Source organism: Dromiciops gliroides, chromosome 4 (assembly GCF_019393635.1).
Source record: "Dromiciops gliroides isolate mDroGli1 chromosome 4, mDroGli1.pri, whole genome shotgun sequence".
Lineage (NCBI taxonomy): Eukaryota > Metazoa > Chordata > Mammalia > Microbiotheria > Microbiotheriidae > Dromiciops > Dromiciops gliroides.
The window spans coordinates 92532706-92604794 of record NC_057864.1 but is presented as its reverse complement, the minus strand read 5'-3'; positions in this window follow the sequence as shown (position 1 = coordinate 92604794).

Genomic DNA, 72089 nt, shown 5'->3' with positions numbered 1-72089 from the left:
ATCAATGAGTTGAAAAAAATCTTGAGCCTAATTTTTGCCAAGAAAAGTTGACCAGAAGAATATTAATGACAATTGTTCAACAATCTATTTTATCCCCTTTTGATTAGAGAATGATTTACAGATTAAACATCAAGAAAACCCCAATAAGACTTTCAGAATATCTTATGGACTCTTTGTGGGGGACATAGAAAAGAATCATACAAGAAGAGAGGTTGTAGATGATCATAAATATCACTGAATGAATAATGAAAACTATAGATCTATTGAAACATCAAAAATAATGAAAAATGTATACTTATAAATCAAACTATCATTGATATGTCTATTCACCTTAATAAGCGAAATTTTCATTTTGGTATTTCACTAATTAAACTCATTTAGAGGAGTCCTGCACTAAATCACCTTTTTATTTTAATTCTGCTAACAGATAATGTTATAGTTAAAATTTTCTAATTTACTTCATTGATCTCATGTACTCTGGCACAAGGTCAAATGGTAGAAGGAATGAAAAAATATTCCAGTTATGCTTCTTTTAAAATGTAATTTCCTTGAAAGATATAGTTATAGGCATTTCAACAAAATTTAACAACAAAAGATTCAGGTTTGGTAACTATATTTGTTCAATTTAAGCCTATTTCATTGAGTGCATATTTCAATCATTAAAGGCTACCTTCTAAAAGTACTTTATTGTTATGCTATTCAAATTTATATGAAACTACATCTTCCTTTTACAAGGAGAACCCCATTCTTCCTTTTTTTTCCTTTTTTTTTTTCTGGGGCAATGGGGGTTAAGTGACTTGCCGAGGGTCACACAGCTAGCAAGTGTCAAATGTCTGAGGCCAGATTTGAACTCAGGTACTCCTGAAGCCAGGGCCAGTGCTTTTATCCACTGTGCCACCTAGCTGCCCCTAGAACCCCATTCTTTAAATATTTTAAAACTAAAATGAATTTTTGTAGAATGCACAAATTGATATGGGATGGGGATAAAAAGTAATACCAACAGTGCAACTGTCCTTTCTCTAAAACTGATTTGTTTGTGACAAGCTTTTAATTTTTCACTTCCAGTTGGAATAAAAGATGTACACCCTTCCTTTTTAAAAAAAATCAGGGACACTTTCTGATGTGAATGCAGAAATTATCATACTAATTGTCATAGGAAATCTACTTTTTTTGTCCTTTTCAAAAACTTAACTTCTGAAAATTCATTTATATTCCTGGACATCTTCCATTATGTCTTGCCTATGAATAATTACTGATATCTTCTCACCTTAACTACTAGTGTATACGGGAATTCAGGTTATAAAATTTGGACTTAACATTTGGGAATGGAAAAATAAATGATTTTCCTTTGAACTTTGCCTATTTTTAAAATTGTCCCATTTAAAAATATATATAAAAATGGCACAACATAAACCACAGCTTCTAAAGTTAAAACCTTTAAGTATTTTCTGCAGCATAGAAATTTAGGTTTTTCATACAAATACTAAAATTGATGATGGAAAATAAAAATTCATATGTGATCCCAAAAGAATGTAACCTCTTTGAGGAAAGGAGATATTCAACTTTTATGTTTCTCCAGGGCTTAATATAATATCTAGTACATAGTAGTTGTACACTAAATTCTTATTGAACCAATTAAACATGAGCATTTTGCTAAAGTTTTATTCAATTATTGATTATGAAGTGACTGTGTATTTATGAAGAAAATGAGTCAGTGTTATTTCTCAGACTAAAGAAACAAATTGAGCTTTTGATAACTTTTGAATAGTGATATAACTGATTTCCCTGTTGCTTTATTTAGACTGAAATGGTAGATATACCTGAGATCATGTTCTTCCTTTTCAGTGAATAAAGGTGGTGTTTGTAAGCTCCATTTCTTTAATTTATATTAAAGATTGCCCTCACTTTTCTCATCAAGCTAATAGTCAGTCACCCATATCAAATGAGGTAATATCAAGCATCTGCAAATAAAATTCACTGTTAACTACTAATCCCATTGTTACTTTACACTTCAGCTTTTTCACAGATGCATTCTTCTGTAGACCATAGTTCTTATCCTGCTCATCACCTTACTCATATAGATGTTAATGAAGAGAGACACTGACAAAAATTGAGGCAGCCAGATCATCTACTCATTTTATAATTAAGTTTATTGTACTTGTTAAAGAGAATATAGATTTAGAGAGAGAGCATGGATTATAATTCTGGCTTTTACTTTTTGGTAACTGTGGAATCTTGAATCAATTTCTTAACATTTGCTACTTCACCCCTTCCTCCTATGTTAAAAGGACGTGGTTCGATTGGGTGTCTTCAAAAGACCTTTTCTACATTAAATACATAATTCCAAGTAGAAAAGAACTATCAGACTTGCCACATTTGAAAATATATGAAAAGGGTTTTCTTTCAAAAAAAAATTCACTACACGGCATAACAATTTCTAATAGTGTTAAGTTACAGATGGAATATTAACATACCCAAAGGCAATTTTGGCTATAGGAACACATTTTAAGATGTAAGGAATTTTAATTAGAAAAGAAATCTAATATGATGTCTTTCCTCTTGGCATAACTGCCACAAGATCATTCACCTTTCATTTCTAAGCTCAAAGGTATAAATATAAGAAATGAAACAGATTGTACACTTTCATTCATTCTGAATTCTCAGATGCATGTTAATGTATGTGTGTGTGTCATACATATGACACAAATATATGTATATGTTTATCACCTTGGTATCATCATTTCATGGATCACACTAGATTCATTGCCACACCTTAATGCTTAATTTTTTGTTTATTTCTGTGTTTCCATGGAGAATAAAATGCTAAAATATAAAATATATGAAACAAAGACAAAAAGTTATGTACACATAAAAATGAAGAGATGATTTGGAAATAGGCTTTTCTGGGGTAGCTAACTCATTTCTTCTGGAATCCAGGTCTACTGCTTTATCTACTATTCTACCTAGCTGCCCCCTAAATATCTAAATAATTCTAGAAAGACTACTAGCAAATTAGGTACATTTAATAGATGGGTTTCATGGATGGGGAATGCATAGATTCACATAATATAAGAGGACATTAGAATGGAATACTCACACTGAAGGGAAAAAAATGACCATTAAATTGTTAAAATAAATCAGCATGGGGGCAGCTAGGTGGCACAGTGGATAAAGCACCAGCCCTGGATTCAGGAGGACCTGAGTTCAAATCTGGCCTCAGACACTTGACACTTATTAGCTGTGTGACCCCGGGCAAGTCACTTACCCCACATTGCCCCAGAAAGGAAAAGAAAATAAAAAAGAAATAAAAAAGAAACAATCTTTTCACTATATTCTAAACTAAGAATGACAATAGAGGCTATCATTTCCCAATATAATATTTAAAGAAAAATTAAAATTACTTTTTGAAATAAAAATATTTTATGAATCCTTTAAAAATTGGGGAAAGGAAAGAATAATCATTGGTCAGGTCCTTGGTGTCAGGAAGTGACGTTTGCATGTGGGAGGAAGAAGGGACGAGGCTGGCTCTCTTGTGCTCTTTTTTGCTAGGACTCTTGTGGAGAGTGGAGTAGGAGAACTGTAGCTCCCGAGATAGATAGATGAATCTAGGCCTTTCTTTCTCTATTCACCAAATTCTTATTCTTCTTAATAAATGCTTAAAAGTCTAAACTCTTGCTAAAGCTTATAATTTATTGGTGACCACTCATTAGATATTTTAGACAGACTAGCTAGAATTTTAGCACATTACAAACACACACACACACACACACACACACACACACACACACACACACCCTCTGTGTGTGTTTAAATGTATGAGTGTTAAAGTGAATTGCATAGTTAAACTAAGTGGTACACACATACATATATGTATAGTTAAGCAATATCAGCAAATGATAGTTAATAGATAGATAGTGGATAGATGAATAGATAGTGATTGTACATGCAATTTTATTAACATGGGAAGTCTCAAATGAGAAAACTATTGATGACAGCTCTGCAAATTTCAGTTTTAGGGAATTACCCCAAGTATTTCATGAATAAATAACTTTCCTAAGGTCAGAATGAATATATTTTAGAGGTAACAATCAATCTAGATATTCTTAATGAACATGCAAGATGACAGTGCTTCCATCCAAGTTACTGTTACAAATATTTTGTAGTCCATTTTTACTTACCACACATTTTTCCTTTGTACTTTAAACCATCCATGGTTTTAGTTCATCAGAACTCATGATGTTCTGTGGTTTGAAGCCACATGGAATCTTTAGTAGAATAATTGAAATTCAACTTTGGTGTCAGAAAGAAACTTGGGATCAGTGAAAGTGATGATTTTCAAAATGAAATCTACTAAATTATTTTTGACAAATTCAACAAGAAATATAACTGTCTTTAGCAAACATATGATCATCAGAATCAAATAAACATTAAAGAGAGAACATGTGCTCAATAAAGATATTTGCCAGTGTTTCATAGCAAATATCTTATTCAAAGTTCACAAGAAAACTTCCAGGAGAGTCTTATAATATAACCAGAGTTTAGGCTGTGAGTATAAATAATGTTAAAATAAAGTAGACTGTGAATGAATTGTCAAATAGCAGGAGAACTGAAAGATAAAAGGAGAAAGAGAATGAAAATGTCTAGCCTAGAAATTACTAAATATACCTAGAAATATGTATATAGTAGGGGTATAATAACTTTTCATTAAATTGAATTGAAATTAAACATAAGAAAAGTACTCAAACTCAGTAAAGATAGTATTGTAGTTACTGTGATGTTTAGCCTTTACATAATTTTATCTAGCCTAGATATTACTAATTATCTGCCTTAACTGACTCAGAAGAATCAGTGAGTCTCACTGAAAAGTGTCAGTACCTAGAGCACAGTGGAGGGGACATGGAAAATAATTCTTATATCTATTGTGGGTATTTGCTTATAGTTATCTCTTTAATAGAACCCAAACTTCATGAAGACAAAGATTGCTTCATTTTTGTCTTTTTATCTCTATTATTAGAATGTGAGCTCTTGAGGGTAGGGACTCTTTGTGTCTTTCTTTATATTCCTAGCACTTAGCTCAGTGCCTGAATTTATTTATTAAGTTCTTAATAAATGCATGTTGACTGAATGACTTTGTATCTCTACTACCTAGCACAATGCCATTTAGTAGGTACTTAATAAATGATGACTGATTGATTGAACAAGATTTTTGTGGCACCTCTAATTCTGTGCTGCAAATTAGTATCAGAGGAAAAAGAGTTTTAGAAGATTTTTTTTCCTTTCCTTTTTTTGTCAAGAACACTTTGGTTATTTTTCCTATAATGTATAGCCCTAATAACATTCAGTGCCTTAGATAAGAGAAAATACTTGTAGATTTATGAAAACAAGTAAAACATCTTTGCATTAAATGTTCGTCTTAGCGTGCAAAGTGTTAAGGCACAAGATTTCTTGAAATGTTGAAGTCATTTTGGTCTCATTATCATTCTGTTAGCACAGGCACCTAATAATAGCACTCTAAGGCATGACTTTTGCATTAACATAATTTTTTTTCTTGATGCCACCATTATGTTTTTTCTTCAGTTGAGAAATGAATGCTGCCCACTGCCACACCTGCTACCTTTTCCATTAGAGGAAAAACATTTTTATGTATTTGATTTCCTAGAAATGTTAATTTCTGTTTTCAACATATGTGAATGACATGGTGGTTACAGATAGCTGGAATACTATGATTGCTATTTGCTGGCAATTATGTAAATGTACATTAAAGCAAAGTTTGTGAAAAATGAAATTACATTTAACTTGATTTAACATTGTTCTGTTACATAATCTAACTGAAAGTGTAAAAAACATATGAGTATAATGATGTCCAAATAGAAAACTAAATACCTCTTGTATCATTAGACATGGCTAAAATGCAGGGCTTGTTCACTGAACAGTCATATCAGAGCAATGCTATACTCAATATTGTTGCTGAGGTTGTCAGAAAAGTCATTAAAAATTCCACTTGGGGAATGTATAATTTGGAAACAAAAATTATGTTCTTTTACTACTTAGTCTAATGTCCAAAGAGAGGGACAATCCATACATATTTCAGAGAGCAAAGCAATGTATTTGTATACAATTTGATTATATGTGTGTGTACATATATACCCATACATACATATATACATACATACACATATACATACATATATATAATGTTAACTATTGTTTTTGTTGAGCTATTTTAGTCATGTCTGACTCTTTCTGACCCCATTTGGGATTTTCTTAGCAAACATACTAGAGTGGTTTCCCATTTCCTTCTCCAGCTCATTTTACAAATGAGGAAACAGGTAAACTGGGGTAAGTGACTTGTCTAGGATCACACAGCTACTATTTTTCTGAGACCAAATTTGAACTCAGGTCTTCCTGACTCCAGGCCAAGCACTCTAACCACTGCACTGAGGAGCTCACCATTAATATACATGGATACAAAAAATAAATAAATATACACACATGGATGTATACACATATACATGTATGTGCATATATATGTATGCCAATGTATTTCAGAATGTATACATTTGTTATTATTTAAAATTCTTACAATATTTATTTGGAGAGATATTTCTAACCAAAAGCTCCTTGATTACCTGTAAATTTGGTTCTCACTCCATCTTAGCTTTAGAACCTTCTCTAAATCTGTTCAGAGAGCATAAAACTCTTTTATTCAAAAGTTGGGAAATGGTCATTTGGAGCATCCAAAAGCTTAGTTGATATTACTTACACACAATAGTCCATCTTCCATCACTGTCACTTTGTGCTAGCTGTAATCTATGCATGTGATGGTAGCTGTCTTCACCTCTTAGTTTCTATGGATTCTTTCTAGACTCCAAATCCTTTCTTCTGCAAAAGAACTTTTCTTGTCCCTCCTCTTTTTTTTTCTCTTCCCCCTCCTCAAGATATTTGTACCTTGTCCTGTGAGATTACTTCCTATCTTATTTGCATATGCATTTTGTGGATACCTAGCTACCTAGTTGTTTATATTTTGTCTCATTTATTATAATGTAATGCCACTGATTTTTGTATTTCTTTGTATCCCCAGAATATAGTGCCCCACCTGGCACAACATGAGCTCTTAATAAATACTTATTGACTATCTAGATCCATTGTTTCACTGATGAATATTAAGAGATTCTACACTAAACTGATAAAGGAAATATTTGTATTCCTACTTTCAGCACAGTGATTGACACATATTAAGTGTTTAATAAATTGCAATTAACTGAAATACTTTAGAATCTTTTAGACCCTAATTAATTGATAATAAAATATTTTGAAACTGCATTTGTGTTTTTTTCTATAAAATAGAAAGTCTTCTCCAGTCTTCCCCCAAAAATGACAATGAGAAAACAAAATAACATGCATTTATTTAGGACTCATTGTATTGGGACATAAAATGAGAAGACATATCAGTTGACATAGGATTTTAAAATCAGATATCACCAATAATGGCTAAACAAGTGGTGCACTGCACAGAGTCCTAGGTCTAAAGTTGGGAAAACTCATATTCCTGAGTTTAGTCTTGGCTTCAGATAATTTCTAGCTGGGTGATCCTGGGCAAGTCACTTAACTGTGTTTACCTCAGTTGCTCTTCTGTAAAATGACTTGGAGAAGAAAATGGCAAACCATTTCAGTATCTTTGTAAAAGAAAAAATGGGGACATGAAGAGTCAGCCATAACTAAAATGACTAAACATCAAGAACTAACACCAAGAAAACTATGCCTGAGAGGTACAGAATGTTATTTTTCAAATAAGCTGCCATGAAATACAATTTCCTCAATGCTTTCACTATAGGGTGTCCATTGCTAAGAAAACTCAGCCATGTTCAATGAGTGAAAGACTATAAGTGTCAAGGAATTCTCCAAAGTGGCACAATGGACAGAACACTGGCCTGGATTCTGGAGGATCTGAGTTCAAATCCGGCCTCAGACACTTAACACTTACTAGCTGTGTGACCCTGGGCAAGTCACTTTACCCCAATTGCCTCACCAAAAAAATAAATAAATAAATAAAAGTGAATCTATGGGGGCAGCTAGGTGGCACAGTGGATAAAGCACTGGCCTTGGAATCAGTAGTACCTTAGTTCAAATCTGGCCTCAGACATTTGACACTTACTAGCTGTGTGACCCTGGGCAAGTCACAACCTCCATTGCCCAGCAAACACACACACACAAAAGCTAATCTATTAGTGAAATATAATGTTTATACAAGCTCTCAACTAGTTTGGATACTTAGGTTGTGTTTCTTTTTTGTTCTTTGTTTTTTCTTTTTTTTTTTTTTACACTACTGATTTTTTTTTTTTTGCGGGGCAATGAGGGTTAAATGACTTGCTTAGGGTCTCACAGCTTACTAAGATATTTTTGAGATATAACTATGACTATACTTCTCATGAGGAAAATAGGGAATACTTTGAGTTTAGACCCAGAACCCAGGTTTGCATGAGGCTTGTATGTGTGTGTGTGTGTGTATTGTATATATTACATTTATATACTAAATATTTTATTTATACATACATATGTATATGTGTATATATACATATAAATACACACATGCATGCACACACATATACACACTAAAACTTTATTTCAATATCTAGGTATTTCACTGTATAGACACTACAGGGAAAGGAAGGGGGAAATAATGAGGAAGAAAGAAAAAGGGAAACAAGCATTTATTAACCAAGCACTTAGAATATATTAGGCACTGTATCAAGACCTGGGAATACAGATATAAGGAAAAAGAAAGATAGTCCATGACTTCAAGGTATTTACATACTAAAGGAGTTAAGGCAACACACAAAAGGAATCTGAAAGGTGTTGAGGAAAAGGAAGGTTTCCAAACAAGGGACATGGTTTAGAAATCTAGAGGTCAAGAGCAGAGCCAGAAAAGGAATAAAGGCTAGCTAGTTAGGGCTGCTCCATAAAATGGAGGTCCTAGGAGGAAATTACCAATGGGAGTATGTGTAATAGATGGACTTTGCCTTGGGATAATCAACAAACAGAGCTATGACCTGTACTTGTCAATCTAAAGAACACAATTCCACATTCTAAAAGTGTAGAAATAAAATAAGGTATAGGCCTTGTTAATGAGTAGTCTGCTCTAACAATTTATTCCAGTCATTTAAAGTCTCAAATAAACACATTGATAATCTTTCAGTTAATTATTTTTCCTTATTTATAGATGTTATATTTTTCCTTACATATGTGATCTTATGGTACTTTGCCTGTAGATCCAATTTGAATATTTTGTCTAAATTATTAGAAAAATAGTTCTGTAATTTTAGAATTCTAAATTTCTGGAATCCTTAGCTTCCTTTGAAGCATAGCTCAATATGTGTGTATGTGTGTGTGTGTATATATCTTCCCAACCAAATTTCCTTGTGTTTATTTTGAATATTTTGAATATACATATAAATGGATATGTTGTCTTCTTCCAGTCAAATGTAACCTCTTTGAGGGAAAGAATGATTTATTTTGTTTTGCTATCCCATTTGCAAGCATGGTCCTCAGCAGAGGGTAGATATTTATTACGTACTTATTGGTTATTGCTTTATATATGTAGTTGGATAATAATATCCAGATGAAATGGCCTTTTTTGGTCCCTTCAAAGTCTAAACTTAAAATTAAACTCTCTGAATAAAATAATAAATAAATTATTTTAATTTCAAATGAAAATCTCTTTTTTAAAATGAACAGTTGAAACAGTTGAAAACCCACATGCTTAAAAGGTAAAATAAATGGTCCTCATTTTTATTCTGCTACTCAATAAAACAATCAAAACAATGTTGAATATTTATAGGATTTAGTTCTATACAAAAATGGCTCATAACAGTGGCTCTGGGAATGCTAAGCCACCATCCTTAACTATGTTTTTCTATTGAAACCCTTGTTATTCTTGAACTTTTGTTTTTCTTGATATATTGTGCTAGTATTTTTTTCTAGCTCTATAAAATTATTCTGTGGTAGCTTAATTAGTATGTTACTGACTACATAAATTAATTTAGGTATAATTGATATTTTCTTTATTTTGGCTCAGCCTACCCATGAGCAATTAATATTTCTGCAATTGTTTAGTTCTGTCTTTCTTTTTTGCATGTGAAAAGTCTTTTGTAATTGTGTTCATATAATTCCTCAGTTTGTCTCAGCAGGTAGATTCCCAAATATTTCATATTGTTTGCAATTATTTTAAGTGAAATTTATCTTTTTCTTCTGTTCTTGCTGGGCGTTATTGGTAGTATATAGAAATGATAGTGATTTGTATGGATTTATTTTATATCCTACAACTTTGCTGAAGTTGTTGATTGTTTCAGCTAGTTTTATAGTTGATTCTTTAGAATTTTATGAGTATAACATCACATCATCTGCAAAGAGTGATAGATTTGTTTCTTCATTAACTATCTTTATTTGCTATTTTTTTTCTTTTCATATTGCTATATTCAGCATTTCTAGAACAATGTTGAATAAAAGTAGTGATAATGGATATCCCTATTTCACTCCTATTCCTATTGGGGAGGCTTCAAATGTATCACCATTACAAATTACGTTTTTTCTTGATTTTATATAGATACTAGTTAACATTTTAAGAAAGACTCCTTTGATTCCTAGGCTATGTGTGTGTTCTAATAAGAAGTAGTGTTGTATTTTGTTAGGTTTTTTTTTTCTGCTTCTATTAAGATAATCATTATTTATGTTGGTTTTGTTATTGATACAAACAATTATGCTGATAGCTTTCCTAATATTGAATCAGCTCTGAATTCCTTTTATAAGTCCTACCTCATTATATTGCATGATGATCTTTGCAATATATTACTTTTTTCTCCTTTCTAGCATTTCATTTAAAATTTTGCATCAGTATTCATTAGGTAAATTGGTCTATAGTTCAGTTGCTCTGTTTTTGCTGTCCTATTGTCAGGTTTTAAAATCATATTTGTAATTTGATTTTTATATGTAATGAAAGGAATTCAGTAAAACTCATTTGACTAATTTTTTCCAAATAGTTTTATAGTATGGAAATTAGTTGTTCATTAAATGTTTGGTAGAATTTACTTGCATATCCATCAAGATCTGGGGATTTTTTTCTTAGAGAGGTCAATGATGGCTTGTTTTATTTCTTTTTTTAAAGTATGATTATTCAAGTATTTAATTTCCTCTTCTATTAATCTATGTGGTTTATATTTTTTATTCTTATTTGTGCATTTTGCTTAGATTGTAAGGTTTACTGGCATATAACTGGGTAAAAAAAAATCTAATAATTGATTTAATTTTTCTTCATTGGTAGTTCATTTACCTCTTCCATTTTTGATACTACGATATTTTTTAAAAAACAATTTAATGGTTTATATATTTCATTGATTCTTTCATAAAATCTGTTCCTTGTTTTATTGATAAGTTCAGGTTTTTATTCTAATTTTATTAATTTTCATTTGATTTTCAAGATTTCCATTTTTATGTTGAATTGGGTATTTTTATTTTGTCATTTTTGAAGTTTTTAGTTGCATTCCCAATTCAATAATCTATTCTCTCTCTCTCTCTCTCTCTCTCTCTCTCTCTCTCTCTCTCTCTCTCTCTCTCTGATATATACAAAAATATAAAATTGCCCCTGATTATGGTTTTGGTTGCATCCTCCAAATTTTGGTGTTTTTTGTAACTGTTGTCATTCTCTTTAATGAAATTATTGATTAATTCTATGATTTATTCATTGACCCAGTCATTCTTTAGGATTAGATAATTTAGTTATTACCTTTTAATCTGTGCTTCCATGGCTCTTTATTTACTAATGTGATTTTATTGCCTTATGATCTAAAAAATGTACACATAATGCTTCTGCTTTTCTGTATCTTCATGAGGTTTTTATGCCCTAATACATGATCAATTTTTGAAGGTGCCTTATATAGTTCATAAAAGATATATGGCTTTCTATTCCCAATTACTTTCTTCAGAGGTCTATCATTTCTAACTTTCTAAGATACTATTCATTTTCTCGATTTCTTTCTTATTCATTTTATGGCTAGATTTATCCAACTCTGAGAGGGGAATATTTAGGTCCCCCAATAGACAATTTTATGGGACAATTTCTTGCTGTAATTTATTTAACTTTTCCTTTAAAAAAATTGGATGTTTTGCTATTTGGTCCACACACATTTATTATTAATATTTCCTCATTCTCTATGGTTTCTTTTAGCAAGTTATATTTACTTGACTGTCCTCTTTAATTAAGCTTATTTTTACCTTGACTTTGTCTGAGATCATGATTGCTACCCATGCCATATTCCAAACCCTCTACTCCTTTAATACAGTATTTGCTAAAACTTCTGTGGTCCTAACTGTGACTCCATAGTATGTGAATGTTTTCTTTCTTGCTGCTTGAAGTATTTTATCCTTGATCTAGAAATTCTGGAATTTAGCTATAGTTTTTTTGGGATTCTTCATTTGGCAATATCTTGCAAGTGGTAAAAGGTGAATTCTTTCAATTTCTATTTTACCCCCGGGTTCTAAAACATTGGTGTAGTTTTCCTTGCTAATTTATTGAAAGATGATGTCTAGTCTACTTCTTTAATCATGACTTTTGTATTCAATTAATTTTTAAATTATCTCTCTTCAATCTGTTTTCTAGGTCTGTTTTCTCCAAATAACATATTCTACATTTTTTTTCAATTTTTTTCATTCTTTTGGGATTTTATTTTTTGTTGTTGTGTCATGGAGTCATTAGTTTTTACTTGTCCTATTGTAATTTTTAAGTAATTTGTTCCTTCAGTGAGCTTTTGAACATGTTTTTTTTCCTCCCAATTTGGCTAGTTGTATTTTTAAGGAGTTATTTTTTATCATTTTTCCACCTCAGTTTTCTCTGTCTTTTGTTTTTTTCCAAGTCTAGATATTTCCTTATTCCAGATCTCCATCTTCTAAAATGACTGAGATCATCAAGAGTTTGGTAGACAAAATAGATAATTTAGATATTTTACTAATCTATAATATAGTTTGTGTTGTCAAAAATGCTCTATTATATAAATTACTGATAATAGTATAATGTACAATCTTCTTAGAATTATTTGCTTTTTAACTGAAGAAAATCTTATGGTATGAGAATGATGAAAATCTGTTAGACTTCTTTATTCATTCAGTTTTGGAATTTGATGGTTAACAAACCTTTATGGGGATACAAAAATATAAATGAAATAACTCCTGCCATTGAGGAGTTTGCACTCTGTTTGGAGAGAAAACAAGCACAGACATATGTACAAGAAGCCTACAAAATAAATACAAGACAGCATCAGGGGTGAGGCTCTAGAACCTGGGATGATTAGAAAAGACCTCATGTGGAAGATGGGATTCTAAGACACATGGGTGATGTCAGTATATCCAAGGCATAAAGTACATAACAGCTTGTGGAAAGGTATGGATATGAGCTGTCATTTATGTGGGAAATCTCCATTTACATCTTGTTACCCTATGAGACTTTGTGCATAGCCTTCCAAAAATCTTTCCCAAGGGGACCACTCAACATATGGAGAGTCTTCAAGGTTTTTAATATTAATTAGCAACAGTGAGACATACAAGCTGTTGATCTGTTACCCTTATTGTCAATATTTAAATGATTTTCTCCTTGTTGATATATACATCTAATGATTATTTTATGTTTATTCTTGTATGCATTTGTAGTAATTCCTACCATTATCTCTTCATTGCTCTTTGTGTTGATCTTTAATTTTAAATACTTGTGAATTTTGCTGTTTTCCTAATCCCAGGTATAAAGCATTATGGAAAATTTTTTAAAGTACAGAGATGAAAGATGAAATATTATTTATTAAGAACAGCAAAGAAAGTCAGTTTGGTTGTACTATAGAGTGCCTGAGGGGAACTAATATATAATAAGGCTGAAAGAGTAGGTAGGAATCATGTTTTAGAGAACTTTAAATCCCAAATAACTGAATTTATATATGATCCTTCCTCAAAGAATGGTTCCCCAGAGTTCAAATGATAAGAATGTTAGAAGAAAAAACAACTGGTTTTTATTCTTGAAAATTTTTTGTCTTTTGTTTTTTCAAATAATTCTTAAAGAGAAAAATCCAAGCATGTTACCCCACCCCATCCCTTAACATTCATGAACTCCAGTGTTTCCTATTATCTCTAGAATAAAATATGAAATCCTCTATTTGGCATTTGAAATCCATTATAACGTGTACCCTTCTTAACCTTTTCTGTCTTCTTATATCTTAGACTCCCCCATCAACCTACTATGCTATCCACTGACACTGACCTCTTCACTGTCACTTACACACAACAATGTATCTCCTGAGTTTACATTCTCTGGCCTTCATCTCTCTCTCTGTCTCTCTGTCTCTGTCTCTCTCTCTCTCTCTTTCCCTCCCTCCTTCCCTCTCTCTCTCCTCCTCCCTCCTTCCCTGTTTCTCTTCCTAATCTTCCCCCTCATCCCTTTGTCCTACTTCCATGGCTTTTTTTCCCCAGTTTCAGCTATACTCCTACATTGTGAAAGAAAAATATTCCTAATTTTCCCTTTAATGATAGTGCTTTCCCTCTTTTATCTATAATTTATCCTGCAAAGATCGCTCCTTGAAAGCAGGAACTGTCTTTTTCTTTGTGTCCTCAGCTATTAGCGCAATGCTTGGCATACAGTAGCTGTTTAATAAATGCAGTGGAAAGGCTGAATTTTTCTTTTCTGAGATTCTCAGACTCTGGTTGTTAAAGTCCTAAGAATGGAGAGAATGATATTCCTCTCCCAGTTTTAATTCTGACTTCTTTCCAAGGCATTCCTTAGCACTTTCCTCTGATTGGTGAATTCTTCCTAGAACTTTCATTTTAGGGGAAATGCCCTGGCCAGCCATGTCCACTCCTGCCTTGCTCCCTCTCTTGCCTCTACTTTTAACTCCCCAGATTTCTTATATCTTCTTTCAAAGTCCCTTGCCTTGACTATGCCTTTCAAATCAAATCACTCTGGCTCTCACTGATTAGTCAATGATAGGTCCCAGTCTAAGTGTCAAATGCTAATTGTTTGGGTGTTGATGGCTCATAGTGAGTATAAATAGCAATTGTTTCTCCTCTGGCCAGAAAACCTGAGGGTCTTGTCCCTCCCAGTTTGGATTTTTCTGGAAAACTAGGCCATCTTTTGCTTCATTTCTAACCTGCCCTTAAATCAGTGAATGGATGTTGCCTCTGATTAATTGATTCCTGGGAAATACCTTAGCTTAAAAAGGTCAAAGCTTCCCATTGCATCTGAGGTCATTGCCAGTCATCCTGACCCATGTCTTTTTATTGGAGTGCAGAAGAGTCTAGAGAATAGAGAGAAGCTGATGACTTTGCATAGCTCTGCCTCAGTTAAATCCAATTCACTTGCAAGTCGAGTTATCTCCCTCCTGATATCATTGATCCTTTTCTGGAATGGACAAACAATAATCTGTGAGGAGGAGTATCTGTCCCACTGGGAACCCAACTGCCCAGCAAATTAAGTACTTTGTTAATGGTTGTTGACTTTTTGATGACATTAAGGAAAGCTACTGAAGCATATATCTTTTAAAATAACTCAAACATTTTTCTCTGCTGCATATTTCCCCAATATAAAATCATTTAAAATACCCTGGGTCCTTTTCAGTGCAACAGGGAGGTTAAGTGCTTTTGAGAAGACCATGTGGTAGTTACTACAAGGCTCATCTATCTCTTCCCTAAACCTGTTTGGGAAGAAATGATTTAAAATTCAGGATATATTGCCCATACTTCAGATACAACTAGTAATGTAGTCTGTTCAATTCACGTCAGTACAGTGTTAATGGTATTGGTTATATGATCAATGTTTCAGGAATTTACAAAGTGAAAGGATATAATCCAGCTATTTCAATGTAATTTTAATCAGTTTTGCAAAGGATGGAGTCTGAGAATCTTTACAACGTAATGGATGACCCGACTTTGAGTATGAACTCTAACAGTTCTAACTTGGGTGACCATATCACATTCTCTCTGAAAGGGTGGTGACTGTAAATTATAGATGGATGAAATCTGTGTTAGTGAAGGGAATTCATTACATGGCATTTCCCACCTTCAGAAAATCCATAATGTATTTATATGTCATCCCTGGATGACACATATATCTAGATATATCCAGTATATTTAGATTGTCAGATGCATCAATCTTGTCCAGTTCAGCCATAACCCACAGGGCAATATATAGCATGATTTAGAAAAGTATTTGCATCTCACATGTGAATCTGGGTTATTTTTAGTTTTATTCATCCATTCTTTCATTTAGGATGTGTTTTTAACTGTAGTCCTATGGATCAAAAATATTTTTAGAATATTAATATTATGAAACAATACTGATAAAAATCTATTTCTTACCAATGGTCCATTAAAGTAATTGTCAGGAAAAAAAAGGTTTATAGTTCCCTTTCCTCCCTGCCCCTCTCCGCCCTGCCCCAAATCATTTGTTAGCCTCTCTAGAGCTATTAGAATAGATAGACTGAACCTTCCCATGACATATGCATCATTAAAAAGAGCTTGCATATGAGGTAAACTCATAATTACTTACCCCTCTCTCCGGTTTTTGCATTATAATTCTCACATTTAAAAGAAAGTCAATAATGGCACCTGGCAGTACTTTATATCTAAATGTATGCTTCTCCATTTCCTTTCTGTAATTTGTAATCAGTTTGACTCCCATGGAGGGGATCTGGAAAGCATCAAGTATAGTTTTTCATCAAATTCTAATTTTATCTTGTTTCTTCCTTTTATAAAAGGAGAGGTGAGATCAGGAACAAAGCTTACTCTTTCTGAGTATTCTGTGTTTACACATGCATATGTATATAGATTAAGCTCTGTATGTATGTACTGATATAGCCTAAACAGGAATTTAGAGAATAATGGAATTTAAGAACTGGAAGAGCTGATAGGTTAAACTCTCTATATATGTATGGATATAATATAAATACGAATTTTAAAAATCATGGAAACTTAAAATGTAAGAACTGAAAAAAAAAAAACCATTAAGGCCTATTCCATGTAGCCTAACCTAAGAGCTAAAAGGAATTCCCATGACAATTTGAGAAGCCTACACAGAGACTTCCAATGAGGCAGGTGACAACAGCAGCAGTGACTGACAGAGGCAGAAAATACAATGGTAAACAGAGAGAGCAATTTGCAGATGGAATGCCAACCCTTCTTTACTTGCCATTTAACTAATGAGTGTAGCATATGGAGGATTATGGGACTTTCTTAAGTTTTCCTCTATCAGTGTCATGAATTTCTGGGGACTCAAACTAAATAATTCTGGGATAAAAAAAAATAAATGATGCCTATTTCTTATTACTTTGCTAAAGAGAGTGAGATGCTATGTCCATCTGCATTCATCACAGTGGTAAATAAATATTATACCTCCATTGAGAATTACTAGTAAGTCTAAGGAGTTTGCCCATTACATTAACAGATTGTTTGGGCAATCTGATGCCCACCTCATCAGGATTAGCTGGATTAGAAGCCTATTCCCATTCTTATTGTTTCTAAGAGAAAGTTGTGCAAACTATCACAATCACTTTTCCATCTTCCTCATTCTTTAGAACTACTCCATTCACCTTTATTTTCCCTTTTGTCTTCTAGAATGTAGCAAAGTGGAAAGGAGAGAGTCCCTCTACGCCAATTCCAATAGGAATAGTAAAATATATGGGAGACAGAAATGCATTTGCTTTATTAGGCACATGAAGTCATGGTCTGAGAGGATGGTTCATGGACATTATTTGTTGTTGTTGTCGTCGTTTTTCATTTTATGTTTTATTTTATTTTTTAAAAATAATATTTTCATTTGAAATTTTGAGTTCCAAATTTTATCCCTTCTTTCCTCCCCCCTCACCTCCCAAGGTATCAAGCAATCAGATATATATACATGTGTAATTATGTAAAACATTACCATATTAGTCATTTTGTATAAGAAAATGTGAATAAAGGAAAAAAATGAAAGTGAAAAATAGCATGCTTCAGTCTGTTTTCAATCAATATCAGTTCTTTCTTTGCAGGTGGATAGTATGCTTCATCATCAATCCACTGGGATTGTCTTGGATCATTGTATTGCTGAAAATAGTTAAGTCATTCACAATTCTTCATCAAATAGTATTGGTGTCACTGTGCCCAATGTTGTCTTGGTTCTACTAACTTCATTTTACATCAGTTCATGCAAGTCTTTCCAGGCTTTTCTGAAATCATCCTGCTTGTCATTTCTTATAACACAATAATATTCCAGCACGATCATAAAACACAGCTTGTATAGCCATTCCCCAATTGATGGGCATTCCTTTGGTTTTTGATTCTTAACCACTACAAAAATAGCTGCTATAAATATTTTTATACAAATGGGTCTTTTCTTTCTCTTTGTTCGGATGTCTTTGGGATCTAAACCAAGCAGTGGTATTGCTGGATTAAAGGGTATGCGCAGTTCTATATCACTTTGGACATTGTTCCAAATTGTTATCCAGAATGGTTGGATCTTTTCACAATGCCACTAATAGTGAATTAGAGTCCCAGTTTTCTCACATCCCCTCCAAGATCCAATATTTTTCTTTTTTGTTGTATTTGCCACTCTGATATTTATGAGGTGATACCTGAGTTGTTTTAATTTGCATTTCTCTGATTGATAGTGACTTAGAGAACATTTTTTCATATGACTGTAGATAGCTTTGATTTCTTTGTCTGCAAACTGCCTGTTCTGATCCTTTCACAATTTATCATTTGGGGAATGACTTATATTTTTATAATTTGATTCAGTTCTCTATATATTTCATAAATGAGGACTTTATCAGAGATACTTATTTCAAAAATTACTTCCCAGTTCTCTGCTTCCCTTATAATCTTGGTTGCATTGGTTTTGTTTGTGCAAAAACTTTTTAATGTTATATAATCAAAATGATCTGTTTTACATTTTGTATTGCTCTTTACATATTCTCTAGTTCTCAATTATTTCTCTCTCCATAGATCTGACAGGTAAACTATTCCACGCTCTCTTAATTTGCTTAGAGTATCACCCTTCATGTGTAAATCACATACCCATTTTGAATTTATATTAGTATATGGTGTGAGATGTTTGTCTATACTTAGTTTCTACCATAGTGTTTTAAGTTTTCCCAGCTGTTTTGTCAAATAATGAGTTTTTGTTCCAAAAGCTTGCATCTTTGGGTTTATCATATGCTAGATTACTATGGTAAATTGTACCTATTCTATTCCACTGATCCACCTCTATATTTTTTATCCAGTATCAGATTGTTTTGATAATTACCACTTTATAATGTAGTTTGAGATCTGGTACTGCTATATTACCTTCTTTGATATTTTGTCATTGATTTCCTTGATATCCTTGAGGGTTTTTTTTCCAGAAGAATTTTTTAAAATTATTTTTTCTAGATCTATAAAATATTTTTGATTGTTTAATTAGTAAAGCACTAAATAAATAAATGAACTTAGGTAAGATTGCCATTTTTATTACATTGGCTCGGCCTACCCATGAGCAATTCATATTTTTCCAATTGTTTAGAATTGACTTTATTTTTGTGAAAAGAGTTTTGTAGTTCTGGTCATAGAGTTTCTGTGTTTGTCTTGGCAGTTAGACTACTAAGTATTTTATATTATCCATAATTATTTTAAATGGAATTTCTCTATCTGCTGTTGCTGGACTTTTTTGGTAATGTATAGAAATGCTGATGATTTATGTGGATATATTTTGTATCCTGAAACTTTACCAAATTTCTTAACAGTTTCAGGTATTGTACTTTTTGATTCTCTAGGATTTTCTAAGTTTTACATCATATCATCTGCAAAGAGTAATAGTTTTTTTTCCCATTACATATTCTAATTCCTTTAATTTCTTTTTTCTTCACTTGTTGATACAGCTAAGGTTTCTAATGCAATATTAAATAACAGAGGTGATAATGGGCATCTGTGCTTCAGCCCTGATTTTATTGGGAAGGCTTCTAGCTTATCCCCTTACAGATAATGCTTGCTGATGGTTTTAAATAAATATTACTTTATGGTGGCTCCATTTTTTCCTGTGCTCTCTAGTGGTTTTAATAAAATTGGATGCTTTCTATTCCAATTAATTTTTCTCCACAGACCTATCATATCTTAATTCTCCAGAATTTTATTCAGTTCCCTAACCTGTTTCTTCTTTTTTTTTTTTTGGTTAGATTTATCCATCTTTGACAGGGGAGAGTTAAGGTCCCCCACTAGGATAGTTTTATTATATAGTTTCCTTCTTTATATCTTTTAACTATATCTAGTTTAATTTTTGTTTAGAATTTTATTTTCCAAATTACATCTAAAACAAATTTTTGACATCAATTTTTCAAAACTTTGTGTTCCAACTTCTCTTCCTCCCTCCCTCCCCAGATCCCTCCTCCCTAAGAACTCAAGCAATTCAATATGTTATACATGAGTAGTCATGCCAACCATCTCCACATTAGCCAGGTTGTGAAACAAAAACATAATTTCAGAGTAATTATAAAAAAAATGCTTCAATCTGTTTTCAGATACCACCAGTTCTTTCTCTTAGATGGATTGCAATTTTCAGAAATCCTTCAGATTTATATTGGATCATTGCATTGCTGAAAATAACCAAGACCTTCCCAGCAGATCATCTTTTGCCATTATTACTATGATTTTGTATACAATACATTTCACTCTGCTTCAGTTCATGTAGGTCTTTCCAGGTTTTTTTGATAACCTATTCATCATTTTTTTCTTTCCTATAAAATAAATAACAAAACAGAATAATGTTACAGTCTGAATTTTAATACCATCAGTTCTCTCTCTGCAGATAGATTATATTTTTCATAAGACATTTGGTGTTGTCTTGTATCATTGCATTGCTGAAAATAACCAAGTCATTCACAGCAGATCATCTCACAATAATACTATTATTTTGTATGTATTAGATTTCATTTGCATTAGCTAATGCAGGTCCCTCCAGGTCTTTCTGATAGTATACTGCTCATCTTTTTTTTTTTATATTAAGCTATAATTATATAGTACTTTAACAACAGTAATAGAAAACTTTTATATAGTACCTTAAACTTGACAAAGAATTTTCTTCACAATAGCCCAGCAAAGTAAATACCATATGTTTTGCCATGTAGGCATTAAAATTAGCCTCAGGCTCTATGAGCAGAACTGCCCCTCCCCCTCCCTTTTGGCTGTGGGAGGCCTCTGACCCAGGCTAAGCTGCGTGCATGAAAAACCAGAGAAACATGGGGTTTGCTTCACCCAGCCTCCAGCTCTCAGCACATGCAACATGGGGCTCGGCTGGCCGTGGGGGGGGGCGGGGAGGGGCAACCCCAGTTTCACCTGAGAGAGAAGGTTAATAAAAAGAGACACAGGAAGATGAAGGGGGTTCGCAACAGTATGGAGCTAGGGGCTTTTCAGGGGTCGTCGTGGCAGTAGAGAGAGGGAAGTTAAACGGAGTAAGGGGCTTTTCAGGGTTCATCACTATGGGACAGAAAAGGGATGGAGAAAATGCTAGTGAGAAGGTAGAGAGGTGCCAGAGGAATGAGGATGCTAAGGGGTTTTTCAGGGGGATCAACAAAGTGAAGGGGGCTTGGAGTTAGAGGAAAGGAGCGGAGCAGTAAAGCAGAGGGCTTTTGACTTAGAAGAAGCACATGACTGATAAAGTTGGAGAGGGCTGAAGGAGAACCAGTCCTAATGAGGCATGGCTTCAGGCCGCAGCAGCAGCAGACAGCAAAAGGTGGCAACAGCCCTTATTATATTAAAAGCAGTCAGGTCGTGTATTTCTTTTTGTATTCAATTCTAAATTTGTTTCATATAAATAAACTCTGCTTTGATTAATTAAATTGAAAAAGGCATTTGTTTTTCAATTTGAGAGGAGCAGCAGTGTGGAATTTTATAAACAGCCCTAATGACTGGCTTAGACAATTAATAGCAGTCAGATAGCCAGCCAGTCAAAAATCCACAGATTAAGGCCCAGTCAGTAATAAAATATTCTTACAGACATTTTCATCAATCAAACATTAATCAATCGTCATAACTGTTTCCATCCATCCTATTCCCTTTCCATGATCTTTACTCTATTTTCTATCTTCTTTTACCCTATTCTTCCTCAAAAGTGTTTTACTTCTGACTGCCCCCTCCTCTTCTCTGCCCTCCCTTCTTTCACCCTTCCCTCCTTATCCCCTTCCCCTCCTACTTTCCTACAGGTTTATATAGATTACTCCATCCAATTGGGTATGTATGCTATTCCCTCCTTGAACCAACTCTGATGAGATTAAGGTCTTTGAGCTAATTCTGATTTGTTTAAGGCTCTTTCACTTCCCCACTCTTGCCCCATTTCTCCCCACACTCAATAAGCCCTTTCTTGCTTCTTTCATGTGAGATTTCACCCCATTCGACCACTTCCCTATCCCCTCCCACAGTGTATTCCACTCCCCACATCAATTTTAAACCAAAGATGTCATCATGGTGCCTCTAGGTGACACAGTGGACAAAGAACCCACCCTGGACTCAGGAGTACCCAAGCTCAAATCCAGCCTCAGAAGCAAGACACTCATCAACCCTGGCTGTCCCCCTCAGCACACCACCCCCCAAAAAAGAGAAAAAAATGCTTTATAGGTATCATCTCTTTATAATCAATTCCCACTTGTGCCCTCTGTCTAAATTTATTCCTATCATCTGCCCTAATACTCAGAAGACTCTTACCATTTAGACATATCATCTTCCCAGGCAGGAATGTAAATAGTTAAAACTTTTAACATCTCTTATGATTTCTTTTTCCTGTTTATCTTTTTATGTTTCTCTAGGGTTTTGCATTTGGAAATCCAATTTTCTATTCAACTCAGGTCTTTTGATCACAAATACCTGAAAGTCCTCTTTTTCATTGAAGTCCCATTTTTTGCCCTGAAAGATTATACAAGTTTGGCTGGGTCAGTGATTTTTTGTTGTAAAACCAATTCCTTTGCCCTCTGGAATAGTATATTCCATGTCCTCTAGTCCTTTAATGTAGAAGCTGCTAGATCCTGTGCTATCCTGACTGTGGCTCCACAGTATTTGAATTGCTTTTTTTCTGGTTCCTTTCAATACTTTCTCCTTGACCTGGAAGCTCTAGAATTTGGCTATAATATTCCTGGAAGTTTTCTTTTTGGGATCTCTTTCAGGTGGTGATCGATTGAATTGTTTCAATTTCTATTTTACCTTCTATTTCTAAAATATCAAGGCAATTTTCCCTGAAAATCTCTTGCAAGATGATATCTAAGCTCTTAATATGATCCTGGTCTTCAGCTAGACCAAAAGTTTTCAAATTATATCTCCTGGATCTATTTTCCAAATCAGCAGTTTTTCTAGGAAGATATTTCACATTGTCCTCTATGTCTTTATTAATTTGGATTTGCTTTATTGTGTCTTGCTTTCTCATAAAGTCACTAGCTTCCACTTGTTCAATCCTAATTCTTAGGTAATTATTTTCACCAGAGAACTTTTGTGTCAACTTTTCCATTTGGCTTTTCAAGCTATTGACTTTTTTCATGACTCTCCTGCTCCACCCTCATTTCTCTTTCCATTTTTTTCCTCTACCTCTTTATCTTCAGCGTTCTTTCTGAACACCTCTATTACCTGAGACCAATTCACATTTTTATTATAAGCTTTAGATGTAGGGGCCCTGACGTTGCTATCCTCTTCTGAGTGTGCCCCTCAATCTTCCTTGTCATTAAAATAGCTTTCTATGGTTCTCAAATTTCTCTGCCTGCTCATCTTGACAGTCTTTTAATTGAATTTTAACTCCTTCTTAGTATGGAGTCCTGGTTCCAGATTATATTGTCCCAAGCTTCAGGGGGTCTCAGGTGTTATGATTTAATGAGGGCAGTTTCTTCACTATCCTGGTCTTTTCTCTGGTCTGTATATAACTCCAGTCCAAATTGCTAATTAGACAGGCAGGAAATCTTTGTGTGCTGTTGGTTTTTAGCTGTAAAGGGCCTGCACCCCTCCCTGACCTGGGCTGCCACCACTCAAGGTTTCTTCCTGTTTTCTGCAGGGGTAGGGCATCCAAATCCCCCCTTAGCTCCTGCATATACCCCCATAAACTCCCCCCGGCCAGCCATTCAGCCCTTTCTACAGACTGTGACTTTAGTTCCAGAAGATACCAGCCCTGTAGCTGATTCAGAGGCTGGGTGTAACTTTCTTCCATGCAGCCTGCATGGAATATCTTGAAAAGCCAAATGGAAAAGTTGACGTGATTGCAGCGTTTGACTCCATTCCCAGCCCCAATCCCCCTCCTGCCAAGCTTTCAAGCTGTATTTCACGGAAAAATAATCTCAGTCATGTTTTTACAGGTTCTGCTGCTACAGGAGTTGTTTTCTGGCTGTGTTTGGAGGTTTTTGGAATAATTGTGTCAGGAAGTCTGAGCATTTACTGCCTTTCCTCTGCCATCTTGGATCTTTCCTCACTAGTTTTGCTTTTGCTTTGTCTGAAATCATGATTGATATCCCTGCTCTTTTTGCTTCAGATGAGGCATAATAGATTCTGTTCTACCCCCTTATGTTTACCCTGTGTTTATTTCTCTGCATCAAATAAGTTTTTTATAATCAATATATTTTGGATTTTGATTTTTATTCTGTTCTACTATCTACTTTCATTTAATGGGTGAGTTCATCTTATTCACATTGATTCTTTTTGTTTGTTTGTTTTTCTTTTTTTTTTTTCAGGGCAATGAGGGTTAAGTGACTTGCCAAGGGTCCCACAGCTAGCAAATGTCAAGTGTCTGAGGCTGGATTTGAACTTAGGTGCTCCTGAATCCAGGGCCAGTGCTTTATCCACTGTTCCACCTAGCTACTACCCCCCACATTTATTCTCATGATAACTGTTTATTTTCCTCTGTGATATTTTTCACCTGTTTATCCCCCTCACTGTTATCCTCCACCCTTTCCCTACTCACAAGTGTTTTGCGGCTGATCACTGTCTTCCCCAATATCCCCTTCCTTGTATTAGTCCCCCCTCCCTGTCTTTATCCCTAAGAATAGATAGATTTCTAAAGCCAACTATGTATGATATACTCTCTTTGAACTCACCTTAATTAAAGTAAGTTTTAATCTTAGCCCCCACCCCTCCCCCGCACTGTCCCCTCCATCTTTCTCTTCATTATAATAGTTCTTTCATGCCTCTTTTTTGTGTGGGACAATTTACCCCATTCAATATCACTTCTCCTTTTCCCATGCAATTTCTTTCTTATCCCTTTATTTTGTTTTTAGGGATGTTGTCCCATCAATGTCACCTTATAACCACACACTCTGTCTACATACATTCCTTCTAATTTCTCCTATAATCAAGTTAAGACTTACAAATATTATCTTGTCATATAGAATTTTCTTAAAATGTTTAGGCTTATTGAATTTCTTGCATGTGTTTCTTTCTGTTTTTTTTTTTTAATCTTTTGATGTTTCCCTTGGGTGTTGTATTTGGAGATCAATTTAAAAAAAAAATTCCACTCTGGCCTTTTAATCAGAAATGCTTGAAAATCCTCTATTTCATTAAATATCAAGTTTCCCCACTGAAAAATTATATTCAAATTTTCTGGGAAGAGCATTCTAAACCTAACTCCTTTGTCTTCTGGTATATTATATTCCAAGCACTGTGATTCTTTTTTTTTTTTTTTTTTAGTGAGGCAGTTGGGGATAAATGACTTGCCCAGGGTCACAGAGCTAGCAAGTGTTAAGAGTCTGAGGCCGGATTTGAACTCAGGTACTTCTGACTCCAGGGCCGATGCTCTATCCACTGCACCACCTAGCTGCCCCACTATGATTCTTTAATGTGGTAGCTTCCAAATCCTGTTTAGTACTGTGTTTAACTTCATGACATCTGAATTGTTTCTTTTTGGCTGCTTGCAATACTTTCTCCTTGATCTGTAAGCTCTGGAATTTGGCTATTTTGTTTCAGGGAATTTTAATTTTGGGATCTCTTTTATGCAGTGATTGGTAGATTCTTTCGATTTCTATTTTGCCCTCTGGTTTTGTCCAGGCTTTTTTAAAGGTTTTGATCAGGGATTTCAGGTATTTCAGTAACTCTTTTATTATTTCTCCTGCATCCATTTTCTAGGTCAGTTGTTTTTCTAATGAGAAATTTCACATTTTATTCTATTATGTTTTTACTTTTTGATTTTGTTTTATCAATTTTTAATGTCTCATAGGGTCATTAGTGTCCATTTGTTTAATTCTAATTTTTAAGGAATTATTTTGTTCAGTGACCTTTTGTACTTCTTTTTCCATTTGGATAATTCTGTTTATTAGTGAGTTATTTTCCTTAGTAAATTTTTGTATATCTTTTCCCATGCTATTGAATCTTGTTCATGATTCTCTTGCATTACTCTCATTTCTTTTCCCAATTTTTCTTCTACTTCTCTAATTTGTTTTTTAAAGTCCTTTTTAAGATTTCTAAGAGTTATATTTTGGCCTGAAACCCACTTATGTTTTTCTTTGAAGCTTCACCTTTAGCCATGTTGTATAAGTTTATGCCTTGATATTCCCTATCACAATAATAACTTTCAATAGGCAAGCTTTTTTGATCATTTTATATTTTATGCCTTTTTTGTGACTTAGTGGGTTTTTTTTGTTTCTTTGTTTGTTTATGAGAGAGTAGTGCTCCCTTTCTGCACTGTCCCAAGTTTTTTTTGTGCTGAGCGTAAAGTTAACAGACTCTTTCTACTGACTGGCTTTGGAGGAGGGATCTTGTTGATCCTCTGCCCTAGGGGTGGTACCCTGCTACTGAGTTGCTCTGTTAACAGGGCCTCTCTGTTAGCAGGCCCCAGAGAAGTAATTTTGTTGCAAATCAGCCCAAGTTTGGGGAGCCCTGTTGCTGAGTTGCTATGGTAACAGTCATTCTCCTAGCAGGCCCTGGAGAAATAATTTTGTTGTCGACATGTGGGAAGGTTAAAGTGTTCTGCTGCTGGTTTACTATGAAAAAGAATCTCTTTGCTGGTTGTCGCCCAGGATGGGGACTTGCTGTTGCTCAGCCTTGGGCAGGGCTTCCCTACTCTTCAGAAGTGAGGTCAAAGCCTCCCTGGTGGTTTGTGCTGGCATTGGGGTGACTGGTGAGGGTCCCTTCTGTGCTGTCCAGACTGCTCATTTGCCCAGGTAGTTGCTGGTTTGCAGGAGGTTGGGGCCTCACTGGTGGATTGCCCCAAACTCAGAGCCCTCCTTCAGGATCCTTGCTGTGAACCCAGGAGCTGCTGCTGTTGCTGCTCTCAGACAGCACTTCCCTCCCACCCAGGTGAGACAGATCTTTCTTGCTGGGCTGGTAGGCTGCTTCTCTGCTCCTGGAATGAGTCAGAGGCAATTTTCCACTGTTTTGGAGGGGGAATTTGGGAGAGCTCCAGAGAGTTCCTTCCTCACTTTGCCATCTTGTCAGTCGAAGTGATGGCCACTATTTGTGAAACTCAGATCCTCAGGGGATTTACTCATGCAAGGTATTCTTTAAAGAAACAGAGAAATCTGTATAGTATCTATGAAGTTCTTAACATCTAGAGAGCCATTCTAGTGAGTTACTCTGACAGTGTAGTTCTCATGAGAAAGGGTAATATTTATTCATCAAACAGCAAATTACTACCACAGGTTGGTATTAAGAGTCTTATGGAGATTGAGTAGGGCTCTATGAGAAAAAGGAATGATTGGAATTACAAATAGTTTCCCCTAGATTGAACACTGGTTTCTGAGAGACTATTTGAGTGGTTTGTATTAATTTCTCCTTATAGGTTCCTGTCAGTCTTTTCAGTCTTGCATTTTTTTGTGGGGTGAAATAAAGAATTTGGGATATACCGAATCCTACTGATTATTGAGTATGTATGAAAATTTATAGACCTATTACCTATGTCTATAAAAAAATGATTAATTAGAACAAGAGCTAAACTTCAGTCTTATTTTGGAAATTTGCCATGAATACAGCTACAGACTAGAGTCAATACAACAAAGAGAGAAACTGATCCTTTTGAGTCAGTCCTTGGGATTGAAGACTAATCTTTGTGAAGCCAGCATTTGGAGGACCCATGAACTATAGGCTACATATATTTACATACTTATTAGAAACCTGGGTTGAGTAGAGGTATCAAAGTTAATAACCTTAGTGGAGAGCTAAAATGAGCCATAGTCTATTTTCCCCCAGGACCTTTAAAAAAATGAGAGAGATCACAGAGAATATTTTTAATTAGTGATTAACCCCCAAAGTGAACATGAATCTATCAGTTCTGTATTTGAATTATGGGTTCGACTTGTGAGTTCCTTGTTACCTTTCCTGAAGGATCATCAGCCACATTAACATGAGGGAGATGTAAATGGAAAATAAGCCACCTACAAGCTCTCTAAAGTAAGCATACTTAACATCTTTTTTGAGTCATGGAATCTAGTGATGATCTGGTGAAGCCAATGAAGTTCTTCTCAAAGTAATGTTTTTATATGCACAAAATAAAATACATTGGAATAAAAAGGAAATAAATAAGTCTAAAATGCAATTATTGACATTTTAAAACAACTTTTTAAAGTTTCACAGTTTATGAAACCCTTTTTGGAGCCTTAAGTCGCTCTTCAATGCCAGATTACTCCCCCTGCCATTCCAATTAGTATGCATTCATGCACACACATGCACACAAATGCGTGTGCGTGCACACACACACACACACACACACACACATATGCTCGCAGCATTGCATTGACTGACTTGGAGATGGACAGATTTGACAATCATATACTGGACCTTATTTAACTACTTTCCATTTTCTGACCCACCTTGCTAGGGCATGGTGTCAGCTGCGTCACTATGACCTAACTAAGCTTATGTTTAGATTGACTTTTTTTTTTAAAGAATCAATCTGTCCTGGCTATCTATGAAAACCCAGCTACATAGCCTTACATTGCCAATTTCCTCTTCACTTCTTGATTTATTAGGTAACATATTCCTCCAATTAAGGAACACACACCTATCCTTTTGTCTGCGTTTGATTCATCCACATTTGCCAGATCTGTTCCAGTCTTAGTTAGATTACCAAGTTTACCCATTGTTTATTCAGGCTGAGGTCAATTCTTTGGAGCAGCCCCTTGATCTGTGCCTGTTTTATTGGGTTGTTTCTTGTTGTTTTGGTTCACAGAAATAATCTCTTAGAATATATACTTTTTAAAAAATATGCTTTGAGATCTACCTTACAATGTGACATTGTAGCCAGCATTATATTAACAGTAGTATTGTAACCTCTTCTGACAATGGCTGTTAAGTATTTGTTTTCATTCTTTTTAACTAATGCTCTTTACCTTCAACCCTTTCAGCCAACTTGCAACCCTAAGAAAGCTGTCTTATATTGTCCATTGGCCTTGTTCCAATTATTCCCCTGGCTTGGAGGATTGAGTATACTATAGAAAGCCATAAAAAAGAACAAGATTCATTGAATATAGAAGGTAATCCCTTTCTGATCATCAAAATATGTTTTAAAATATTCATACACAATCAGTGAATTTAATGAAGACTTGCAGCCTAGCAAATTAATAAAAAGCATTGATATCACAGTAATGTTAGTATAATCCTATTCTCTGATATCTCAAGTTATTTCCATTTGTTTCAAGGGAGGTTGTGAATTTCTGAATGAATTTCAGATAATATACTCTGTAATAGGTATTATTTTACTGCATATGTGACAAAATGTGCTTATCAAAATGATTTAATATTGAAATAGTAGGCATTGGCTGTGTCTACATGACAGCTAACACATGTTCTAGGAATGAATGAACTATTCTACACAAGCATGGTAATTGTATTGTTAACATGAAAACTTACTTTGGTCTACAACACATTTCATCAAAATTCTTTCTTTCAAAATGTATTTCTGCCATATAAAAAGTTTGGTTTATTGTTTTGTTCTGTTTTTGGCTAGAAGTATTTTCTAGAAGGAACATCAGTTTTTTATTCATTAAATCAGAGCCATTCTCAGGTCGTTAGCATCCTGACTTATGACTAACCTTTTCTTTAGTTTTAATGTAATCAGAAAGCATTGTGAAATTAAAATCTTTTCCCCTTAGTACCTACTCTTACCAGAAACCTGAAGAAGCTGCCCTTCTCCATGAAATGATTAACCTTTCTACAAGTCCAAGTTATTCTATTCCATGCCTTCTCCAGATTTCCTCCCTCTAGCACTTCTACTCTTTCACATATAATCATTTTCTCCCATTCTTCTGGATGCTTCCCTATTGTCTAAAAACACATCCATGTTTTCCCCATTCTCAATAACAAAAACGGAAACAAAACAAATCAAAGCCAATTAAAAAACACTTGACCATTTATCCTGGTTAACTATCATCCTATATCTCTCTCCTTCCTTTGTTGACTAAAATCCTTGAAAAGTCTGCTTTGAGTCTGTGCCTTCACTTCCTTTCCTTTTATCCTTTTAAACTCTCTATAAGCTGGTTTGTCACCTCATCATACAACTGAAACAGCTCTCTTTAAAATTCCCAATGATTTTTGAATTGCCAAATCTTATGGCCTGTTTCTTAATACTCATGATTTTGACCTCTCTGCAGCGTTTGGTACTATCAATCACCTTCTTCTAAGCTCATGGTAGTTAGATGATGCAGTGAAGAGAGTGTCTTGAAATCAGGTCTCCCTGACTCAAGGCCAGACACTTGAGTCAGGGAGAGCTGATTTCAAATCTGATCTCAGACACTTATTAACTTTATATCACTGAGCTAGTTACTTAACCTCAATTTGCCTCAGTTTCCTCAACTGTAAAATGGGGGGATGATGATGATGATAGCAATACATACTTCCTAAGGTTGTTGTGAGATCATATGAGATAATATTTATGAAGGACTTAGCATAGTGCCTGACATATAATCAGCTATATAAAAATGATAAAGCACCTAGGTGACACAGCTGATAGAGAGTGGATCCTAGAATCAGGAAGACATCCTCACAAGTTCAAATTTGACCTCAGTCACTTATTTGATATTTGACCTTGGTCAAATCACTTAACCCCACTTGCCTCAGTTCCTCATTTGTAAAATGAGCTGAAGTAGAGGGCAGCTAGGTGGCACAGTGGATAAAGCACTGGCCCTGGATTCAGTAGTACCTGAGTTTAAATCCAGCCTCAGACACTTGACACTTACTAGCTGTGTGACCCTGGGCAAGTCACTTAACCCCCATAGCCCCGCCAAAAAAAAAAAAAAGAGCTGAAGTAGGAAATGGCAAACCACATTAAAATCTTTGCAAAAAAAAGTGGGGGTCACAAAGACTAAGACACTACTGAAACAACACCAAAACCAGCAAAAATATAAATACTACTTATTGTTATTATTATTATTATTATTATTATTTTTAGTGAGGCAATTGGGGTTAAGTGACTTGCCCAGGGTCACACAGCTTACTTATTGTTATTATAATTGTTATGGTGATGATGAGGATAATGATGCCTGATAGTCACATCTTTAAGTTTTCATGACATTGAAATCTCCTGGTTCTCCAAGGGCCTGTTTAAGGTTTTCTTTTCAATCTCCTTGGCTGCCTCTTTATCTGAATCACTTTTTCTAAATATGGGAATCTCCCAACACTTTGTCCAGCATTCTCCTCTCTTATATTATACTGTTTTTGAGTTCTTTTGGTGATTTCATTAGCTCCCACAAAGTCAATTATCTTCCCTACCCTAATGATTCCAAATCTACTAATTTAGTCCTAACCTCTGTAGTAAAATAATTTGGCAGACTGATTGGGATGGGCCACACCTGGCCTGTCCTGAGTGCGTATGCTGCTGATGTCAGCAGGAGAAACCACTCTCCAATCAAGTTTGAAGGACCTCCCCTTTGGGGGAAGGAGAGTAAACACTCGCTGAGGAGAGCACACTTTTTGGTGGTGTGAGCTGCAGGAGCAGGCAGAAAGAGTTTCTTTCTTAGCAGTTTTGTTCTGAAGGCCCTGACTGCAAAGCTGTTTCCCATTGAAGCTACGGACCCCAGATGGTGAGATAACATACAGGCCCTGCTCTTTTGAATTAGCTGAACTGGAAGCGAGTTTGGGGATTTTAGAGACTTAGGTTAGAGTTAGGGGGATTATCAATTTTTCTTTTTCTCTATTCCCTTGTCTTTGATATTATTAATTTCACCTTTATTGTTTATTTTATTCCCCTTATTAAAACCTGATTCATTTGTGGAAAAGAGGCTGTTAGGCTCCTTTCTTATTGGCCTGTGAGAAATATCTAAAAAGGCATTTCAGAGGGGAGGGAGCTTTGGACCTAGAGGTGCCTAATTATTCCCGTGACCCCAATATAACAGTGAGCCACCCAACTCTCCCTATATCAAATTTGGCCCCCACACCTCTCTGATTACCTCTTGTCTTTTATGTCCATCTGCCTATTGGCCATCTGAAACTAAATGTTCCATAGACAAAATCCACATTTCCAATACTGTACCCATTCTTTTACATTTTTGTTTTAAGTTCCCTATTGCAGTTCAGGACACTGCTCTTATAAACACCATGTTCTTTCTTCTGACAGTGAAATCAACTTTCTAACACTAAAATGAGACACATCAATTCACACATGGTCTATTGCAACAATTTCTCTGGTTGCTCTACATTTTCCAACTGTCCCCTACTCCACTCCGTTCATTCTCAAATTGTCAAACTGATCCACCTAATGTTTTCCCCTAATATTGCAATGTTATCCCTTCTAACCTTCTTTTTCCTGATTCTTTGGGTTCCTGGATCTCTCAGCTAAAGTTTGACCTTCTGTAAAATGTCTCTCTTGATCCTTCTTAATGTTAGAAGATCTCCCTTGGAGATTATCTCCACATTATACTCTCTATCATGTTTATATGTATTTGTATGTTTTCTACCCCATAGACTGTGAGCTTCTTGAGAGCAGGGATTGTCTTATGCATTTATTTATATCCTAAACTTTTAGCACAATGCCTGGTATGTAATAGGTACATAACAAATGCTTATTTTATTGGCATGTGAATCTTCAGAGACATATTCTAAATTTATTTATTTATTTATTTGTTTGTTTATTTATAATTTTCCTCAAGTTACATGTAAACAAAACCAAATATTTTCACATTGATTTTTTAAAACTTTGTGTTCCTAATTTTCTTCCTCCTTACCACTCCCTAAGGAATCAAGTAATTCAATATAAGTCATGCATGTGCAGTCATGCAAAACATCTTCACTTTAGTAAGATTGTGAAAGAAAACAGACAAAATAACTATAGAAAGTGGAACTAACAAATAAAATTATACTTCAATCTGTATTCAGATACCAATAGTTCTTTCTCTGTTGATGGTTTATATTTTTCATATGTCCTTCTGATAACATCCTTCTTATCATTTCTTTCACAGTTCTATTTCTAACTGTATTACCATCAATCCTGTTCCCTCCCCTTGATATTCTATCTTCTTTCACCCTATCCCTCCTCAAAAGTGTTTTGCTTTTTACTGCCCTCTCCCCCAATTTTCCCTCCATTCCTTCACCTCTTCTCCCTTATCCCTTCCCCTCCCACTTTCCCTCAGGGAAAAATATATTACTATACCCACTTGAATGTGTATGTTGTTCCCTCTTTGATGCAATTCTGATGAGAGTAATGCTCATCTACTTCCCTGCTCCTTCCCCCATCTTCCCCTCCATTCCATAAGCTTTTCATTGTTTCTTTTATGTGAACTACTTTACCATATTCCACCTCTCCCTTTTCCTTTCTTCCAGTGCATTCCTCTTGCCCCTTAATTTTATTTTTAAGATGTCATCATGGGTCAGCTAGGTGACACAGTGGACAAAGCACCAGCCTTGGACCCAGGGGGCTCCAAGCCCAAATCTAGCCCCAGATATAAGCCACCCCACCCGGTTGCCCCACAAAAAACAAGAATAAACAAAAAATAAATGATTCACAGATATCATCCCTTCATATTCAATTCACACCTTTGCCCTCTGTCTAATACTGAGAAAGTTCTTATGAGTTAGAAGTATTATCTTCTCATGTAGAAATGTGAACAGTTTAACCTTTTAACACACCTCATGATTTCTTTTTCCTGTTTCCCTTTTTATGCTTCTCTGGGGTCTTGTATCTGAAACTCAAATTTTCTATTCAATTTAGGTATTCTCATCATAAATGCCTGAAAGTCTTGTTTTTCACTGAATTTCCATTTTCCCCCCTGAAAGATTATACTCAGTTTTGCTGGGTAGGTGATTTTTGGTTGTAATACCAGTTCCTTTGCCCTATAGAATATCATATTCCATGCCCTCTGGTCCTTTTATGTAGAAGGTGCTAGATCATGTGCTATCCTTACCATGGCTCCACAGTATTTGAATTCCTTTTTTTCTAGCTGCTTGCAGTATTTTCTCCTTGACCTGAGATCTCTGGAATTTGGCTATAGTATTTTTGGAAGTTTTCCTTTTCAGATCTCTTTCTGGAGATGATCAGTAGATTCTTTCAATTTCTACTTTACCTTCTGCTTCTAGAACATCAGGGCAATTTTCCCTGACAGTTTCTTGGAAGATCATGTCTAAGCTCTGATTTTGTTCATGGTTTTCAGGTAGTCCAATGATTTTCAAGTTATCTCTCCTTGATCTATCTTTTCAGGTCAGCTGTTTTTTATTCATTTGGACTTGCTTTATTGTGTCTTGATTTCTCATAATGTCATTGTCTTCTATTTGTTCTATCATAATTCTTTATTTTTTATTTTTTTTTTAGTTAGAATAAGGTGATAGTTTATTTAGGAGCAAGGGAAGGGAAGGGTGGGGGGAGGGAAACCATGAAAGAAATCCTTGGACTTTTCATGGAGAGATTTGGCATAAAGCACATGGCTCAGAGGCACCAAATCTCCCCGAACAGGAGACTGGAAGGTACTTTTATAGAGGACTGATGGGGGTGGACCATCTGCCCATGAGAAGTTCCTTTAGTGAGAAAGGACCATCCCCCATTGGTGGTAGCTGGGGGAATTGGGTGAGGGGTGGCTAAGATCCCTCTTCAGAAAACAAAGGCCGCAGCCACACCCAAACTTATCTCCCCAGGGTAAGGGAGACCAGAATGAAGGGTAGGAATCGGAAGCTAGCTCAGTCCAATTTGGTTCAGTTTATCTCTCTAGGTGTTATCTGTCCTCTGGTTTAGTTTCTCAAGGAGAAGATTCCTCGGTGTGCCCCAGAGAAATTCTGGGGTGCTCTGCGCCCCATGACATTCCCCACTTCTCTATATATAAGGAAAGGGGATGAAGATTCTTCTGAAACTGCTTCACGCTGACCAGGGGGTTGAAGAAATCAGGGTGCAAGGGAGGGGGAGGGGAGAGAAGTGGAGAAGGCCTGGAATGCGTGGAGTTGTGAGGGGCCCAGAGAGTCCAGAGGCAACACGTAGGCACAGTGTCATGAATCCTTGAGCCTAGATGGAACAGACTTAAACAAAAAAATTAAAACTGACCAGAGCAAAAGGAAAAAGGGGCTTTATCAGATCAGGAGTCAAGTGGGACCTTTTTGCAGGACAGGGTGCGGCCTGCTTTACAGGAGGAAGTTCAAGCCTAATTCTGTGATAGGCAGTGTCTGTCTACATTAAGGGTCCCTTTTATCCCATCCTCGTTTTGTGCCTTGATTGCATGCTAGGACCTGAACCAGAGAGTAAGACAGAGGTCGCCCCAAAACCATTCCTAGGCTTGCCTCCTATGTCCAGCTTGGCCATAGGCCTGACACGATGTTGGTCAGGAGAGCAAGCTGCAGAGCCCTGGATTTTTGCTAAGCCGATCTCTCAGGTGCTGCCCTGGGGACAAAGAGGTAGGAGGGCAGGCCTCACCTTCCTGCGGCGTCCCCCACTTCTGTGTCCTGGTTTACTGCAGCTGCCAGAATCTTGGCCAGCCGGAGTTCTGCTGGTAGCAGATGTGGTGATGGCTGCTGCTATTATAGAATCTTGGTCTATGGAGCAGGCACGAGCCATCTTTCTTCTCTCTTTGGCTACTGCAAGGTCCCTGTTATTAAAAATCTTAAAAGCAATGTCAAGGAGTTGTGAGGATGGGATCTGGGGACCCCAGTTTAACTTCTGGAGCTCTCTCCTAATGTCAGGAGCAGACTGGCTGATAAAATGAATATTGAGGACAGTAATTCCTAATTTGGGGGTCTAGGTTAGTATATTTCTTCAGAGAGTCCGCTAAGCGGCTCATGAAGACAGCAGGATTTTCATCAGACCCCTGTGTTATCTCCCTCACCTTTCCATAATTGACTTGTTTCTTAACCCCCCTTCTCATTCCCTCAACTAGGCAGGTGATCATGTGATTTCTACAAGCCCTGTCTTCCCTGTTATCATAGTTCCATCTTGGTTCTATGACCGGGACAGCTGTAAATCCAGGGACCCCAACCCAATTTCCAACCTGCGAGTGTTCATCCCCAACTTGTACCGCCAGGTCCCAAATCTGTTTTTTCTCATCAGGGGTACAACAGCTGGCAAGAATAATTTGCAAATCGGTCCAGGAAAGGTCAAACTCCAGTGTCACAGACTTAAAGCCATCTATGAACTTTGTGGGGTTCTCTGAGTAGCTCCCCAATTTCTCTTTAATCTGAGATAACCTGCTTATAGAAAAAGGGGCATGCCTTACTGTTGTGCCCTTCCCAATGGGAAATTCCCTTAATGGAAGCAGGGAAGTAGTGGGAGACGCTGGTAAGGACCTAGGTTGGGTAGAAAACTCAGGTGGAGATAGAGGATTGGGCGCAGGGCCCAGTGGGGGAGGGGTGACAGCCTTTGGCTGTGGAGTAGGTGGGGGAGGGGAAACAGTCTTTGGCTACAGCATGGGTGGAGATGGGGAAAGGGAGATAGTCGTAGGTGACTGCAGATTAGGTAAAGCAGATGGGGTCGGCTGCTGAATGTTAAAAACAGGAGAAATGGGAACATATTGGAGTTCCCCCAGATTGTAAATGGGGTAGAGCAGGATAGAAGGAGACTGATATCCACTCCCCATGTGGCACAGGGAATTGGTTCTGAGATCAGCCGGTGGGCAAGGAGAGGTCTCAGTCATAGAGTGATATGACTGTGGTTGACCCATAGGTACGGAAGCAGGCGGAGAAGGAGTGGAACGAGAAACAGGTAGGGAATGAGTTTGAGGAGGAGGGGAGGCTGAGGTCTCAGAGTAGGTGCCCGAAGAGTTAGCGAATTGCTTGACCTTGTGGTGATTCTCAACCGGCAAGGGGACCTCATCCTTTCCCTTTGACTTCTGGCTCAAACTCATAAAAGCCGATATGTATGGAATCTCTGTCCATCTCCCTTCACGCTTGCAAAACTTGTCCAATTGCAAGATGGTATTATAATTAAGGGTGCCGTGTACAGGCCAATTTCCTTCACTTCCTAGAGGATAATGTGGCCATAAATTGTTACAAAAATGTATCATATATCTCTTTCTTAGGTTTTTAAGTTCAAGTCTAGTCCAATCTCTTAGGATGCACCCCAGAGGTGAATTTTTCGGAACACTCCCTTTCTGTCCCATAACTACTGTCTAAGGAGAATAGTCTGAACCAAGAGCAGAGAGCTGGTAAGGGATAGACACATAAGCATAAACGTTCTTACCCAGAAACGTGTAGTCTGAGAGTCCAAGCATGGTTCTGACATCTAGGAGTCCCATGCTGCTCTCTGCTGTCATGCAGATGCTGACCGTCTCTACCTCTCTGTGACTCAAACGGGAGGTTGAGTCCGGTGGGAGAGGGAGAAGAGAAACCCAGAAGGTAGGGTCTTACCTCCAGGTTCTGTGCCAAGTGTGGTCCAGACGTCTGTTTGAGCTTTCAGCAAGGGAGGGAGACTCAGGCTGCCCTCCACTGTCGCGTGGGAAAGCTGACCCTCTCTCTACCTCTCTGTGACTCAAACGGGAGGTTGAGTCAGGCAGGAGAGGGAGAAAGGAAACCCAGAAGGGAGGTTCCCACCCCCCAGTTTTGTGTGCTAAGAGGAAAGGGGAAAATCCCAAGTCCCTACAACGTTCAGGCGCCAGATGATATGGTGGGAAAATGGGGTATGGGTTGGGGTTGAGGTTCTTAGGAATTCCTCTTTAAAGAATTACACCCTCTTGCACACAAAACGTAGTTAGAATAAGGTGATAGTTTATTTAGGAGCAAGGGAAGGGAAGGGTGGGGGGAGGGAAACCATGAAAGAAATCCTTGGACATTTCATGGGGAGATTTGGCATAAAGCACATGGCTCAGAGGCACCAAATCTCCTATCATAATTCTTAAACAACGATTTTCTTTAAAGAGTTTATCTACCTCCTTTTCAATTTGGCCAATTTGGCTTTTCAAGCTGTTGACATTTTTTTCATGACCCTCCTCCATCAATCTCATTTCTCTTTCCATTTTCGCTTTACTTCTCTTACTTTATCTTCAAAGTTCTTTTTGAGTGCTTCCATGACCTGAGACTAATTCATATTTTTCTTGGAAGCTTTGCATATAAGAGCTTTGACTTTGTTATCTTCTTCTGAGGGTGTATTTTGATGTAACTTTCCACCAAAGAAACTTTCAATGGTCTGCTGCTTTTTCTGCCTGCTCATCTTGCCTGCCTATTTCTTGGCTTTTAACTCCTTCAGGATGCACTGTCCCAAGCTACACGTGTTCCCAGGTAGTACAATTGAGGCTCATTCTCAGTCTGTCTGGACTGTAAGTAACCACTGGCCTGCTTTCTCTTTAACTCTGGAAACAGAAATCTGATTGAAAGATGTTTCTCTATGGTCGAAAGCTTGGTGTGCCTGTGCCCCTCCCGAACTGGGCCAATGACTCTCTAGATTGTTTCCTGGGCAATGTGCTCCACCTCTGCTCCCACAAAGACTCCCAATATTTTTCCTTGGGAAACCACTGTGCTCTCTTACCAGTCCATGATCCATGTTTCATAAGAAGTTGCTGCTGCTGAAGATTCTTGAGGCTCTGGAGGCATGGCCTGCCTGGGGCTGGATCTGGGTCACGTGTTGAACTCCTTTCTCTCCCTTCACAGCAGATGAGCCTTGCCACCTATTTAAGCTGCCTTTGCCTGCAAAGTAGTCTCATTCTGTTCTTTTATGTGTTTTGCTGCTCCAAGAGTTGTCTTATGGCATTTTTTTTTGAGGTATGTGGACTTATTTGTTGGGAGCTCAGAGAGTCACAGCCTTTCTTCTGCCATCTTGGCTCCAACCCCAACCCCCCCCCCATTCTCACACAAGATTGAGCATTTATATATAACCTACTGTGTGCTAGGCACTGTGCTAAATGCTTTTTATTAATATTATCTCATATGATTCTTATAATCCTATGAGGTTGGTACTATTATTGTCCTCATTTTACAAACTGAGGCAAGTAAAGATTAAATGCCTTTTCCAGGCACACACAACTCTAAAGTATCTGAGACTAGATTTGATCTAAGATCTTTCTGATTCTGAATCTAGCACTGAATTCATTATTTCACTGGATTCCTCTATTACTCCAAATTGAAGTCATTTTCTTCATCAGCCCCCATCTCTCTCAATCTAACCCATGAAGAATAGCTACCCATTTTGTCTCTACTTTAAAACAGAATCAATATTTGACTACATAGACAAAAATTTAAAAATTGCATACTGCTTTGATTTGGTAAAACCTGAATGGAAAACAAATGGTTAATGCTGCACCCATCTAGAAATAATGTCTATCCTCTGTCCATCCTCTGCCAGCCTGTCACCCAGTCTATTCATATATCTATATCACATCTGTTTAGTTTTACATAAAAGATTAAAGAATCAGTTTATGGAAAGGAAGAAAAATTCTTATTTAAAATCACTATGATGAAGATATAAATTCATTATAAAGTTACAAATTTTTTAACGTTTTTCATACACCTCTGTGACATAGGTAGTAGAATTATTATTTATAGTCATTTTTTCAGATGTGAAAACTGAAATTCAAAGATATTTGATGAATTCTCCACAATTATAAAACAAGAATGGAAAATATTGGTCGTTGGAGGGATTGCGGGGAAACTGGGATGCTAATCCACTATTGATGGAGTTGTGAAAAGATTCAGCCAATCTGGAGAGCATTTTTGAACTATGCCCAAAGTGCTATAGAATTATGCATTCTTTTTGATCCAATAGTAGCACTACTTTGTTTATATCCCAAAGACAGCCCCCAAAAAGGAAAAAGAACCTATTTGTACAAAAGTATTTATCATAGCTATTTTTGTGGTGGCTAAAAATCAGAAATTAAAGGGATGCCCATCAATTGGGAATGACTAAACAAACTGTGGTATATGATGGTAATGGAATATTACTGTTCAGTAAGAAATGACAAACAGGATGACTTCAAAAAAGTTTGGAAATACATGTATGAAATGATGTATTGGGAAGTGAGCAGAACCAAGAAAACACTGTACACAGAGACAGCAATATTGTTTGATGAAGAACTGTGAATGACCTGATTATTCTTAAGAACAATAATCCATGACCATCCCCAAAGAATATTCATGAAAGATACTATCCCCCTCCAAAATAAGAACTGATATTGCTAGAACAGTCTGAAGCATGCTATTTTTCACATTCCTTCTTTAAGTGACAAATATGATATTTTGCATGTTCATATATGTATAACCATATCATATTGTTTGCCACCTCAGGAAGGGGGGAGGGGAGGAAAGGAAGGAGGGATAGAGATTGGAACAGAAACATATAAATAAAAATGTTTAACCTGAAAAAAGAAAGAGTATATGATTGTTAATTATTAGAGCTGGTACTCAAACCATGATCCTCTTTTTACGGGTCTTTCTCCCAATACTCTAAATATATTACCTGACAAGTATGTTAGACTAATTAAGGTGAAAATACTTGGCTATAGCTGAACACAGTATTTGAAATTTATGAAACAAAGTAATGGGAAAAAAAAAAACTAAGAAGAAAAAAATCTTAAAATACTTTATAACACCTCACTTTTCCGAGTCGGCCACTGATACTTAATCCCACTATATAAATTATGCTGGGATATAGAAGAATAAACTGAAGAATGATTCAATAATGGGTATTTTCTTCTTGTGGACAACAGACAAGGTTCAATGTCCATGCAAGTGAAATCTACTATAGTTATATACTATTAGGCATTAGATATAGAATAAAGGAGGGGGGAAAGTCAATATTTTTAAACTATTTGGTTATAAAAAGTGATACTTGAAAAGAAATCAAATGGCTATTTTAATAATGCCAATTTCACTAGCCATATATAATGCTAAGGACTTTTAATCTTCATCTTTTTTCCAGATAAGAGATTAATGAGTGTTTTGATATTAGCATTTTGATAAAACATAGATTGCTCTAGGTTTTGAAGCCTGCTGTGATAAATTGAGTTTATTTAATAAGAAAAGTTTTAAGCAGCCTCTGCTTTTACATTATAAATGAACATTTATTATTCTTACAACATTGTTGGCTGGTATAATTTCTTATTTTATATAACTAGCATGATTGAGGGAAATATCCCCACTCCAGGAATTTGACATGAAGACTCAGAAACTTGGCAGTCATTTTTTATCACCTGTTAATCAGTTAAATAATTTTTTCTCTCAGGGAAGGAAAAGCTGTCCTCTTTCATCCAGGTGCTGCTGTTACTTAAAGTGATAATTTGCCAGTGTTGAATTTTCTTAGTAATTGGTAATGATAGCAAATATTTATATAGCATTCTAAGTTTAGTAAAGTACTATAGTATATGTATAGTATATGTATGTATATGTGTATGTGTATGTATATAGATATGTATATAATGTATGAATCATCTCATTTGATTCTCACAACTCTGAGATAAATGCTATTATTATCTTCATTTTACCGGTGAGAAAACTGAGAGAAGTTAAGTGACTTCTTCAGAATCAAACACCCAGTAAGTGCGAGGTGCTGGGGTGGTGGAGAAGGGGGTATGATTCAAACTCAGCTATTCCTAACCAGCTAGCCTCTTCTCTTATTCCAGTTTGGATTGTTTGATTTGTTTTTTTTTTGTTGTTTGTTTCTTTTTATGCCTGTGGGTTTCATTGAAATGAAAACATCACTCATAGCTAAAGATACAGCTCATTAAAATTAACTAGATCATAATTTCAAATATTGAATCATGGGTCACATCAATTGGAGAATATTTTCAGGGAAATTGTGCAGGAAAAAGGCAACAAAAGTATCATACAACTTTAGGAATAAAAGCCTTTGGTGGCCATCTAGTTCAATTGATACCTTAAACACACAGACTTCCTTTACAATGTTCCTAGTCATTCAATCTTTGCTTAAAGACATCTAATAAATAGGAACTCTGTCTTGAGAAAGCCAATTATGTTTTTAGAGAGATCTAATTTTTATCAAGACTTGCCTTACATCAAACCCATGTTTACTTCTTTGCAGTTCCCATCCATTATTCCTAATCCTTCCCTATGGGGCCAAGTAATAAGTCATATTGTTGTTTCTTAAGATGACTTTTTGAATACTTGAAGACCATTAAAATATATTCCTTAAGTCTTCTTTTTTATCAATCTAAATATCCCCAAGTCCTTGAAGAAATGCTCATGTACTCTTAACTTAAAGTACTCAAGGATCTTGGATGCCTTCTTCTTCAGCATATTGCTGTCATTTCTGAAATGTGGTATCCCCAAACAATATGATACTTTATATAGCATCTTACCAAGACAGAATACAACATAAATAACATTTTTTGTTTTCCATCTCATTTTTCAAAACAAATAAAAACACTTAGTATACTACCTGACACACAGTAGGCATTAAACAAATGTTTATCCTCTTCCCTAACCCTAGACTTGCATTACTTTTCTTGACATCTACTTCATGCTGTTAACTAGTATCGAACCCTCAATCCATTAAAAATTGATGTTGGTGTTTTGTTTTTTTTTTTAGTGAGGCAATTGGGGTTAAGTGACTTGCCCAGGGTCACACAGCTAGTAAGTGGTAAGTGTCTGAGGCCAGATTTGAACTCAGGTACTCCTGACTCCAGGGCCGGTGCTCTATCCACTGCGCCACCTAGCTGCCCCTAAAAATTGATGTTTAAAAATAAAAAAACTTCATTTAAAAAGCCTCAAATATCTTATAATTTTGAAGGGGAGGTTTTGGGACCAAATGTAAGACAATACTTGAACTCAATTAGAACAAGAACTTTAGGGATCTTGATTGATTAAAAAAAAGTTCTCTAGTCTGAAAGTATGAAGCCTTTAGTAGAAATATAGTCATTACCCATGAAATAATTAAGTGTATGGATATGATGAATACAAATGTTCAACCGATTTTTTTAATGCCAGAACCAACTTCTAGCATCACTTCAGATGTAACTATTATTTTTAGGAAATTTTTAAAAAAGAATAATTCAGGGCAGGCAGGTGGCATAGTGGATAAAGCACTGGCCATGGATTCAGGAAGACCTGAGTTCAAATCTGGTCTTAGATAATTGACACTTACTAGCTGTGTGACCTTGGTCAAGTCACTTAATGCTCATTGGCCCACCAAAAAAAAAAAAAAAGAATAACTAATTCATGGAAGTGCTAGTATACTTACTGAACTTGTTATACTTAAAGGTGATGAAAGATGAATTGATAAGATTTGTGTCCTTGGAAGATAGGCAGTCAGGCAAGAAGCATTTATTTATTTATTATATTTTAAACACTATGCCAAGCACTGGAGATGGAAATATATGAAAAAAAATCCCTTTCTCTCAAAGAACTTAGATTCTAATGAAGGAAGACAAGACACAAAAGTAAAAATGAAGGGGTGGAACCTTGGAGAGCAATGAAGCATTGTCAGCCTTGGCCCCTCCCTAAATTAGGAGCCCCAAGACAGAATAAGTATATGTTAAGAGCCTACTGATTGTCAAGGACAGTCCTAAGCACTTTACAGATTTTAGGAAGTAGGTGTCCCCATTTTAATGATGAGGAAACTGAGGTAGACCAAGGTTAGGTGACTTATCCAGGTTCAAAGAGCTAGTAAGTTTGTGAGGAGGCTAAATTTGAACACAGGTCTTCCTGACTCCAGGCCCAAAGCTATTTCCATTGTCCTACCTACCATACAAGGAGAACCTACCAATGGAACAAGGAGGCTTTGGATTTTTTTCATTTCCTTCTCTTATACTCCTTTTTCTTTCCTTACTTTGATTTCTCTGACATATATTATTCCCACATATCTGAGGTCAATTTTGACATCATCAAAGAGCACAAAAATAATTTTAACAAGGCACTTTTAACATTAATAAGGAGACATGTTACTCCTATTCTCAGGTAGGTAAGCAATAAGCAGAATCTTTAGTCTCTACAATACACTTTGAGGCCTATTCAGCCTTGGTTCTCCACCTTTAAGCTACAATTGCTACACTTAATTGTTTATTTTCTGTAAGATTCCTGGGTAGTGCAGTAATAGAAATTCTAAAGTAACTCAATTAAATGAAAGAAAATTTCAGCTGGCAGTATTCACAGTACAATTTTAAATTCCTTTAAGGTGGAGGAAGCTTTGCATTTAGTATTCAGGAACCTTAATAACCCTATTTTGTCAATAAGAATGCCACCTGCAACATTATCTATGGTGTTCATAGAAACGACTCATTTGTGGACAAATCAGTTCCGTAATGTTTTCCATAAAGTTTGCCACAGCTGCTTTTTTAATTTGCCTATAAAGTAAAATCATCTCCTTTGGATTAAGTGTTTTCATTTAGATACATAGATTTATATTATTTGCAAATATAATTTTCCCTATTTTATGAGGAAAGAAATGTGAAATGAAAGCAAATTTGTGTGTGCATCAATGTGTGTGTATACATACACATGCACAGTAGTAACTTCATCCCTAAATAGTGCAGCCTTATATTAAATAACCAATATTAAAAAATAATTTGTTCCGATAGATTTCAACAAATACAAATTTATTTGAATATTAGAGAAATGCTTTTTGAATACTGAGACACGATATGACCTAGTAGATAAAGGCCTGGCATTGGAATGAGGAAAGATGTGGCTTAAAAAATTAAGCAAATCATCTAAACTTGCATCACCTTTAGGCAATTCCTTAAGAGTAGGATACAGATTAATAACAGAGATGCATCAGTGGGGGAAATTTTCACTGGGGAATCCCCTATATCAATGAAGTCATAGATTCTCCTCTCCTTCCCCACAATATGCTTGAATATTATTTAATGTGTAATTTTCTTTATGAAATCAGTGCTGGTATCTTTTTCATCTTTCATTTTGTATTTTTTAATCCAGAGTAAGCTAGTGCAATCGGCTTTATATTGATCAATCTGTTATTCTTTCACATAGTTTCAGTGAAATTGAACAAATATTCAGTAAGTACCTACTATGTGTGAGCCTCTGTGGTAGGCCCTGGGGATTCGAAGACAAAAGCAATTTGTTTTCTCTTCCCTGCCCCACTGCAAGAGTGATACATTATGAGTCTCTCCATGTTTATTTGAGTAGGTAAGTGGTAACAGCAGGGTAAAAATTATGAATGAATAAAGAAAGAAAACTTACAACAAATAATATGAAATAATTCTGAGTGGTAGAGACCAATAAAAACTGATGGCATCAGAAGGAGGTAAGACATAAGGAGGTGTCACCTTGGTTTTCTCCATGATCAGTGGTAGAGCTTTAAAAAATGGCTGTACCGAGGGCTACAAGGGGGAAGCTCACTAAGCTATGGGGTGATTGAACCTATTACCTAAGCTCCATGACTATTCACTAGAAGAAGCCTGTGCAAGGTATATAACTGAAACGTTATGAATTGGAGTGTTTGAGGCAAACTAAAGATTATTTTTTTGGTTGAAAACTGGAAAGCATCAATGCAGGAGTTACATATTTAGCATTCTGAGGTTATAAAATGGGCAGATTGAGAGGAGTATGGTGCTTTTAGCAGAAATGACAGTTAAACAGAAGGGGGAATTTGAGAGGAAAAATATGAGTTTGTTTTGGAGATGTTGACTTTGAGATGTCTGTGGAATATTTAGTTCAAAGGGGGGCTATTGATAGGTGATAGATGCTTAGAAGAGAGACCAGGACTAGACATTTGAGAGGGAGGCAGAGAGGGGAGGCAGAAAGGCAGGCAGGGGAGACACACACACACACACACACACACACACATACATACAAACACACACAAAGAGTCAGTCATCTGCATGAAGATAATTGGAACTATGGGAATTTATGAGGTCACTGAGAGAGACAAAGATGAGAAAGAACTTGAATTGACCTTAAAGACCATATATACTAAACACCTCATTTTAGAAATTAGAAAAAGTGAAGTTCCAGGTTATTAATGACTTGCCCAAGGTTAGAAGGGTAGTAAGCTATCAGAAGTGGAATGTGAACTTAAGTCCTCTGATGTTTTTTGTCCCATGGTTAGTTTACCATGTAGTAAACCATACTACTGATCACACACACACACACACGTGTGCACACACACACATGCAGATTTTTCTCTTGCGTTTATTGTAAGAAACCTATCTAGATAAAGAGTGTAATATACAATAATCTTTCTTTTTTTGTTCAGTATTTTATTATTTTCCAGTTACATATAAGGATAGTTTTCAACATTCGTTTTCATAGGATTTTCAGTTCCAATTTTTTCTCCCACCATCCCTTCCCTCCCTCCTCCCCAGGACAGAAAGCAATCTAATACAGGTTATATATGTGCAATCATATTAGACACATTTCTGTATTATTCATATTGTGACAGAAGCATTGGAGCACAAGGGAAATACCTCAAAAAAGAATAAAAAAACAGTATGGTTCAATTTGCATTCCTAGACCACAGTTCCTTTTTTCTGGATGTTGAGAACATTTTCTATTATGAAGTTCCTTGAAATTGTTTTGGGCCATTGCATCTCTAAAAAGAACCAAGTCTGTCACCATCGTTCATCACACAATGCTGCTGTTACTGTATACAATGTTCTCCTGGCTCTGCTCCTCTTAGTCAGCATCAGTTCATTTAAGTCCATCCAGGTCTTTCAGAACTCCCCATGTTCATCATTACTTTTTACATTGATTTTTTTTAAAAAAAACTTTGTGTTCTAAATTTTCTTCTTCTCTCCCTCCTCATCCCTCCCTATGAAATCCAGCAACTCAATATAAGTCATACATGTGCAGTTATACAAAACATCTCATTAGTCAGGTTGTGAAAGAAAATAGACAAAATACCTTTAGAAGAGGAGCTAACAAATACAATTATACTTCAATCTATATTCAGATACCAACAGTTCTATCTCTGTTGATGGTTTGCTTTTTTCATACGTCCTTCTGATAGCATCCTGCTCATCATTTCTTTCATGGTTACTATTGTTAACTGTATTGCCCTCCATCTTAATCCCTTCCCTTGATATTTACTCTATTATCTATCTTTCTTCACCGTATTCCTCCTTGAAACTCTTTTTCTTCTTACTGTCCCCTCCTTCAATCTGCTCTTCCTTCCATTGCCTCCCCCCCATCTTCTTCCCCTCCCACTTTCCCACAGGGCAAGACATATTACTATGCCCTCTTGAGTGTGTATATTATTCCCTCTTTGAGCCAATTCTGATGAGAGTTAAAATAATCTTTCTTGATGCTCCTTTAGATTGGAGAATATCTCTAGGATATCCTTGCCTTAACTTTCTCTTTGTTGTTGTTGTTATTTTGTATTGTTATATTTTAAATATTGTTAAGAGTTTAACAAATATTACATGAACCAATGCTGACTGAGAGGAGCAGAACCAGAAGAACACTGTACACAGTAAGAGCAACATTGTGTGATGAACAATGGTGATAGATTTGGTTCTTCTCAGCAGTGCTACTATGCAAAACATTTCAAAGAACTCATGATAGAAAATGTTCTCAACATCCAAAAAAAAGAATTGTAGATTATGAATGTAGATTGAACCATACTGTTTCTACTTTTGGGCTGGTTATTTTTCCTTCTTTTTTGAGACTTTTCCCTTGTGCTCTGATTCTTCTTTCACAAGATGACTGATGCAGAAATGTGTTTAATGTGGTTGCACATATATAACCTATATTAGATTGCTTTCTGTCTTGTTGAGGAGGGAGGGATGGGAGGGTGGGAGAAAAATTTGGAACTAAAAATCCTATGGAAAACAAATGTTGTAAACTATCCTATATGTAACTAGAAAATAATAAAATACTTTTATTTATTAAAAATATTTTTAAAAGAGCTTAACAAATATTAACAAACAAACATTTCCATATAAAATAAAAATAAAATGGAATGTTGTATGTGAAAATATGTTTTTAAATTATGTACATTTTTAAGGTATATATTAAATTTAATATCTTGGTATCAAACCTGCTCTGCTTGTCCATGTCTCATTATCAGTTTTCTTCTTCTTTCTCCTATGTATTTTTAATTTTTAATTTGAAATTTTTTTAGCAATGCTATCAGGGTCATACATTCCCTCTTGCAACTTCATCCTCACCATCAAAAATAGCAGCTTTTTCACTGGCCCTGGATTCAGGAGTACCAGAGTTCAAATCCGGCCTCAGTCACTTGACACTTACTGGCCGTGTGATCCTGGGCAAGTCACTTAACCCTCATTGCCCCCCCCCCCCGCAAATAAAACAGGAAAAAAATAATAGCTTTTCTTTGTGACATATTTATATGTATATATATATATATATATTATATACATATATGTAAATACATACATACATAAATATGTATACACACATACACACAAGGAAAACAACATATATACTTATTGGCTGGGTTTTAAAATGTATTTCATTATGTACTTCTGACCTTGTATGACAAGATAGAAAGTAGACTTTATCATCAGTTTTCAAGAGTAATGATTGGTCATTTCATTGATCATAATTTTTTAGTCTTTCAAGATTGTTTTCATTTACAAGATTTTAATCAGATATGGATTCTCCTAATAGTTCACATTTCACTGTAAAATCTATCCCTACTAAGGTTTCTCTGATTTTAACATTATATGTCAATGCTTATATCTCAATAATATTTTATAATTGTATCATACTAAAACCTCTCCTTTCATATCCCACTTTGTTTTAATTCTTTGAAATAACATAAAGTACTGTTACAATTAGGTACAATTGATACTCTACATGTTTTTTGCCTTATTTCTTTCATATATGTGTGTGTGTGTGTGTATATCTCTATATATGTGTGTATATCTCTATATATGTGTATATATATGTGTGTATATATCTATATATGTGTATATATGTGTGTGTGTATATATATATACACACACACACACACACATATATATATATATATCTACACACGCATTTTATACAGGTTTTACTGGGTTAAATGATATACATACTTCAGTAGATTTTTTGTTACAATTCCAAATTGCTTTCCAAATAATTTGGGCCCATCCACAACTTCACCAAAGGTATATGAATATGTCTGTCCTAACACAGACCCTACAACAATTGCTATTTTCTATTTTTGTCATCTTTACCAAACTGATAGCATCAGACATAACCTCAGAGTTCTTAAAATTTACATTGCTCTTATTGTTGGTCATTAGGAATTTTTTGTGACCTTGCAATTTTTTTTAAAGTTACTTCTTCCTATTTTTTTTCTATATTTCTTCTTCAAAATGCAGCCATTTTTCCTTTTGTTTAACCAATGGCTCTTAATCTAATATATTTTTAATTAAAAGCTTTAAATTTTTAGAGAAAAGTTAATTAAAGCTTTGCTTAGGTAAATTAAGTGTTTTGCTTTTATTGTGTAAAGAAGAGACAGGCATAAATATAAATAAGCAACAATATAATTGAGTAGCAGCTGCTTCTGTGTAATAATTAAGGAGTCATTGCTCCTTGCCTAAAATGACTTTCATTGGTCTAATGGTATGCTACCAACTGAAAATAAAGTCATTCCCTTAATTGGTAATAAGGAGTGTGTGTGTGTGTGTGTGTGTGTGTGTGTGTGTGTGTGGTGTGTGTGTGTGTGTGTGTCTCAGAAAGAAAAAAAAAAGAAAGAGGAAGGGAGGAAAATAGAGGGGGAAAAAGGAAAGGGAAGGGGGAGGGGGGAGTGAGGGAGAGGGTTAGTCCTAGCTCTTCCACTTACTACCTTTGTTCTTTGATCAAATTCCTTCTCATCTCTGAGCCTCAGTTTCCTCATCTGGGAAATAAGTGGGTTGGACTAGATGGCTTCTAAATTCCCTTCTGGTTCTAAGTCTCTGTTCCCATCATACTACATATGACAAATTATTTGGGAAGGGTAATTTGGTAAGAAACTGAATATGTAAATGGGTAATGAAAAAGAAATGTGACAGGTTGACAAGAACAAAAAGGTAGATAAAGTAACAGGAAGAAGGAAAGGAAAAGAAAAACCAAGAGGTCACAATTATCAGATAGAAAAGAATAAGGAACAGAGCAGGAAAAATAAATGACTAGCAAGAAATTAGATTAGAGGATCAAAAGGGAAAAAAAAATAAGGAAGAGATGCCAAAAAGAGAGAGAAGTTAAAAAAGAGGACATTATGGTATGAGTGAGGATTAGACAACTGGGAAAGGAAGGTATGTTGTTCACATCAAAATCTAATGTTAGTGTAAGTCATAACAGCATTAAGTTAAGTTCTTCACTTTCATATAGAGCAGGAACATCTAGAAAGGTGATTTGTCTATCATTTTTTCCTCAGGGCAAAATATATAGATAGATATAGATATAGATAATCTATCTATCTATCTATCTATCATCAATCTATCAATCTAAAACTCCAGCCGATGTCCTGCCAGTCCTTCATTTTCCTCTCTACTCTAAAAGCTCTTCCCAGTGTGTCTCCTTAAATGAGAAAAAAAATTCCCAGTTTTAACTCTTCCTTTCCATCTTTTTACCACTCCTTCTCAGCGCCATATATTTTTTAATTCTTTTGGAGATCACCCCAACATAAACAACTCACAGAGATGCCCTCTGTCTATGCAGACTCCTTCTAACTTCCCTAATAATGAGAAAGGTCTTAGGGGTTACATATGCCATCTTCCTATATAGAAATGTAAATAGTTTAATTCCATTTAGCCCCTTATGATTATGCTTTCATGGTTCCTTTTTATGGTTCTGTTGAGTCTTCTGTTTGAACGTCAGCTTTTCTATCCAGATCTCTGGTCTTTTCATCAAGAGAATATCCTCTATTTCATTAAATATTCATCAACTCCCTAAAGTGTCAGTTTTGCTGGGTAGATTATTCTTGCTTATATTCCTGGCTACATTGTCTGCAGCATATCTTAATCGAAGTCCTCCATTCCTTTACATGGAAGCTGCTAAATTCTGTGTAATCCTGACTTCCTGACTGTGGCTCTAAAATATCTGAATTTTTAAGTGATCTTCTTAGTCCCGGAACTGTAACCAGGGCATCTGCTCCCTTGTGACTGATCACAAGCACTTCACTCCATCCTGGAACAACAAACTAGAACTCCTTATGGAGAATAGTTTCTGATCAACCTCTGTTATATCCTATGCCAGCAAAGGCTCTCCTATAATCTTGTTCTGACTAGTTCTCCAATCCCATTACTGTCTATTGCCTGAGAGTTTCTGAAGCTTCTACTGCTATTGCTGTTGTGGCTGCCTACCCCTTTTGTTCCTGGTGTTCTCTGGGCCTTTGCCCACTTCAGTGTTATGGACCCCTCCTACAAATCTCCCAAATTGTTGTAGGTTGGAAAAAATGTCTCCCTCTGACCTTTTGTTGGTTCTGCTCCTCCAAAATTAGATTTGAGGCATTATTTAAAAGTTGTTTGGAGAGTGATGTCAAGAGAGCTCAGCTGGCTCCTAACCTGTACTCTGCCATCTTGACTCCAGTCCCTATGATTCTTTATCTAGAGGCAGCACGGTGTAGTGAATAAAGAGCTGCCCTCTGAACCAGGAAAATCTGACCTTAAAGCCAGTCTCTTGTATCTTCTGACTATGTAAGCATGGCCAAGTCACTTAATCTCAGAGCTCCAGATAGTTCCTGAGTACTCTAAACTAAACTTTTTTAAAAATGCAGCTATAAATTGTTATATTCATTGTCTCATTTCATTTTAAATTATCAGCATGAACTGTTTGCTTCTTCTGGGAATTTAAATCTATAGATTCCTAAACTTGAGAGAAAAAAAATAATTATAATTGTTGAGAAAACAAACCTTTAGGGCATTTTCTGCATTTAGAAACTTTGAAACAATTTTTAAAACTATACAGCAAGTCATCTATTGTGCTTTCTCTTCAACAACAGATGTTAGAATTAACTTGATCCCTAAAGGCTGAAATTCTTCATAATAGAAACTATTTTATTGTTTCTGACAAGTTTTCTGCTTATATCAGTTGGAATCTGGCATACTGATATTGGGACATTTCTCTTGGACCATGTAGGTGATACAGTGGATAGAGTGCTTACTCTGGTGTCAGGAAGACCTGATTTCAAAATAAGCCTCATATACTTACTATCTGTCTGACTCTGGACAAGTTGCATAACCCCTGTTTGATTCAGTTTCTTCATCTGTAAAAAGGAAAAAATAATTACATCTAACTCCCAGAGTTATTGTGAAGATTAAATAAGATAATAATTGTAAAGCACTTAACACAGTGCCTGACATAAGTGAGTGACATGTGTATATATAAATATATATGCATACACATATATACATATGTGTATATATTCACATATCTGTCAATATACATATATAGGTGTGTGTATATGTGGTTTTATATATACACATAAATATGTACATAATCACACACACATATATGCTCCTCACTTATGTCAGACACTGTGCTAAGTGCTTTACAATATATACATACATACACACATGATGTATAATAACATATACAAACATATATGTTATTCTGTTTCTTTCTTAATATTTTAGAATTAGAAGACTTTTATCTTCTCCAAAGTGCTTTCAACATTACAAAATCAAATTTCTTTTTTTTTTTTTTTTTGCGGGGCAATGGGGGTTAAGTGACTTGCCCAGGGTCACACAGCTAGTAAGTGTCAAGTGTCTGAGGCCAGATTTGAACTCAGGTACTCCTGAATCCAGGGCTGGTGCTTTATCCACTGCTCCACCAAGTTGCCCCCGACAAAACCAAATTTCTTAATAGTGAGTTACCCTATAAGTAGCACTGTCCACTGCTTCAAAAGTACTAATGTTATACCATTTTAAATTAAATCGGTCATGGATGTTATATATTGATCACTCATAAGAAATATGATACAGTCCAGCCTGCCTGAAAAGCAAAGAATAATATCTGTCCTTATTCACTGTGGCTTTTTTTCATTGAACAACAAATATTGGATTGAAAGACATTCTAGATTTCTCCATTAGCAAGAAAGAAATGCTGCTATGAGCTTGTAACAATAAAAAAAATATTTAGGTAAAATTCCTACCGTTTGATTATGAAAATTTAATAATCAGTTGATTAGTTTCCTATAAGGTTACATCAAATTATCTAGTCCAAATTACTATCAGGCAGTGGAGGAACTCAAAGTTATAAATTAGAATGTGATATCTTTTTCTAATCTGTAGACTGTGACTAATTTGTAATTTTGCATTTTGCCCATATTGATTGTGACAAGTGCACCAATTATATTGATTAGAAGTGTCAGTCAATGCAAACCGTCATTGATTTGCATGGTTTTTGATTCCCTTAATAATTTTGTCATTAAATTGACTCTGTGTGTGTGTGTGTGTGTTTGGGTGTGTTTGTACATGAGACAGACAGGGTGAGTCAGAGGGACAGAGACAGAGCATGAAATTACATATATCAGACCATTTTTATTGCTTTTCATCTAACAGCTATTTTATGGAGAGAGCATGAGAGAGAAATGCAGAGACAGAGACACAGACAGACACAGACAGAGAAACAACATGAATAATATGAAGTTACCCATGGATTAATGAGACCCATTTTATTGTTCTTTTTGATAGCTGTTTTAATTAAATTATTAATCTTAATAATTATCTGTATCACATTCTACCAGAGAACGTTATTTTGAAATTTCTAATTTTCAGGATCCTTTGCCAATTTTGTCAATCTCACAACAGCAGCATCTTATAGACCACAAGACCATTTTTAGCACTGAAAAACCTTTCAAACCACAGGCAAGAGAAATGATTATTTTTCAAATATTTTGTAACTCATGTTATCACATGGGCTTAACTGCATCCACTAGGCCTTTGTGGTGATAAAATAAAATATCTATTTTCTCCAAATCAACAGCTAAAACATGGTTTTTGGTTTTTGTCTTGTAGACTTAGAATTATTGTAGGACATAGTTGTTAAAACTGAACAGAATTCTTGCTTCACTAGCCACTCTGTTTTTTTTGTTTTTTTAGTGGAGCAATGAGGGTTAAGTGACTTGCCAAGGGTCACGCAGCTAGTGTCAAGTGTCTGAGGCCAGATTTGAACTCAGGTCCTCCTGAATCCAGGGCTGGTGCTTTATCTACTGTGCCACTTAGCTGCCCTTCATTAGCCACTCTTGCTGCCTTTTGCCATCTTAACCCCTTGGCAAACCAGTTCAACTTCAGACTGTCTTCTTCTCTTAAGTCCCCATTCTGCTTCATGCCTTGCCAAACTGCAGCCTTGGACTACTCCTACCATTTTCTGCCTTTTCTCCTACATATGTGCTACTAAAGGAAGGTAGAGAAAATCAAGTAGCTGTTCTGATTGGGTACACTACAAATTTGGTAGACAACATTGAGTAGATCTGTGTTGCTGGTAACTATCCTATTATATCTCCTTAAGTCTTATTAAATTGTGAGCTCCCTAAGGGCAGAGACTACCATTTGTATGTTTATTGTCTGACTATCTCACTCTTCACATCAACTCTTCCAAATCTTTTCATCCCCCCCCTTAAAACTCCTATAGCTCCTCCTCAATCCCCAATCCTTAACCGAGAAACTTGCCTCATATTTTACACACAAAAAAATAGTTCATTCACCAAGAGCTTTTTTTCTCTCCTCTTCATCCCATATCACTCAAATGCCTTCTGCGGCTGTTTCCCTCCTTACTCCCTCTCACATGAAGAAGTGTGCTGAGGCAAACCCCTCTACCTTCACAAGCAATCCAATTGCATCCATATGTTCCAAGGCATTGCTCCTTCCATTATCCCCACTATCACTTACCTGTAAATCATGCTATTTACTGTTTCCTTACCTACTGCCTAGAAATACATTCATATCTCCCTATATTCTAAACCTCTAAAGGAATCCTTCTATCCTTGCTAACTATTATATTCTTTCTCTTTCTCCTTTTAAGTCTAAACTCCTTGAGAAGGATGTCTACAGTAGTGTCTCCACTTTCCTTTCACTCTTCTTAAGTCCCTACAGTATGGCTTTTGACCTCATATATAATTCAGGTATAACTGCACTCTCCAAAGTTAGCAATCCTCTCTTGATTGCACAATTCAAGGATCTTTCCTTCTTTGTAGCCTTTTAATTACTATTTTCTCTTTTAAACTCTCTTTACTCTTGGTGTTTAGTTCTCCTACCTGACTGCTCTTTCTCAATTTCCGTTGCTGTATCTTCATTCAGGCCACACTCACAATTCATGGGTGTCCCTCAGGGAACTGTCCTGGGGACTCTTCTTTTTAGCTCTAGTCTACTTAACTTGCTGATCTCATCAGCACTCATGGATTTAATTATTTCCTCTGCAATAATGATTCTCAAATCCATCCATCTCCACCCTTTCTGCTAAGATCCAGTCTTTCAACTACAACTTCAACTACAACTATTTCTGCCTTTCAGAAATTTCAAAAGAGATGACCAGTAGAAATCTTAAACTCATTATGTCCAAAGTTCATTTTTTCTCTTACTCTATCCCTTTTTCTAAACTTCCCCATTACTGTTGAAGGTACCGTTATCTTTTCAAGTCTTCTGGCTAGCAAGCTGCCTCTCATCTCTCTTTATCTAATTGGTTGTCAAAGTCTGAAGATTTTGACACAACAATCTCTTAAAGATGCCCCCTTCTCTCCTTTGATAATGCCACTTCATTGGTATAGGTCCTCATAACCTCATATCTGCACTATTACAACAGCTTGTTGATTGATCTTCCTACCACAAGTCTCTACCCACTCCAGTCCATCTTCCATTCAGCTGCTGAAGCGATTTGCTAAAACAGCTGTACCATATCCCCACCATCCTACCCCCACCACCCTCAAATTCCAGTGGCTCTCTATTACCTCTAGGTTGAAATACAAAATCCTCTGGTTTTCAAAACACACACACACACACACACACACACACACACACACACACACACACTTTCCAGTCTTTAGACACCTTGGTCTTTGCCACATACTCTTTGATCCATTGACACTGACCTCCTTCCTCAATCAAGACATTTCATATCTCAGTTCTGGGCATTTTTACTAGCTGTCTCCCTTGACTGGAATGCTCTACTTCCTCATCTCTGAATCTTGCCTTCTTAGGATTTCTTCCCATCCCAGCTAAATTCTCACATTCTGTAGGAAGCCTTTCACAATTCCCCTTAAGTCTAATGCATTCCTTCCTTTAATTCCCTACCCACATTTATTCTGTACATAGTTCTTTTGTTCACATTTATTTGATTTTTGTGGTTTCCATTAGTCTGTGAGCTCCTCTGAGGCAGGAACTGCCTTTTTCATTTCTTTATATTCACATAATTTAGTACAGTTTCTGGCACATAATAGACACTTAAGTGCTCTTTGACTGAATGAAAAATCACATATATTTATACAGTGCTTCAAGGTAGGGATGTAGGGTGTTCAGAGAAGACAAGGACCTCTGGTGTGAGGGCTGCTGAGCTGTTTCAGGGCTGCTTTCTAACTCTGATGTCCACCTGATTCACCCAATTCACAGCTGTGGCTCCAAGAAGCTGTAGCATGTGCAGCATCTACACCCTAGTAAACCGGTTCAGTAGACAGGCTAAAGCAGGTGGAGGCTGACTAATACTCTGAAACCCATTTGTGAATTATGGCAGTGTCTGCTCCAAATATGTGAAGATATCCCCCAACAGAATAGATGCGTGAGAGCAATTTGTTCCAAGGGCTATGATGGTGGCTTAAGCAGGCACTGTGGAGTGCTTAGAGCTTGGTTAGGCATAGAAGACATCTGATTCATACATCGCATCCTGGGCCATCACCAGTATTCTTGACTTTTGTCTTGCCACTGGATGGTGATGACTCTGGAAGAGAGTGAGGCTGAGATCAGACAACTCCGCCTCACTTAAATCCAATTTATGTGAAAATCAAAAGACATCACCTATACCATATTTTCATCTTTGCCTAGCTCAAAGTCCTGTGGGACAGGCAGATGCAGATACACTGGGAGCTGGAGTCACAACCCCGCACACAGGTAGTCCAGGCCACAGGTTCATCTTCTCACTAGAATAAAGTAGCAGTGGGAATCAGTAGCCCTCTGGGTGTCTGAGCAGCCTTTTTAAAGGACCACACAGCTTACCTTGTAGTATGAGGAATAGAGTAGAAAAAATGCCCTAAAAATGATCTGTTTCACCCAACCCTGACCTGCTTGTTACAACAGGCAGGGATGCCAGTCTGCAGTTGAAACACATACACACACACACACACACACACACACACACACACGTGCACAAATGTACAAAAAGTTTTGTAAAGATGATTTCTATCACCATCAGTACATGACATTTGTGCATGCTTATGGACAACACGAAATCCAGTAGATCTGAAAGACAAACAGCTCTTGTAAGAAAATCCATCAGGCATCAAATTCAAATGGCAACCCTGAGTGAAACAAGGCTGACAAATGATGGCCAATTTACTGAATCTGGGGCTGCATCCATTTTTTTCTGTAGTGGCCACAGTGATGGGGAACATAATGAGGCTGGCATTGTGTCTGCTATCAAAACTAATATAGTCAGGGGGCAGCTAGGTGGCACAGTGGATGAAGCATTGGCTCTGGATTCAGGATGACCTGAGTTCAAATCCAGCCTGAGACACTTGACACTTACTAGCTGTGTGACCCTGGGCAAGTCACTTAACCCTCATTGCCCTACAAAAAACAAAACAAAACAAAACAAAACAAAAAAATAAAAAAACAACAACTCATCTAGTCAACTAGCTTGTATGTCTAACAAAAGGAATGAATGATAGGCTTGTAACTATGTGACTGCCACTTGCAGGAAACTGCCATACTACCATCTCCAGTGCCCATGTTCCCACTGTTAAAAACCCTTATGAGGTCAAAGAAAAGATTAATGAAGTCCTGTAGACCCTCATCATCAATGTGCTAAAAGTAGACAAACATACTTTTGGGTGACTTTAATGCAAGAGTAGTTACAGATATGGCAGGGAGTCCTTGGGAGGAATGGAGGTGAACACAGCAACAGCAATAGTCATTTTCTACTGAAGATGTGTGCATCTCATGACCTTCCCATCATCAATACTTTTTCATTTACCTAACAGAAATAAAACTTTGTAGATGTACCCTCACAGCAAACATTGGTAACTAATAAAGTATATAATTGTAAGGAGAAGAGGCACACAGGATGTGAGAGTGACAAATGTGATGAGTGGTTCAGTGATAAACTAATCACAAAGTTATTATCTCCAAGTTATACATTCACATTCAATAAAAGCCACATCCCTAAGGCAAGACAACTACCAAAAGACTTAATGTCAACAGATAAGAACATTTCTCAGAGCATGAAAAGTTTGTTGCTAATTTGGAGGAAAAGCTAAGCCAACACACAGCTGTAACATTGGAGCAGAAAAGGAGTGGGCAGCTTTCAGAGATGTGGTATACAGTACTGCATTTACTCATTTAGGTTAGAATACTCACAAAATCAAGATTGATTTGAGTTAAATGATGGGGAAATTCAGAAGTTGTTAGAAGATAAAATGAGAACAACACAGGGCTTACCACCAGGAAAGTTCATCTTTCTCTAAGAAGGCAGTGTTTAACTTCATCAAAAGTAAAGTGCATGTTGGGGGCAGCTAGGCGGTACCATGGATGAAGTACCAGCCCTGGATTCAGGAGGACCTGAGTTCAAATCTGGCCTCAGATACTTGACAATTTCTGGCTGTGTGACCCTGGGCAAGTCACTTACCCTTCATTGCCCTGCAAAAAAAAGAAAGATAAAATGAAAAGTGCAGTACAAGTGAAACTTAGAGATGAATGATTCTTGGCTCAATAAGAGGGCAGAAGAAATTCCATATTACACTGATAGTAACAATCCAAAGCACTTTTCTGCTGCCCTGAAGACTATTTATGGGCCAAAGATCTAAGGCATATCTCAACTATTCAGTGCTGATGGAGCCACATTGACTAGAAATAAGGACATGATCCTGGAGAGATAAACTAAACATTTCCATATTATTCTCAACAGACCATCATCAATCAATGCTAAAGTCATTGACTTTATACTTCAACCTGAAGTTAATCTCTCTCTAGCCAAACTTCCAACTGAGGAAGAGTTGTGGCAAAGAACTTGGTGCTGATTCTATCTCAGCTGATATTTACAAGACAGGGAATGTACTGCTCATTAAAAAAAAACAGACAAAACATTTCCAGTTTCTATGTGAAAAGGAGGTTATCCACCAGGAGTTCATGGATGCCTACATTATCCACATCTTCGAAGTAAAGGGAAATAGGTTGTCTGGTGATAATCATGGTGGGGGTTCTCTCCCACTGATACTTCTCCTGTTCATCTAGTTGAGAGCCAGTGTGATTTCAGAAAAGGCTGAGGAATGGTTGAAATGGTGTCTCCTGCTCAACAACTCCAGAAGAAATGCTAGGAGCAGAACAGAGGTCTGTACATAACATTTTTCAACCTAATGAAGGTCTGTGATACTGTTGATTGTGAGGGCTTATGGGAAATATGGCAAAACTTTTTGTTGCCCAGAGAAATATTTGGAGGTCAGTTGTGCATTTTAGTTTCATGGTGGCATGCTTGCCAAGGTTCTGAATAATGGACAATATTCTAATGATTTCCCAGTCACCAATGGAGTAAAGCAGGGCTGCGTGCTTACTCCCATGCTTTTTAGTATGATATTTTCAGCAATTTTGTCAGATAATTCAAAAGGGACAAAAATGGAATTAGGAATAGTTACTACACATATGGTGAATTATTTAACATGAAAATGCTATAAACCAAGACTACAGTGGAGAAAGACTTGGTGCAAGACTTTTTGGTTTTTTGTTTGTTTGTTTTTCCCCCAAAGATGACTATACATTTAATCAAGTCTCTTAGACTGAGATTCTAAAAAGTATAGATTGATCCTCTTCAGATTATGCTAATTTTTGGCAAACGGCATCAAGGAAACAAAAGTTCTCCACCAGCCAATACCAAAACATCCATAGTTGGAGCCAGTGGTTACAACAAATGAGAAATTTTGAATGCTATAGATAACCTCACTTACCTGGTCAGTGTACTTTCCAGGGATGTACACATAGATGGTAACGTTGGCATATACACTGCAAGAACTAGCTCAGTGTTTGAGAGGCACAAAATGAAAGCATGGGAGAGAAAAGTTATTAGAGTGCCTACCAAAACAAAGGTCTACAGAGCCATTGTGCTGACCTCAATTTTGTATGCATATGAAACCTGGACAGTATAACAGCACCATGCCAGGAAACTGAATCTCTTCCATTTGAATTGCCTTAGGAAGGCTCTTTGTTTGTTCTTGCGGGGCACTAAGGTTAAGTGACTTGCCCAGGGTCACATAGCTAGTAAGTGTCAAGTATCTGAGGCGGGATTTGTACTCAGGTCCTCCTGAATCCAGGTCAGTGTTTTATCCACTGCGCCATTTAGCTGCCCTGCCTTAGGAAGATCCTAAAGATGGCCAGACATGATAAAGTACTAGCCACTGAGGTCCTTTCTTGAGCTGAAATGCCAAACATTCAAACACTACTGAAGAGAGCACAACTTTAATGGGATTCTCACTTTGTTCAAATGCCAAATGTACATTTGCCAAATAGCTTATTTTATAAAGAACTCAATCAAGAAAAGCATTTGGAGGTCAGAAGAAACTATATAAGACATTTTCTTTTTATCATAGAAGTATATTGCTATTTCATAGTTACATGTAGAGACAGTTTTCAACATTTATTTTTATAAACTTTCTAATTCCAGATTTTTCTCCCTCCCCAAGACAGAAAGAAATCTGATATTAACACATTAAACATAGTTCTGCATTAGTCATTTTGTGATAGAAGAATCAGAACAAAAGGGAAAAACCTCAAAAAAGAAAAGCAAAAAATGTAGAAACAGTATGGTTCAATCTGCATCTAGAATCCACAGTTCTTTTTTCTGGATGTGGAGAGCATTTTCCATCATGAGCCTTTGGAATTATCTTGGACCATTGTATTGCTGAGAAGAATTAAGTCTATCACAGTTGACCATCACACAATGTTTTTGATACTGTGTACAATATTCTCCTGGTTCTGCTCATCCCACTCAGCATCAGTTCATGTATGTCTTTCCAGGTTTCTCAGAAACCTGGGTACAGGGTATAATAGTATTCTATTATATTCATATAACACAACTTGTTTAACCATTCTCCAATTCATGGGCATCCCCTCAGTTTCCAATTCTTCGCCAACCCAAAAAGAGCAGCTATAAATATTATTGTACATGTGGGTCATTTTCCATTTTTTATGATCTCTTTGCAATAAAGACATAATAGTGGTATTGCTGGGTCAAAGTGTATGAACAGCTTCATAGTCCTTTGGGCTGTAACAGTTGGAATGATGCTACCTGCTGGAGACTTACTGTAGAAAAGCTGCACCATGAGGTGAAGGTCTCTGAGGGCAAGAACATGCGTCTTTTCTTTGGCGTCAGGAAGTGACGTTTGCTAGTGGGAGGAAGAAGGGGGAGCCTGCCGCTTTGACTCAGGCTCTTTCCTGGGGACTCTGGTGGAGAGGGGAGCTAGAAATGCACTCTCACTTGGATAGATAGATGAATCTAGGCCTTTTTCTCTCTCTTTACCAAATTCTTATTCTCCTTAATAAATGCTTAAAAGTCTAACTCTTGCTAAAGCTTATAATTTATTGGCGACCACTCATTAGATATTTTAGACAGTTTAGCTAGAATTTTAGCCTTTCAACAGGGCCTAGTTCCAAATTGCTCTCCAGAATGGTTGGATCAGTTCAAAGCTCCACCAACAATGCATTAGTGTTCCAATTTTTCCACAGCTTCTTCAATATGTATTATTTTCCTTTTTGTCATATTAGCTAATCTGATAGGTGTTAGGTGGTACCTCATAGTTGTTTTAATTTGCATTTTTCTAATCAATAGTGATTTGGAGCATTTTTTCATATAACAATAGATAGCTTTGATTTCATCTGAAAATTGCCTGTTCATATCCTTCGACCATTTCTCTTTCAAGCTCTCTCTGAAGACCTTTAAGATTTGTTGTGAGATATGGGAGACACTGAAACAGGACCATCTAGCATAGTATGCTCACATAAAAAAAAGATGTTCTTCTTTATGAGGAAAACAGAATTGCAGTAGCTCAAAAACAAACAAAATAAAGCAAAACAAACAAACAAACAAAAAAACTCCAACAACCTGAGATGCACAAATTTAGAGAGTTCTCCACTCCAAATGCCCATATGGAATGCCTGTGCCTGACCTGTGTAGAGGCTTCAGAGCTTGTATTGGTCAGATTAGCCATGGTTGGACAAATTGTACCTATGAACCCAACAGGTTCTCTTTGACAACAAAGGAAAATAGTAATAACAGCTTTAAGGTTTGAAAATATGAAATTTGAAGTCTGTTGAAATTTATTTTCTTCTCTTTGGTAAGAAGACTCCACCACTTTTTTGTCATTGAATCTACTTATGAAAATGCAGACAACCTGAGTAAGGGGAAGAGGAAAGGCAGAGAAACACCATCAGGATAGGTTTGGAGGAAGCATTTTCCACCCTATTATATGATGATAGCATATATAGCTTATTTCTAAAATTCCTTTTTTATGAGGTAAATATATTTTTTCTATATTCCCTTCTCCACAAGATATTGTTATTGAGTTTTCCTTGTTAAAATTATTCTATTATTATTAAATAAGTAGGAAATGACTAGGATGTAATTACTGAAATCATATAAATATGTTTTATAATTCTATTTATAGAGTTATTTTTATTTCCTTCAATTAATTAGTTAATTACAAGAATACTTCCATAGGATTATTTAGTAATTTTAGTGCCTATCTAGGACAAATCCTTAAATATATCTTCTGATAAATATTGCATTTGGTGAGGTTTTTAATCTTTAATCTTATTTTTATGCAATTTATTAAAGTTAACAGAAAGTGGTGAATGTTCTTAGAATTGATGATTTAAAACACCTAGACACTGAAAATTTTTTAGAAAAAGCATCCCTCAATAACTGATTTAGGGACATACCTACAGTAAGATCAGTCAAACAGGTATCAAAATCATAGGCTGTAATCAAAATGATAAAAAATAATAATGATCAGGAGAGGTTCATTCTCAATTGAAACATAAAAGACACTTGACACTTCAAGTCTAATTACCACTATGCTCTCAAAAGAAGTTTGAAGAATAGACCAAGTAGAAAGATGTACTCAGATTGTCCTAACAGGAACGTGTATTCTGATACCTGGATGAATGTACTCTTTTTTGTCATATCAAGGAAAGCACTACTTGATATGATTAAGAGGAAAGTTGCATGCCATTGAGAATAGGCATTTTTCTTTTTCCTTTATAATAAGGAATGGGGGAAAAAAGCAGAAAGAATCTATACTTTGGTCATTTTCACCTCAGTTGCATATACCAGAAGAATATAAATGTAGAACCTACTGTGTGCCAGGTATTGTGTTATGAACTTTACAAAGTTTTTATTTATATATGTATGTACACAATATACATACATGTGTATGTATATAGGCATGCTTTTATATGCCCAGATATCTGTGTGTATACACACATGCCCATGCATATATGTACATGTACACATACATGTGCATATATGTATGTATTGAGATAAATGGAGTAGATACTTATGTTAGAAAATACTTGGGCCTACAACTTCCCCTCCTTTATGGTACTTATTTGAGAAAGATACTGGCATAATTTATTTAACCTGGGTGCTGATCTAGAGGATGAGAAACCTATTATCTTGATTTGTGAGTGAATGAATCTATCTAACCCATTAGAGCTAGCTATCTTCACACCATAATTCATATCTCATCCACCCATCTACACTTAGCATCTTTTGAACTGCATTGCTATGGACTGGCTATCACCTTCTGTGGAGTGCAGACAAAGTGAGGATAAATATAAACATACACATTGCTGAGTAAAGGATACATACCCAAAGAAGAAAGTAACTTCAAGTAGTGTGACCATACAAAAAGACCTTATGGACTCCTTATTCTGCTTATGGATTCTAAAAAGGGATTAACCCTCGGAGTCAAGAACAGAAGTACAACTAAAGATTCTACAAAGTGAAAAAAGCAACCAGTAGTTCTGTTAAATCTTTGCCTCTTGTGTTCTCTAGACAGGTGCCTTATTGTTTTGTACAATAAGTATGAATACATTTTCCCCTGGATCCTGTGGTTATAAAGGGTACTTAGTGTAGTCCCAGGAATGTAGTAGTAACTTAGTAAATGCTCACTGACCAATGGACCATATTGCTATTTGGGGGGATTTTTTTAAAAGAGTACTCTTTTGGGGTGCAGCTAGGTCATTCAGTGTATAAAATACCAGTCCTGGATTCAGGAGGACCAGAGTTCAAATCTGGCCTCAGACACTTGACACTTACTAGCTGTGTGATCCTGGGCAAGTCACTTAACCCCCATTGCTCTGCAAAAAACAAAAAACAAAAATAAAAACTAAAAACAAAAATAAAGACTACTCTTGTTGTACAAGCTTGTACAATTCCAATTTTGTATGAGCTCAGAAGTTAATCACTTTAGTCCTGTGTCTGCTTTGGATAAACAATAGGTTGTTATGTTTTTGAGAGGTTAGATGGTGCAGAGATATAATATTAGACTTAAAGGCAGGAACAATTGAGCTCAAATCACATCTCAGATGATGGTGATGTGACCCAAGACAAATCACCTAACCTCTCAGCCTTAGATGAAGAAACTTTATTGTTGAGGAATCATCTCTAAAATAATGGCCTCAAAGTTTCCTTCCACTTTTATATCTATGATATTATTATCCTTTAACTTATCAGTAAGTACTTTTCCTAAAACCTTATTAGTGTTAACTCAGTGACTATCAAGGGGAAGCACACCAGTTGGGACTGGTGATCAGTAGTACAGCTCCTCAAAATTACCCCTAGAATATTGAATAATAATTGATAGCCTAGAGCCCTGGAATATCAAAATGAAGAAAAGTTGGGAAATTAACTCCAAAGAGGGTGGTATCCAGTTATTGCTGCTGGAAAAATCATGATACTTCAGTGCAACATAGCTCCACTCTCCATTTTTCTGCTTTCCCAGACCAAAATTCCTTTCTCTGACCACTGTTCTCTAACATGGTTTTGCTCCCCTACTAGAATATAAATTCTTTGCAAAACTGGAAGTACATTTTGCACTATGTAAAGGGAAACAATCATGACCAAATAAATGACAGGGAGGAACACAAAAGACAAAATGTATTTTTGATGTAATTTTGGATAAAATATTTTTGCACAAATAAAATCAATGCTACTAAAATGAGAAGGAAAGTAAATAACTGGGGAAAGAACTTTCTGCAGCAAGTTTCTGTTATGACCAAGTCCACCTGGACTTAATGGAGCTGTGTTATTATCCAAAAGAATTTTGTGAAACCTTGGATTCTTAAGATCAAAATGCCCTTCCAACTGAACTCTAAACTTAAACCGCATAGCTAGCAGATAAACGATATCTACCGACTTCTTTTCCCATGATAATAAGTCCCTATCTTGTAAAAATATCTGGGCATCCTCATCCTTGACAAAACCCTTTTGAATCATATAATCTTATCATAGTATTTCCTTTAAGTCAGACTACCAAACTGAATGGCATTTCATACTTTCTTGTTATAATTGAAATTGTTAAACTGATTTGTATTTTATACATTCTCATGATAGCATTTGCATTTAAGTTGCATTGTCATGCTGATGAAACCCTATTTATATGTCTTCACAAAATAATGACTCTTTGAACTCTTTCTTTGGGAGGAGTCTCCACATGATTCATGCCTGCTTGTTCTTGGGCAAATAAACTGGTACTATGTTTTTCCTGTCTCTGATCTGCTTTTCTAATTTCTGTAGGAGACAGGCATAAAAACAAATTTTTAACACTTCTTTCATAAAGGACTAATATTAAAGATATAAAAAAGAACTAATTCTTACCTATAAGAACAAGAACCATTCCCTAATCAATAAATTGTTATTAAAGGATATGAATAGGCAATGTTTAAAGGAAGAAATCCAAGTTAGCAATAACCATATAAGATATTCCAAACCAATAAGAGGAAAGGACATATGAGGTTCCAATTTGAACTTATCAGATTGGGGAAGATGACAAAAATAAAATAAAAATGATATTGGATGGCTTATGTGAAGATAGGCATAAACACTAAGGTACTGTAATTGAATAAGTAAATTGGTAGGACAATTCTTGAAAGGAGTTTGGAAATTTTCCCTCAAAGTCACTAGACTGTCCATACCCTTTAATCCAGTGATGGTATTATTAGGCCTGTCCCACAAAGAATTAAAAAAAAAAGAAAAAGAAAATAACCCATCCGTTTAAATTAATAGCAGCTTTTTGTTATAACAAAAAAACTAAAAAGTAAGGGGTTCTCATCAACTGGCTGAACACATTAAGGGATGGGAATATAATGGAATACTATAACAATGAAAGTGTTTCAGAGAAGTGTGGGAGACTTGTAAAAGTTGACACAAAATCCTATAAGCACAGCCAATTTAATAAAAAATAATAATAACAAAAAATTAAGAAAAACAGTGTTGAAATACTTAAAAACTCTGATCAATCATTATTCTAGAAGACTTATTATAAAGCTAGGCATCTACCTCCTGAGAATGGGTAGACTCATGGTGGAGAAGAATGCATACATTTTAGGATATATCTGATGTGGGAACTTATTTGTTGATGTGGGAACACATTTGTTGTTACAACCCCCAAGATCTGTGGGGTTTATAAATTTTAATTTTATTTTGAAATTACAAAAAGAAATGGTCATTTCCATATGAATATATATGTATATGCATGTGTGTATAGATACACATACCTATACATATATATATACATACACACACACACACACACACACACACACACATATATATATACCACTTTTGCCCCTCAGACTGGTTAGTTATAGAACAGAAACAAAAAGGCAAGAGGAAATAAAAATGTCACTGAAATATTTTAACACACAAGAAAATATAAAATAAAGGTCAGGAAGAATCAGTCAGCCATTCAGTAAACTTTTATTGAGCATTTGCTATTTACTAAGCAATGTGCTAAGCTCTGGGAATACAATAAACAAAACTATTCCATGGTCTCAAGGATCTCACAGTCTCATGGGGATGATACCATGCAAAACAAAACAAAACAAAACAAATCAAAAAAACAAACAAACCTGTGTATAAACAAGACATGTACAGGATAAATAAAAATAACAGAGAGAAGGCACTTCTTGGAGAAGGTGGGATTTTACTTAGGACTTGAAGGGAGCCAGGGAAGCCAAGAGATGGAGATGAGGAGGGAGACCATTCCCAGCATAGGGAATGGCCAGGGAAAACACAAAGAGTGCAGAAATAAAGGGCAATGAACAGGAAGGCGGCCATTGTTGCTGGATCCTAGCTTCAGTTGGAGAAAAGGGGGAGGCTGTAAGGTTAAAAAAGGATTTAGGGGGCAGCTAGGTGGCGCAGTGGATGAAGCACCGGCCCTGGATTCAGGAGTACCTGGGTTCAAATCCGGCCTCAGACACTTACTAGCTGTGTGACCCTGGGCAAGTCACTTAACCCCCATTGCCCTGCAAAAATTAAAAAAAAAAAAGGATTTAAAAGGTAGCAGGGGAAGAGGCTCCTTATGAAGGGGTTTGAATGACAAGATTTTATTCTTGATCTGGAGGTAATCGGGAACCACAGGAGTTTGTTCAGGTGTCAGCACTTAGCACATCCCTCCATGTAGTAGGCACTTAATATATGTTTATTGATTGATTAATTGATTGGATCTTAACAAGATGAGACCTACACTTTAGGGAGATCATTTTGAGAGCCTAGTAAAGGAAGGACTGGAGAAAGGAGAGACTTGTGATAGGAAGTCCTGGAAGCAGGCAATTGAAGTAATTCAGGTGTGAGGTGATGAAGGCCTGGACCAGGTTGATGACAGTCTTAAAGGAGAGAGAGAGTCTATATAAGAGGTTTTTTGAAGCTTTGGAAACAGCATGGATGGGGGAGTGTGAAAGAGTGAGGCATAGAAGATAATGTGTACCCTCAATAATTACTCCAGTAGGACAAGGCAGCTAATTATTTTTTTCCCATTTTTTCCTTGTCTTCTCCTCCCCTCCCCTCCCCTCCCCCTGGCCCTTGGTACCATGGCAATATATACATCAGGGCTAGTGGAGATGGCCCCTGATGCAGTAGGAGACCTTGGCCTTTTAAGCCAAGGCCTTTCAGAGGTCACAGTTTGCCTGAGGCAATACCCACACAGTGATTAAGGCCCTTTTCCTTCCCTTACCCCTTATTTTTTTTTGTTTGTTTGTTTTCTTTTTTTGGTTTTTTGGATGAGGCAATCGGTGTTAAGTGACTTGCCCAGGGTCACACAACTAGTAAGTATTAAGTGTCTGAGGTCGAATTTGAACTCAGGTTCTCCTGAATCCAGGGCCAATGCTCTATCCACTGCACCACCTAGCTGCCCCCCCTTATCCCTTATTAAGATTTAAAATATAATATAGATAGATAGATAGATGATAGGTAGATAGGTAGACAAATTTTAAGAAAGGAATATAAGTTCCTAGAGGTCAGGCATTGTCTTATTACCATATTTTAATGCATAGTGCCTGGTGCATAGTAGGCACTTAAATGATTTTTATTCATACATGTATATATGTATATGTACATGTATGAATATATATATATACAATATGTATATGTTTGTATCTCTGTCTCCCTTATCTATCTTTCTATCTATCAATCTATGAATTCATTCTAGATGGATGATAAAAAGGCAGAGATGGAATGAGTCAGGGTATACCTCCATACCACAAAAGTCAGTAGAAAATACTGATCTGAGCAAGAAAGACAATGCCTTAACACTGAGATAAACAAAAACTTGTTAAGATTACCCCCAAGTATGAGAATCATGTAAATCAATGGTGTCAAAGTCAAAGAGTAATGGATCACTACTGACCATATATTGACTTGGAAAACAACACATAAACGAAATCTATTTTGCATGTTATTTAGCCTGTAAAGATACAGATGAAAAACACATGGAAAGATATTCAAAACAGATCTGAACTCAGTTCTAGCTCATTCTAGTGCCAGCACTCTATCCACTGCAGCACCTAGTCACTTTTTTGTTGTATATTTTTTGTCTTCACTATCTCCTCACATATTTTTGAAACCTTATTTCTGATATATATATTTAATATTTTCTCCTCTTGAGCTCTGTTTTCCTCTTTATACCTAGTTATGATGCAGCTTTTGGGATACTTCCTCATTCTATATCTGTATATAGTAATTAAGTCGCTATTGGGTCACAACAGTGTATAACAAACTAAAATATAAGATAGGAATCGATGCTACTGCTCTTCAGTCATTGCAGTCATGTTCAACTCTTCATGACCCCATTTTGGCAAAGATAAGGGAATAGTTTGCCATTTCCTTTTCCAGCTCATTTTATAGATGAGAAAACTGAGGCAAAATGGGTCAAGTGACTTGCCCAGGGTCACACAGCCGATAATTGCCTGAGGTCAGATTTAAACTTACAAAAATGAGTCTTCCTGACTCCAGACCATGCACTCTATCTACAGTGGTGCAACCTACCTGCCTGCAAATGGGAACAATTCATACTAATCCAACCGATACTAGTTTGAGAGGTAAAATAAGAGAATGTGCCAGTAAAGTCCCATGAAACCAACAGCAGTTGTAATCTTGCTGTGGGGAATTTCGACGGAGAAACCCAAACAACATTCAGGAATAAGGAAGAGTAGTTTATTGACGCGCCAGCCCAAAGCAGAGTAGCCTCTGGTTCTTTGGGCCCCGACCAATTGTCCAAGCTGCAGTTATATACCCCTTAAGTGTGAAATACATGCAGATTTTCACAGGTACAGTTGTGGTAAGCTACTTGGCAGACAGGAAAGCATATTTCAGTAAGCAGAGGCATTTGTCAGGAAGTTGGTACTAAATCACAGACTTCAGGAGAAAAACAGTATGCTCTACTTTCATTTTGGGGGTCTCAGCTTGGGCCTCAATTTCATCCCCCATACTTTCCCAAATGAATCCAAGGACTGAACGGAACAGGTTTCCAAAAATGAAAGAGTCAAAAAACATGGAGGCATTCTGCCCCAAATTTTTCAGAGGGAATTCTTTTGGAATAGTTTAAGGCCACAATCACAACATACAGACCAGCAGAAAGAAAACTGATAACCCAAAAATGGAAATGCAAATCATCTTTTGGAAGGGGGTGGAACTAGAGAAGTTACTAATAGGAGGCAGAGGTTTGGACTACAAGGAGCTGATTTAAAGGAAACAGACTCAGAGTGAAGTGATCCTCCTAGGAGCAATGACCACATGCTTAATATTGAGGGGAACTATATAGGAACACCATGGGGAGTTATTTGAAAGAATCAGGGAGACAAAGGGGCCTTGGAGAGTCTCTTTAACATTCTATAGGCTTCTATGTGATTTTTGGCTATGTTTTAGACAGGTTGGGGGGTAACTATCTGGATAATGATAGCATCTCTTCCCTAGGGTTGTTGTGAGGATCAAAGGAGATAATACTGGTAAGTCACTTATTAGCACAGTGTATCTACATAGTAGATGTTTAGTAAATACTTGTTTCCTTCCTTTGTTCTTTCATTTGTGAAGAAAATAACTTTATGTTTTGAGCTTCTTTAATACTCTTGTAATATAAGTAAAGTGATGACTGCCTTTTGAGATAGCTAAGTATTCACATTTGTAGATTCTACTTCGAAGTGGTGGGATGGGGGGCTATGAGTCAGAGAAGTAGGAGTTATTCAAAGCATTCTTGGGCCCTTTGTATTAAGGGGGAATAAGTGAAGCCCCTATTTGTATTACCCTACAAAGCTTAATATAAAATTGTAGTTAAATTTAGGACAGTCTCATGGGTTGCTTTTTCTCCTTATGCCTTATGTTATCCATTCCTGTAAAGCAACTGTCTTTCATAATGCAATAAAAATCAGCTTATCTTTATCTGGAGAAAAAAATTCATAATAAAATGATAAGCAGAAGATAAGATTTAAAGGGAGCAGGGAATTTATGAGGGCAAGCAGTGCTAGTTTTGCCAGGCAGCTATGAGGGAGAAGTGGAGAATGAATGAATTCACCTGACCCCAGTGTTGATAAGAAAGTTCAGCAAATTCTCTATGCAGATTACCACATGGAGATCAGTGAGCCAGATATGGCTCCAAATGCTCATAATCACAGTCAGGTCTCTGGAAATCTGTTTTACATTGGTGGATACACTCTGAGATTACCCTCTCCAGAGGTCAAAAGGTCCCAGGCTTCCCTGTCCTAGCAGCTCATAATCACCATCATCTTTTGGTCCCTCCTTCCAGGTGAGAAAACAAAACAAATCAAAACCACAAAAATCATGCCTGTCCATTAGCCCTTCCCTAATAAGTAGCTACACATGAATTTAATAGAAATTAAGGGAAGTGAACAAAGAAATAAATATCAAATCATTCTTTTACAACCTAGAGTTATACCTGAGATTTCTTCACTCCTATATTTTATAACATGAGACCAGATGAAATGGGGGAAAAAAAAGATCCAAGCTTGTGTCAATAGTTCAACAACCACTATAAAGAGTTTTATGTTGCTTCAAAGTTGGCATAATATTTATGGGAAGCACAGGGACAACCTATTGTGCAACAGGAAAACTGTTGGTGTCACCATCACCTCTGTGTTTGATGCGTTTCAGTCATGCCCCATTTAAGAGCTAAACTTTACAAGTGACCTACCTATTTATTAACAAATCACAGCCCTCATCCAAGAAAGAAC